Genomic DNA, 72089 nt, shown 5'->3' on the forward strand with positions numbered 1-72089 from the left:
AATCTTAATTACCAATTTTGAAATAGGTAAACTGTTGGTTAAGAAAATTGGCCAACAAAACATCCCAACTAGTAGCTTCCAACAGTTATGACATCTAAATTAATTTTATATGCAATAGAAGGTAAACTCCTCCCATTTACCATTTCTTTCTCTTTTTTTTTGATAGATTTTTACCATTTATTGATTTTTACCATTTATAGATTTTTGCCATTATATTAATCCTAATTAAACATGAATAATATTATATTAATTATTGAATGCCTACCATTTAAAACCACTAGATGAGCCTAAGAATGAAAAAATTAAATCCAATTTCTAGTTTTTTAAGCCTAAATAGACAAAATTCATTTATAAATTAATTCTCAAATTACAAAGCAAGATATAACAAATCGACACAAGTAAGGGTGGATTTGAGCTGAGCTGAGCTGAATAGTACCAGGCTCGAGCTCGGTTCGAGCCAAAACCTTGAGCTCGAGCTCAGCTTAAGTAAAAAATTCATAAGCTCAAGCTCGGCTCGAGCTTGATTTTGAGAAAAAATATTTTATAAAAATAAAAAATATATATATAAAATTTTTTATTTTATATTTAAAAAATTAATAATTATAATATTTTTATTATATATAATTTTCTATAATTTTATTATATATATATTCAAGCCAGCTTGTGAGCCTCACGAGCCAAGCTCTAGTAGGCTTGAGCTCGGTTCGTTTAATAATCGAGCCACTAAATTGGGTTCGAGCTCGAGCTCGAACTCGGTTGAAACCGAGCCGAGCTCGAACAGCTCATGAAATGCTCGACACAAGGGACAATTATATATATATATATGTATCAGGCCTGACTAGACTTGCACATATTTATATTTAAATTATTTATACATATGTACATATATATATATATGTATAATGTATAAAACAATTTCTATACATATATTATATGAAATATAGTAAAGTATTTAATATTTTATAAAAAAGTCAAAGGCCCAGAACCCGGGTGCTTGTAGGTTTGGGCAATGTTTAAAGTATCGAAAACGTAAGGTGTATTGGAAAGATAATTTTAAGAGACGTATTGGGATACTCTTTGGATACGTGTAGATACGAATGAAAAATCAAGATGTGCATACATATGCTAAAAAACTCAAATATATTAATAACGACAGTTACAAGTTTTATATGATTGTAAATAAGTTATTTAAAAGTAAAAAAGTGTAATTTAATGGTCTATATAAAATTCAAGATATCGGGACACACTTAGTAACTATTCACAAATGATGGAATAACTAAAACGTGAAAAAACAAAAAAAAACTAAAATGTATATTAATATATATTAGTATTAAAACAATCAATATAATTTATCTTTTAATTTATTAATACATAAATTTTAATAATTAATTCTAACATTGATGGAGGCCCATCCCAAGGCCCATCTCATCAGTAGGGGCGGCAGCTCATAGGATAAGGATAAGAGTCCAAGATAAGTCAAGAAAGGATAATTCAAGATCCATCAAGACTTAATCTAAGACTCCAAGACTTATCAAGAATTCCAGAAATCAAGATCCATCAAGACTTCAAGAATCATCAAGAATTCTAGAGTCAAGATAACCACAAGATTTCCAAGACTTCCAAGATTCATGCATAGAGGAGTTCCATGGAGATCGGACGATGGAAGATCAAACCCAAGAATGTTCGATCCTATCAAGACCAAGATCAAGATCAAGAAGAGTTCAAGATTCATGCAGATTAGGATCTATCTTCTCTTTCCTAATTACTTTACAATTTCCAGATGTATTATAAATACTACTATTATTTTCCAGTTAATACACACTTCAAAATTTCTTCAGATTTCCTCTTCATTTTTCGCCACCTTTTCTCTCTCCTAGAGAAATCGTGTAGTTTCGCTAGCAACTAGTGTTCACCCGGTGCTTGCATAGCCAGCTCCGGTTTTCCATTGCTTCCACGCTGCGTCAGGTGGTATCAGAGCAGGGAGTTCACCCAGTCAAATGGCCAACCAAAACGGTAGCAGTCGCATCCCACCCCGTGACGGTGATCAGGGGTTACAAGCTGTTTGGAGAGCAATCAAAGAGCAGCGCACGGTCACGCGTAACATCGAACAGCAGTTGGCAGAGGAGACTGAACAACTGCGAACCTTGTTACGGGAGGTTGTTCCACGGAACCGGGAACATCCACATCAGATCTAAAGAGACGACCATGACAGACCACCCGTCAATACTGCGTTCCGACGTCTAGTTCTTGACGACGATAGTGATGATGATTTAGAATTTGGTGGTGCTCTAGTTCTTCCCGGCAACGACAGAAATTGGCACAATCAAGGTAATTTCAATCCCCGTAGGAATAATGATGAATTTAAACTCAAGGTAAATATTCCCACTTTTAGTGGAGATCTTGGCATAGAGGGACTTCTAGATTGGATCACAAAAGTCGATCGATTCTTTGGGTACATGGAGATACCAGAGGAACGAAGGGTAAAACTGGTAGCTTTCCGGTTAAAGGGAGGCGCATCTATTTGGTGGGAACGCCTAAGAGAGACCCGGATCAAAGAAGGAAGGGGTCATGTTCGAACCTGGAGGCGCATGAAACAGCTTATAAGAGGTAGATTTTTACCCCTAGATTATGAACAGTACATGTTTGAATCTTACCAACAGTGTGCGTAGGGTTCCCGTAGTGTTAATGAATATACATCTGAATTTTTGAGATTAGCTGAAAGAAATCAATTATCTGAAAGTGATAACTAGCAGGCAGCCCGTTATCTGAGCGGTTTGAGACCATCCATCAAAGATAAAATTGGTGTACAGATAGTTCTTAGTGTGTAGGAAGCAAGGAACCTAGCCTTGAAAGCAAAATTGATGTTCCAAGACAAGGCACGTAGTTATAATTATCGCCGGTACAGCGGAAGCGACAACAGACCGGCAACTGTCGACAGGAACAAATCAGTCCCGGCAGTTCAGCTTTCCCACCCGGCAAGTACAGCTAACGCTGGTAAGGTTACTACAAGAGGACATACTCGAGGTAACTCTTCCAACCCTCCTAAACCCAGTAATCCCTATGCAAAGCCTGGTCCTATTAAATGCTTTAAATGTAATGAGATGGGACATAGGTCCAGTGACTGTCCCAAGAGGAAGGTAGTTAATATGGTGGAAAGGGAGGAGGAAGAAGATGTGGAGGAGGAAGTATACTGTGGACCTGATGGGGAAGATGAAGAGGGTCCATGTGAACATGAAGAGTATACTTGTGTGGTAAGAAAATTAATGTTGTCCTAGAAAAATAAAGATACTTCTCAAAGGCACAGATTATTCCGTACCAGATGTACTATCAAGGGTAAATTATTTGATTTAATTATTGATAGTGGCAGTCAAGAAAATATTATTTGCATGGATGTAATACAAAAATTACAACTACTTCTTGAGAAATATCCCAACCCATACACAATTGGGTGGATCAAGGAAGGAGGCGGCGTACGGGTGGAGGAACGCTACAAGGTACCTTTTTCTATTGGTAAGTACCATGATGAAGTATATTGTGATATTGTAGATATGGATGCTTGCCATATTTTGTTAGGGAGGCCTTGGCAGTTTGATGCAGATGCAAGGCACATGGGTAGGAAGAATACCTACCAACTTGAAAAGGAAGGTATACGCTACACCTTGTTAACCATGGCTGAAAGGAATATTCCTAAGGCCCCAAAAGCAAATGAGAAAAATTTTCTTACTATTACCCATCATCATGCTGAATTTATGAAAGAATGTAAGGATACCCATGAGGTACATTTGTTAGTAGTAAAAGGAGAAAATATGAATGAAACCCTGGAGGAAAACAAAATTCCAGTGGAAGTGCATGGACTACTGGATGAATTTCATGATGTAGTTCCAAATGAATTACCAAATGAACTCCCTCCCATGAGAGATGTACAACATCATATTGACTTTGTTCCAGGTGCTAGTCTACCTAACCTCCCACATTACAGGATGAGTCCTAAGGAGAATGAAATTTTACGGGAGAAGGTAGAAGAATTGTTGAAAAATGGACACATTCAAGTCAGTATGAGTCATTGTGAAGTACCAGCTTTGCTAACACCCAAAAAGAATGGCAGTTGGAGAATGTGTGTCGACAACAGGGCTATCAACAAGATTACTATTGGATACAAATTCCCCATTCCTAGGCTAGACGACATGCTAGATCAGCTTAATGGGGCTGTGGTTTTCACAAAAATCGATCTCAGGAGTGGATACCATCAGATCAGGATCTGCACTGGAGATGAGTGGAAGACACAGCCTTCAAGACTAGAGATGGCCTGTTCAAATGGTTAGTCATGCCCTTTGGACTAACCAAAGCACCCAGCACATTCATGAGGCTGATGAACCAAGTACTACGTCCCTTTACTAGTAAATTTGTTGTGGTATATTTTGATGACATTTTAATTTACAACAAATCTATCACTGAGCATATGGGACATATTAGGGAGGTCCTAAAAGTATTGAGGAAAAATAAATTATATGCTAATTTGAAGAAATGCACTTTTATGAGTGATAATTTATTATTCCTAGGATTCATTGTGAGCAAGGAAGGAATTAAGTAGATGAAGAAAAAGTGAAAGCCATTAGGGAGTGGCCGACCCCATCAAATGTCACAGATGTGAGACGCGTCCATGGGTTAGCAACTTTCTACAGGCGATTTATTAAACATTTTAGCAGTATTGTAGCTCCCATCACTGAATGTTTGAAAAAGGGAAATTTTCAATGGGGGGAAGAACAAGAGCAAATTTTTGTTCTCATAAAAGAGAAGTTATGTACTGCTCCTGTCCTTGCCTTGCCAAATTTTGATAAATTATTTGAAGTTGAATGTGATGCCAATGAAGTTGGCACAGGGGTTGTATTGTCTCAAGAAAAAAGACTCATTGCTTTCTTCAGTGAAATATTATGTGAAGCCAGGAGAAAGTGGTTTACTTATGACAAAGAGTTCTATGTTGTGGTAAGAGCCTTGAAAACATAGTAACACTATTTAATTGCAAAGGAATTTGTTCTTTACACTGACCATCAGGCCCTAAAATATCTCAGTGGGCAAAAACAATTAAGGAGTGATTTGCATGCTAGATGGTCTGCTTTCCTTAACAAATTCCCATACAAAATTGTGTACAAGGCTAGACAACAGAACAAAGTGGCAGATGCCCTTAGCAGAAGAGTAGCCCTCATCAAGACCCTCAGTATTGAGATTGTGGGTTTTGAGTGCCTAAAGGACCTATACGCCCAGGATGAGGACTTCCAACAGGTGTGGGAGAAATGTATGAATCGACAGTCAGCATATGATTTCTACATTCATGATGGGTTCCTTATGAAAGGGGAACAGTTGTGCATCCCTTGCACTTCCCTCCGTGAGAAGATCATCAGGGATTTGCATGGGGGCGGATTAGCAGGGCACCTAGGAAGGGAAAAGACAATTGAAGCAGTTAAAGGGGGTTATTACTGGCCGAAATTAAGAAGGGATGTGTCCACTATTGTAAGCAGATGTTATATTTGTCCGACAACTAAGGGACAAACCCAAAATACTGGTCTCTACATGCCCCTACCCGTTCCTACTGCTATTTGGGAAGACCTGTCCATGGATTTTGTGATAGGCTTTTCAAAAACCCAAAGGAACATGGACTCCATCTTCGTGGTGGTTGACAGGTTCTCTAAGATGGCTCATTTCCTCCCATGCAAGAAAATAGCAGATGCGTCAGCAACAACCAAATTATTTTTCAGGGAGATTATCCGTTTACATGGGGTACCCAAGACCATCACATCAGATCGTGACACAAGGTTCCTAAGCCACTTTTGGATGACCCTGTGGAGGTTATTTGACTCATCACTAAATTTCAGCAGCACAGCCCATCCGCAAACAAACGGACAGACAGAAGTGGTAAACCGGACCCTTGGTAGTTTAATTCGCAGTGTCTGTCGGGAGAGGCCAAAATAGTGGGATTTCGCCATAGCCCAGGCTGAGTTCGCCTATAATAATGCAGTGCACAGTTCTACAGGTAGATCTTCCTTCTCCATCGTGTACATGAAGGTTCCTAATCATGCATTGGATTTAGTGAAGCTACCCAGAATACCCGGTGCCAGTACCTCCGCAAAACAGATGGCCGACCAAATCCAGTCCGTCCAAGAAGCTGTGAAGCAGAAGGTAGAGCAAAGCAATGCCAAGTACAAGTTGGCAGCAGACAAGCACCGCCAGCCCCAAAAATTTTATGTCGGTGACGAAGTTATGGTTTTCTTAAGGAAGGAAAGGGTTCCCGTGGAAAATACAACAAGTTACAGCCTCGGAAGTACGGTTCATACAAGATCGTGAAGAAAATCAATGACAATGCATATGTCGTGGACCTACTAGATCATATGGGTATCTCCAACACCTTCAATGTTGCTAACCTTCACCGCTACCTGCCAAAGATGACACTTGCCTATCCTAGTCACGACTCGGGGTCGAGTTCTTCCCAAGTGGGGGAGAATGATGGAGGCCCATCCCAAGGCCCATCTCATCAGTAGGGGCGGCAGCTCATAGGATAAGGATAAGAGTCCAAGATAAGTCAAGAAAGGATAATTCAAGATCCATCAAGACTTAATCCAAGATTCCAAGACTTATCAAGAATTCTAAAAATCAAGATCCATCAAGACTTCAAGAATCATCAAGAATTCTAGAGTCAAGATAACCACAAGATTTCCAAGACTTCCAAGATTCATGCATAGAGGAGTTCCAGGGAGATCGGGCGACGGAAGATCAAACCCAAGAATGTTCAATCCTATCAAGACCAAGATCAAGATCAAGAAGAGTTCAAGATTCATGCAGATTAGGATCTATCTTCTCTTTCCAAATTACTTTACAATTTCCAAATGTATAATAAATACTGCTATTATTTTCCAGTTAATACACACTTTAGGATTTCTTCAGATTTCCTCTTCATTTTTCGCCACCTTTTCTCTCTCCTAGAGAAATTGTGTAGTTTCGCTAGCAACTGGTGTTTGCCTGGTGCTTGCATAATCAGCTCCGGTTTTCCATTGCTTCCACGCTGTGTCAAACATTTATTGATAAGCATACACTAAGAAAAAGATAAAATTTATTTAAAAATAAAAATGCATAAACCTATAATAAATAAATGGGCGTGACTTAGTGGTGAACCTCTAGTTGTTAAAGCTTAATGTCCAAGATTCGAATCTTTCTATTGCTAAATTTGTAGTTTTATACTAACAAAATGAATTTAATGAGAAAGAATGTTACTAGTTAACGAAATTAATGGGGAAAAAATTCCAATTAAGTGCTAAAATTAAAATTCAAAAAATACATTGCGAAATTTTAAACCTTGGATTTGGGCTTCAACTTATATTTTAAACTCAAAAACTCAGCTAAGTTGGGATAATAATTGTATTGGGACCAATTCTTTTCTTTTCTTTTCTAAACTGAACGAATTGTATCAGAAGCAGACAAGAAGCACAATCACCTGGCGTTCCTCATATACCAACCGTTGGTTGTGAATAAGATAGAAACCATGCACACCTGGTTCATGATCATCATCGTCCATGCCTTGTCCCAACTGTATGGTAGCAGTAGTTGACTTAGATGAGGAGGATGTCCAATAATTGCATAATTATGTATCACGTTTGTAGCAATCGGCCCTATAACGCGAGAAGTCAATGAATTCAGATGATGTGAAAAGAAAGAGATAAAGAGGCGATTCTCAGTTTCTCTCAGCGATTGTAGATCTGTTACAAGTTACAACAGAGAACAATGGCTGAGAGCGTTTTCAGATTTCTGTTGGAGAAATTGAGCTCGCTGTTGTCTGATGAAGCTAATCTCCTCCTCGGAGTGAAACAGCAGAGCGGATCACTCCAGAATCAATTCCGATTGATTACAGCCTTTCTCAAGGATGCTGATAAGAAACAGCAGAGTAGCACACTGATGGAAGAATGGGTGAGCCAGATGAGAGACTTGGTCTACGAGGCCGAGGATGTTATAGATTTGCTCCTTCTAAAAGCAGAGCAACGACGTCAGCAAAACATCTGTCTCAGGTATGTCACCTATCCCTTCCACTTTGTCACTCTCCACAAGACGGGAAAAAGGATACAAGAGATCAACAGAAAGTTGGGCATATTATTATATGCCAATAAACCACTTCTTGAGATACAAACTATTGAGGATGCAGGAGAAAGTTCAGGTCATTCCAACGAACCCCTGCAGCGGAAACGAAGAAGAGATCTCAATGTTGAAGAAGGTGACGTAGTAGGCTTTCACAAGGAAGAAGAGGAGGTAACTCGATTGCTAACACGAGATGATGGCCGGCAACTCATTACTGTTTCCATCGTGGGTATGGGCGGTTTGGGCAAGACCACCCTTGCTCGAAAAATTTACAATAGCTTTCATGTTAAACAACACTTTGATGTTAGTACATGGGTTTATGTCTCTCAACAATTTAAGATAACAGAACTACTGCAGGCTGCCATTAAAGGAATTAAAGTGAACCTCACGGACGAAGAGAGAAGGGAGTTATGGATGAAGGACGAGGAAGATTTGAAGGCCATGTTGTCTAATCTTTTGAATCAAAAGAAATGCCTCATAGTTTTTGATGATCTATGGAAGATAGAGGATTGGGAGAGTTTAAAAGTTGCACTTGTTGATCCTGATGAAGGTAAGCATTGTAGAGTGCTAATTACTACTCGCAATGAAGATGTAGCCAGGCATGCTGACCCATCCATTGAACCCTGTAGATTGCTTCATTTGAACAAGGAAGAGAGTTTGGAGCTCTTCTGGAAGAAGGTATTCCCTTCTGAAGCACAAATTAATGTTGTGGAGACCAAAAAAATATTGCAATTCTTGGCAGAGAAGATTGTTGATAAGTGCGGTGGATTGCCGCTTGCTATTGTACTACTGGGAGGCCTTTTGTGCCGGAAAAGGAAGACAGCTGATGAATGGTCCAGAATTCAAGTTGGTCTCGATAGGCATCTAAACAATTGTGAAGAAATCTTGGCTTTCAGTTACAGAGATTTGCCGTATCAGTTAAAACCTTGTTTTCTCTATTTTGGTCTTTTACCAGAAGACCATGCCATCAGAAGTTGTATAATGATTGATATTTGGAAGTCAGACGGCTTAATACGAGGAAGACCAGGTAAAAGAATGGAAGATGTAGCAGAGGAATACCTAGAAGAGCTGATTCAAAGAAGTATGGTCCAGGTAACAGAATGGCGCTCCAATGACGAAATTTATATGTGTCGTATCCATGATCTTTTACGGGATTTGGCGATTAAGGAAGCTGAGAAAGAAAATTTCTTTCAAATCAATGGGAAGAATAGATTGTCCCCGAATAGATCACGCAGACTCGCCATCCATCCTCATGATGATACGCATGACAACACTACAACTACTGGTATGTCTCAATCCACAGCTCTAAGCAATCTTCGTTCATTTTTGTGCTTCACCGATAGCCTCCCAAAGGACACATGGAAGTCCCTTTTTAGAGGCTTCAAACTGCTAAGGGTATTGGACCTAAGTGATGTAAAGGACATAGAGAGCTTACCCAAGGAAATCGGACAACTTGTCCATCTCGAACACTTGAACCTGTCCAGAACTCTAATTCGGGCACTCCCATCTTGTATAGGCAATCTCCGAAATTTAAAAACCCTTATTTTAGAGGAAACTTGCATCAAAAGCCTACCCATTACAATAATATTAAAACTGAAGCAATTAAGAAATTTGGTGCATTGTCTTTATTTCTATACTGCTGATGACAAAGCTGCCGTCTTTGATGAGTTTGAAAGGAGTACTTGTAACTGTTATGGTGTTGCTTCTCTTCCTCCTCCAAGAATCGACTCTCTACCAAACCTCGAGATCCTACTGATGCATGCAGGCAGTTGGATAAATGGTGGGCTCGATAAATTAACAAAGCTTAGACAACTAATGATATTCGGTGAAGAAGATTTGGGAGGATTTTGTGGGGAGGCATTACTGAATGCCATTTGTAAATTGAACCAACTTAGAAATTTAGCGCTGGAAGCATCAAAATGTTCATTCTTGCCTCTTGCCGATGTTTCATTTGCACAACACTCTTACCTCTACGATTTGAGATTAGTTGGAAAAATTGGGCCAACTGGAAGACTACCTCCATCCTGTGATTTCCCACCTAGTCTCACTGGATTGTTATTGAAGAATACACATCTAAGGCAGGAAGACAACCCAATGGCGACGTTAGGAGAGCTAATAAATCTAAGGGAGCTCCTCTTGAGATCCAATGCGTTTGACGGAATGACAATGGCTTTCTCTGCAGGGGGGTTTCCCAACCTCCGACAATTATGCCTTCTTGAATTGGATAAATTAGAGTATATGGAATTGGATCAAGGAACACTGCCAAATCTCAAGGAATTATATATAGCGGGATGCTTTGAATTGAAGATGCTTCCCGATGGGTTGAGACACATCAGCACCATGCCGAAACTTGTTCTAAGAAGGATGCCCAAGCAATTCATTGATAGGGTCCGAGAAGATGGAGAAGATTGGGAGAAGATCAAGCACGTGCCCTATATATCCTTCTAAAGCAGGAGTAGAAGAGAGTGACACGACACAGCATCAACTTACTCTTCTTCACAGGTATGAAAATAAGCCTTGCTGAGAATACATGGAAAGCCACGTACTCTAACAGTGAAAATGATAGAGATGGAAAATGTATATATGATCACCATGAGAACCACTTGATTGGAATGTTGCTTTTAGGGTATTGACAAAACGAGCTAGGCTCTGCAGCCTGCATCGTAAGGACTAAGGAACGTGCCTTGACAAAAAGACCACTACTGGATTGAACTGAATCTTTATTCTGTAGCAGCTACAAGAAAATAAGATTCTAAACTAGCTAGTGTCGCTTTACAGGACAGGATCTATCTTATCAATTTTCCTTTCCACAGAATGTATTCCACTCAAGTGATTCTTATGGACTGCAATTTTTGTTGCTGAGCTCCAACTGATCCTATCTGTTTGTTTCTGATCTAAAAAGGCTCAGATGATAGACACTATGGTAACCCATTGTCATCATCGTGATTCCAACAACAAAACAATAGTGTATATTTCATTTATAATATGTTTGATGAAATTCTTACAATCCAATGCCAAGCTGCTAGGAAATGTCTTTGTGTAAAACTTTCGAACACCTTATACTCACAGAATATGAAATTTAATTTTTACCAGCTGGGAGATGACATTGCCGTGCCAGTGATTTAATTGCTTATGCCTTCTTCACATGTGACAGATGGTTCCGGCGGATCAACGGTATGAGTGCAAAAGAGGCAATCAGTGGGTTCTCTGTTCAAGGATTTAGAGATGCTTTCTAATAAATTTCAGAGATTATGCCATATTATGATTGATGGTGATGCTTTAAATGCATAACCAGGAGTCAGTGTGCAATTCTTAATTTCTAAGTAAGACATATGTTTTATTGATTAGTGTTTTTTTTTTCTTTTTTCTTTCGTGTGTATAGTTATGTTTGTTTGCAGATACATGTTATCTCAGTTGTATTAATATTGCAGTTTCTGGAGCTCCCTGGAAAAGTAAAATAGAGAAATTAGAAAATCATTTCAGAAAGCCTTAAAGCATAGAAGTGTGGTGAGAATAGTATTAAGTGAAAAGCAACTTCAATTTTTAGGGAGGCTTAAGCTATGTTTGGAAAATTGTGTGGCTTTTCAAGACGAAAAGAGAAAAAGGAGGGATCAATTGGGAAAATAGGACTAGCGGGAAAGAAACGATAACGTTTTGGAGGGAGTGAAGGTGAACCCATTGGAGAATTTGCAGCACAGTAGGTATAAACTGGAAACTTGTGATTGTGATGAGAGGAGCTGCTCTTTTTATGATTAAAGACAAAGGAGCACTCATACAGTCATACTAATGATATGTATATAAAATTTTGACGGGATGAGGCGCTTAAGCAACAGAGAGCAGCTGCATTTTTTATGTGGTTTCTCTTGTCAAGGGGTATTGCGGAAGGAGTTCACATGCTCTGTACCAAGGTTACAGATATTTTTCTGTACTAGCAATCTGTCACTTCAAAACACAGGAAGTGTGCGTTTACTATTCAGGCGTTTGCTCTGTTTAATGTCTGATAATACTTTTATTTATTTCAGTTTTGTAGCTTTGTAGTTATTTATAGTTAGTTTCTTCCTTTTAGCATCATGTTAGGTTTCCTCTTTCAGATAACTATGAGGATTACAAATACAAGAATTCAGAAAAGCAGTTAAAAAAAAATCGAACAGAAAACAAAACAAGCGACAGAAAAATTTTCAGTTGTATTTATATTAGTTTTCTTTCATTGTTTAGTTTTTCATTTAACTCATCTCTCCTTATTTTATATTTTTTTATTATATTGTGTTGAAATGGTTGGTGATGAATCGCTTTTTGGTGATGTATCAATTTTTTAGCTAAGTATTTCGTCATTTGGTCTGCTTTCAAGTGGATGATTCAGGCCGGAGTAGAGCTGCCTGGTGGCGAGCTGCCTAGTGCCGAGCTAGGCAGATGAGGTGTCGAGCTTACCAGGTGGCGAGCTACCTGTGACGTACCGGGCTGACCAGGTGCCGAGCTGCTTGGGAGGTGCCAAGTTGGCCAGGTGTCGAGTTGACCAGGTGCCGAACTGACCAGGTGCCAAACTGCCTGGTGACGAGCTGGATTGATGAACTTTGTTACTTTTTAGAGACTTGCAAGGAACCAAATGTCAGAAGACCCGGGGTGGCTAACCCGACGAGGTCGCTCCGATGCTTAAGTCAGTACTCTCATAGTAGACTGCGAGCTAAAAATCACAAAGTGTGAGGTAGAATTTGCTTACTTGCCTGTCTGCCTGCCCCCCCCCCCCCCCCCCCTTGAGTCATTGGGGTTGGTGCCTTTATATAGGCCTTGCTCATGTAACGCCTCCGAGATCTCCGGGAGGTCGTGTCTAACTGATGCGAGATCCTTGGAGGTAACCGCCATGCACATTGACCATCTTCAGGAATGTGGGCCAACCTCCAAGGATCGTGGGGTATGCATGTTGAGTTTGTCAGAGAGCATGTCTCATAGGTTGCCAGGTTGGTGCATGTCAAGCCGCCAGGCCACGCTAGGTCGGTGCAAGCCGCATCAGGCCGCCAGGCCGCGCCAAGCCGCACGTAGGTCGCCAGGTGGGACACTATCAACTTGGCAAGTTGTTGCCTGGGTGTCACCTAGTTGTCACAAGGTGCCATGTTTCATAATGTCATTGGAGGGCCAAATCTTTCCTCATCATTTGCCCCCCACTCCCGAGCTGAAGGTAACTTGGCGAAGGGAGTAGATTTCTCCTTTTGGCCCGGAATTCGGTGAGCTCATAAGCGTTGATTCAATTCCTTAGGCTCGGGGAGTGACTCGCAGTCCACTCATGGATTTTGTCCATGCCGAAGAGGCGATTGTGTCTTAGGTTCTGGGAGCGACTCGTAGTCCACTCTCGTTGACTTTGCCCATGCTGAAGAGGCGACTGAGTCTTATGTGGTATTTTAGCCTATAGGCTCTGGGAGCGACTCATAGTCCACTCTCCTTGACTTTGATTTTGCTCATGCCGAAGAGGCGATTGGGTCTTATGCAGTATTGTAGCCCTTAGGCTTTGAGAGCGACTTGTAGTCTACTCCTGGATTTTTCCCATGCCGAAGAGGCGATTGTGTCTTAGGTTCTGGGAGTGACTCGTAGTCCACTCTTGTTGTCTTTGCCCATGCCGAAGAGGCGATTGGGTCTTAGGTTCTGGGAGTGACTCGTAGTCCACTCTTGTTGTCTTTGCCCATGCCGAAGAGGCGATTGGGTCTTATGTTCTGGGAGTGACTCGTAGTCTACTCTAGTTGATTTTGCCCATGCTGAAGAGGTGACTGGATCTTATGTAGTATTGTAGCCCTTAGGCTTTGGGAGTGACTCGTAGTCCACTCTCCTTGATTTTGCCCATGTCGAAGAGGCAACTGGGTCTTATGTGATGAGGAATTATTTTATCAATTCGTCAGTTCACGCCTGGGCCAGGCCGCCAGGTTGGCACTCGTGCTAGGTCGCGCTAGGCTGCCAAGCCACTACGCCGCGCGTAGGCCACGCCAAGCCCCGCCAGGCCGCCTACACGAAGCTACTAGGAGCTCGACCTTCGGGGGCAACACTACTAACTTTAGGTCGCCAGCTCACACAGGAGCCTTGGAAGGCTCGACCAGCAAGGGCATGTAGTCTGTTGGCCGCCAACTCCCATGGAAGCCACGAAGAGCTCATCTTTATAGAGGAGACCTCACGAAGAGGACTGATGAGGTTTTATCTGGATTGAAAGTAAAATTGGTATAGCTGCTTAGTCTGTTAGCTCCCTGAATAGTCTTTGAGTTCATAAAAAATGGAAAGTATAAAGCGAGAGCTTTAATTTCTAAAAAATGAGGACTTAGCTTTTTAGAGGAGGAGAACTTAGCTTTTTGTAGCGTTTCTCACAGACGCCACCAATTGATGAATCACTTTTTGGTGATGTATCAATTTTTTGGCTAAGTACCTCATCATTTGGTCTGCTTCCAAGTGGTCGATGACTCAGGCCGGAGTGGAGCTGCCTGGTGGCGAGCTGCTTAGGGGCGAGCTGCTTAGTGGGAAGTGCCAAGCTGGCCAGGTGCCGAGCTACCTGGGAAGTGCCAAACTGGCCAGGTGCCGAGCTGCCTGTGAGGTTCCGGACAGGTGTCGAACTGACTAGGTGTCGAACTGCCTGTAAACACCCATCTTTGAAATGGCGAAGTTTAAAGTTTTCGTCGCTCATGCTCTAACGAGCGAACGTAATGAGACGCGGGTAAAGAAGATGGTGTTATGGGTTATCCGGGTCGGATGTCTTACCCATTTGGACAGATACCATTTAGCCCGGTTTATTAATTGCATATTAATATGGGGTAACGAGCCGAATTAATAATTAACAGTACTGTCAAAAATTACTGTTAATAATTGACACGTGGTTACTTATTTAACTAATAGTAATAATTGACGTAAAACCGATTAATAATAATAATATTCTTATTAATACAACAAATTAATGTGTTTATTATAACATTAATTAATTATTATAATAATTAACAAATTAACAAAAACTAACAGTAATTAACAGTAAATTATATTTCAGGAATTAATAATTATATAAACACATGTTATTATAATTACTATTAACTAATATTATAATAATTATTAACACATGTTAATAATTAACATTACGGTAATAATATATATATGAAATCATTTAATCATCCAAACAGTAATAATTAATGTTATTATAATCAATTAACAGTAATTAATTATTAATTTTAATGAAATCATTTAATTTCAAACTGGTTTCTTTTAATTAGGGTGGTTATTAATTCGAAAAAATTAATTACTGTTAAATATTAAAATAATACTAATTAAGTTTCTAATTAATAAATTTCGTCTATTAATTACTAATTATAATTACTCACTGAATTAATTACTAATAATAATTTCTTATAATAAATATAGCTAATACATAATTACTGCCACTTAATTAATTAATGCTAATTACTAACTTTTAATTAACAGCGGTAATTAATTATTAAAAATATTTACTTACTGATAATAATTACTTATAATTAATTATTGATACTAATTACTTACTGTTAATAATTAATTACTGATAATATTGGTACTTATTAATTCCGACCGGTAATTAATAATGATAATTACTATTTCGAATTTATTCATTTAATATTTGTATTAATTCATAATATTTAAAACCGATCTACACCGGTTTTAATAATTGTTAATTAATTATTTAATTACGTTAATTATCATTTATTATTTCCATTAACAATTAATTAGCGTATTTAACTAAGTTAATTAACAATTAATTATTACTTAATAACTAAATAACTATTAATTACATTACTTAATAAATAATTATCACTCATTAACAATAATAACCAAAATCTCGATATTTATAAACATTTAAAATAAGTAATGATTATTGAATATTTACTTTTTATACTTATTTTCAGTAACAATAATATTAATTATTATACTGAATAATTAAATATTATTATATTAAAATACTGCATATTTGTTACAATAAGTCTGAATTTATAATATTACTGAAAATAATAATAATTATTGTTTTCAGTAATAAAATATTATTACTTAATTTAAAACATTATGTTAGTAATTATTTTCAGTATTTAGTAAAAATAAATACCTACAATAAGTCTGACTTTTCAAAATTTCACATTTTTTATAAATTAATGTAATTACTGTAAAAGTTAATTATTATGTTAGTAATTATTGTATATATTTCAGGGAAAAAGTTAAAAACTGAAAAATGATAACTAATTATTTTGAAACCTGATATTTCAAAATAATTATTGAAAATTATTGAATTTGTTAATGGTTATTGAAATTACTTATTTTAATTATTGTCATGAGTAATTATTATTATTTTCAGATTTTCAAATTTTAACATTTTCAGAAATTAATGTAATTAATTAATTACCAATAAAACCAGAATCGATTGATTTTAAATATTGTTTTGAAATATGAAATTATTGAAAATAAAAAATATTAATATCAAAATACAAAAAAAAGAAAATAATTATTATGAGAATTAGTTAGAGTAGTTCTGCTAATTGGTTAAAATAGTAGTTTTAAGTTCTGAAAATTCTGATGATAATTGGTTTTGAATATTTTTTTGAAATCTGAAATTATTGAAAATAAAAATAATAATATCAAAATATAAAAATCAAAATAATTACTGAATATTTATTACAATTTCAAGTTTATTTTGGAATATTTATTATATTTTAGAATAACTAATAATTACTGAAAATATTATTACTTTTCAATAATAGTTCTGAAAATATGTCTAAACTTTAAGTAATAAGTCTTACAAGTCTGTAATATTATAAATATTGTTGAAATTTTACCATTCAACAAATGATATAAGGGTTTACTTTTCCATTAAATCCCTTTGTCATCATATTCGATATTGGGATTTCCCCCACTAAAAATGTAAAAAACAAAAATATATTTGAAAAATGAAAAATACCATTTTTCTCTAACTCGCCATTCATGAGCGATTTGGTCATAAAAATTGTTATTCATGCTGAAATAAAATAATTGTTGCATGATGCATTGTTAATTATTTTTAATTAAATGAAATTTTCTACTAATTAAAAATAATTATTGTTATTTGTTGTATGATGCACTATTACATAATATTGTTTTTTAATCACTATTGTTACTTATTTAATAATATTGTAATTATTTATAATAATGTTAATTAATAATATATTACTGTTAATTAAATATTACTATTAATACTGCTAATTAATAACTACATTATTTTTCATAATTAATAGTAATGTATTAAAATATTATAATTATAAAATAAATTACTGTACTTATCAAAATACTGTTAATTACAATTTAAAGTACTATAATTATAATTACTGCTACTTACCATTTAAAAAATATTTACTTACAATTAAACAAATAAAATTGAAATTTCACACAAAATAAAAAATTATTTTCAAATCATAGAAACTACATAATATGAAAAACAAAATCAGGAAACAAAAATTGTAGAATAAACACCAAAATTGTAGAAAAATACAGAAAATAAAAAAATACAAGAAATTTTATAGATGGTAGAAAATAGAAAAATGTAATAATAATATAAATATATAAGAAAAACAAAATTATAAAAACATCTAATATATATTAAAGGAATGATTTCAAGCCAAAACTTCCCATAGTCAAACATGTGGTTCTCCTGTATTCAGACACCTGTCATTCTAAAGATTTAAACAAAATGGACACGTGTCAAAATTTGATTAGTGATAGTTCAAGAACAGAACCCACTAGATATGTGTCAAATTCTGATTAGTGGTAATTCAAGAAAAGAGTCCACTAACATGTAGAGTTGTGAGAAGTGGGAAGCTCCCACTTTCAATCCTTTCCTTTAAAAAATGAAATTGTGCTATTATATATTGTTAACGACTAAACTAATTAATTAATTCCAGCTACTGATTATTTATAATAATCTACTTCTAATTAATTAAGTACATCTATTAATTACTAATAATAACTATTGCTAATTACTAATTAACAATAATTGTTTTTTATGCGTGCATTTTTTGAATTCATACTACAAATTAGGAGTAGAGTCTCATTGGATACTTCGCATCAGATAAAGTATTTTAAAATCATTAGTTAAATACTTAATAATAATAATAATAATAATAATAATAATAATAATAATAATCATTAAATATTACAATACAAATAATCTTTCAAAAAATAAAGAAATAATAATAAAAAGTTAGACATTTTTTAGCTTAAACAAATGTCATTCTTGAACTTCTTTGAGTGAAGGTTAACTGAACTTCTCTAAACTTCTCTATGTTTGCAAGTCATACAAACTTGCAATCTCAGAGAAACCGATTGTATCAAGTTAGTTAACTCACATCAATATAAATATAATTATATATTTTTAGTGTTAATTATTTACATTGTTATTATAAGTAATTATAATTAATACTATTATTATTCTCCAATCAATATTTCATTTAGTGAAAGTTAAATTATAAAACTTTGAATTCTTCAATATTGTTAAACTAAAAGAACTATTACAGCAATTATTTTTTCATGAATTAATTAAACATCTTAATTATAACAAATTATTTACTTAATAATAACAATAATAATAATAATAATAATAATTTAATAGAAAATTTTAATTACTTAAAAGTCTTTGTTGAAACTACCCATTTTAATTCAAACATATTATTAATTAATAAATTTAATTTCTTAAAATTATTAAAATTATTATTTACTCAATATTTTTAATTACTCTTTGGTTAACAATCTTATCTTTGAATAATTGGTTTTTTATGTTCAATAAATATTTCTTTTTGCAAAAATCCAAATAATTTTTCATTTTCAATACTAACAATTTTATTTTTCTCTTATTCAGTTTTCTAAAAGATAAAAACAAATTAATGATATTTACCTATTATTATCAAACCCGATTAAAATAAATACTGATAATTAATAACGAAAATAATAATAAATCTTTTATATTCATAATAATTAATTTATAATTATACATGTAATGTTAATCATAATTAACATTACTTAGTACAGGGAAATTAATAATTATTATTTCTGTTGGCAGCAAATAATGTTAAATTTATTTATTGAAATTATCTGTTTTAAATCAGAATTTTGCATCGGGTTGTAGTGTATATATATAATTAACTTCCCCCGTTCCCCATACTTAGTACGGGGTCATTCACTAGTTTCAAAATTAAAGTGATTTCTTTTTAATAGGTGTAGAAGATTGCTATTGATCTGGTATAGAAAATTTTCTACACCAACTCCGAAGATGTGAGCATCTGCGTGGAGAATAGGTGTCATTTTCTTATTGGTACTACAACATTGGCTAGAGTAGACCTGGACTGAAATTTTTATAAGAAATGTTAGAGTTGTAAATTGGGTCATACCGTTGGTAGCCTGACATATATTATGCCGGCCATGTTGGGCACAACACAATGGTATGGGCCATGCTGGGTTTGAGTTTCTAAGCCTATAGGTCGAAACAATATGACACTATAGTGTAGGCTATGTTGGCATAGGCCCATTGTAGAGCCAAAAATTTTAGATCCAAAAATACAAAAATCACCCAAATCCAACACCGTTTACGCCCTCATCTTAACACCTAAAGCTAGAACCTATTATGATCATTTAATCAGGGTTATTTTGATTTCGAACATCATCTCATGTCAAATTAGAAATCTAATGTCATAGGTACATAGAGCCTAAAAATCTAAATCCAACGACACCCTAATCATTGAAAGTTGATACCAATTACCCCTTCATCTTAAGACCCAAAGCGAGAATTGATTTTGATCTTCCAATTGGGATCATTTTGATCTTGAACCTCATTTCATATAAAATCAAAAATCTGAGACCGTAGATAAGTAGAGAACAAAAGTCCAAATCCAACAACACCAAGGTCACCTGAATCCGACATTGTTTACCCCTTCATATTAAGACATGAAGCTAGAATCGATTCAAATTGTTTGATCGGAGTCATTTTGATCTTGAACCTCATCTCACATCAAATCAGAAATCTGAGACTATAGTTATGTAGAGCCCGAAAGCCTAAATCCGTTATCGTTTACCCTTTCATCTTAAGACCCAAAAGGCAAAATCGATTATGATCGTCCAATCAAGATCATTTTTATCTTGAACCTCATTTCACATAAAATTAGAAGTCTAAAACCATAAGTATGTAGACTCTAAAAACCCAAATTCGACAACACCAAGATCACCCAAATCCAACACCATTTATCTCTTCATCAGGCCTAAAGATAGAAACGATTTTGATCGTCCGGTCAGAGTCATTTTGATCTTGAACCTCATTTCATGTCAAATTAGAAATCCAAAACCATATGTACATAGACTCCAAAAGTCCAAATCCAACGACACTAATATCATCCAGATCCAACACCGTTTACCCCTTCATCTTAAGACTCGAATCCATAACCAATTTTAGTCGTTCGATCGGTATCATTTTTTATCCTGAATCATCTATCACATGAAATAAAAAATCCAACCTTGTACATGAATAGGGCTCAAAATTCTATGTCCAACGATACCAAGATCGCCTAATTCCAACACCGTTAATCTCTCCATCTTGAGACCCGAAGCTAGGCTCAAGCCAGACCTCCATTTAGAATCCTCTTCACTATAACTTCGAACCTTGGGACCCACACGACCAGATCTTTCTCCTAGCCTCTAAAGTCATCTTAAAATTTAAAATTTAACTAGTTAAGGAGCTCCAATCAATCAAGCCAATCACCTAAACTTATAATGTTCAATTTAGGTAAATTGGTGAAATTTTCCACTTATTGTCTTGATTGATTGAGATGATCTCTCCCAAAGCTGTTTTGATAGTCCCTTCCCTCAATCAATCTCCCTCCAAAAAACCTTTAAACCACAGCTATTGATCTCTTATCCTCCCAATCTCAGCCCTCCATTTTGTTCTAGAATCCTCTCCAAAAATCTGTTAATACTTGCCCTTTCTCACACACAAAGACACATTCTAACCTAGAGAGATTTTATCCTAGACATTCTAACCTAGGGAAAACCGATAAAAAGACCTTCACATATCCATTAGTCACGTCCCAAATCCTCCCCACTTACAACTCCAATATCTCTAGAGTCTCGCATACATGTTCGAAGCCATGAAATCCCATTGAAGATACATTCAAGAACAGTCCGAAGTATAGTTGAAGCCAACAACAATGCAACTAAAATCATGTCATCATATATAGCAAGGTTTTTTGCATGGCCCTGGCCTGTCATATCACATTAAGATTTTATTTTGAATTCTCATTTAATTTATTTGCGTTAGAATTAGAATTAGGTCAAGTTAACTTTAATTCATTGCATGTTATTTGGAAACTTTTGAGTTTGTTCCTTTCTCTTCTTTTAAGCTATTATCATAGTATGGTTAATTTTCTTCTTCCATTTAGCTAGTCCTTTTTAGCGTTAACTTACAATTGTCAATTAAGTTTTTTCTTTGAATTATATTAGTTGTTCATAGTGAGTCTGAATCTCCTTCCCACACAAACTCCGCCCACGTTTATCACAGCCACACATGAAGAACTACATAGTATTATGCAGGGGGAGATGTTCCCAATTCACGGGGGTAGTGTGTTGAGGGTAGAGGTGGACAAAGTTCTCGTGGGCAGAAGATCTAGAATTGTTCATAGTTTCCTTGGTTCCTAGCACTCTTAGTCATATGTAGTTTTTTGCTAGCTTATCGTTTTTTTTTCATTTAACTTCACTCATTTTCATTCATCACTCACCCCATTAGTCATAATTTTCATTGATATTACAAATAATTAGGTCATTAATTTTATAACTCACTCCATCTTTCCTTTTACCATTAAATTCCTTAGTCATTGCATTCTAATTGTGATTATGAATTCATCATTTACATGATGTAGTAAATTTCATCATCATCATTTATCACTCCATTTGTTTAAATGCATTTTTTTAGTTAATTGATCAAATGCTAACAACTTCCTCTTTGTTTTCTAGATTTTAATTCCTTAGTCTAGTGTGTGTCTTTCTTAAGCCCAAAATTGTTAAAATCATCCTTGGGACATTGGTGTTGTAGAGGTCGATTTAACTGGGCACGTCTAGGGTGTCTAATACATTCCTACACCGTACCTTGTTCCTTGAACCCTAAGAATCTCTAATTCCAATGAGCAATGAGTCACCAAGAAAACAAATTACTTTTCTTGAAAATCTTGGGTTTTCCTAAATTACCATTTTCTAAAACTTTAGGTGGTGACTTTATATTCCACCCATGACCCAGCATGGCCTAACATACGTCACAACATGATAGTACAAGTTGTATTGGCATAGGCCCATGACCAAGCATGTTGCACGGCCTATCATGGCCTGCTCTATGACTTGCCCTATGGGCCCATAGTAGGCTAAGCGCAACCCGCCCATAGAAATATAGCCATTGGGGAGGGGGGGGGGTTACATAAACAACTAGTTAGGAAGTACTTATGTATTTTGGTTTTGGGGGGAGACAAAATGACAATAAGCTCCCTAACAACTATATAACAACTAGTCTGGGGGTATTTGAGTAAAGTGATAATTGGCTTTATAATGACCAAAACAACCCTCCCAACAACTAAAAAATAACTACTTTTTCAAGGTATTTTGGGCAATTGAATTATTTCCAATTCCTAAATTCCCCCATCTTGCACCATTATCATCACACCAATTTTTATACTCTCATATATTCTCTTATACACACTCTCATATTCTTTCTACTCTCAAATTTGAACTTTATTCAAGTTTCAACAAGAAAAATGCTTGCTTAAATATCTTAAGTTAGCAATTTGGGAGGTGTGGAAGCTTTAACCATTAAAATCAAGATTACAAACCAGAAGTCCAAGTAAGTTAAGATGAAATTATTTTTATAGAATTAAAAAAAAATGCTCAGCTCCTCTCAGAAGCCACTTCCCAACATGTTCAATGTCGACAATATTCAATTATAGTATAATAATGTCGGTAACGATATGGATGTCACCACTAGTACTACTACTAAGAGAAAAAAAAAGAAAGACACTAAGTTGACTAGCCTAGTTTGAGAAGTATTTAGCACAAAAGAGGTTGAGGGGAAAGAAAAAAGAAACAAATGAGAAAGGGTGGTACTAGCCACTTGAGCAGACATATTCTCAGTCATTAGAAAAATAAAGAAACAAATGAGAAACATTTATCACAAATACAAATTGTGCATAGGTTTTTTGGTAATGAGACAAGAATTAACAAAATATATTATACATGTTGAACGACCATTTTTATTAGCTAAAGACACTAAGCTTAAAGATTTTTACAACATTCTATAAATCCTCAATTTAAAAAGTTTCTAGAAATATTATTAAATCAAATGTTTTAAACTTTTTTTGTTCAAATGAATAAATTTAATTTCTATTTTATCAACACTTACTTCTAAATTTGCAATTACTTCTGATATTTGAATTCTGAATATAATATAAGTTATATTTGTGTTATTGGACATTTTATTGATAAAAATTAGCTTTTACAAAAAAAGAAATTTAAATTTTTCTAGGCTTGAATGGCTACATAGTAGTCTGGCAATTGCTGCAAGTATTTTAAATACCTTACATAATTATGAAATTGAAAATAACATTTTTTCAATTAGTTTTTATAATGATAATGATAATAATGATTCAACAATAAATATTTTAAAATGTCAATTAAAAGTATGTTTAAATGATAAATTATTTCATATTATATGTGTGTGTCACATCTTAAATTTGTGTTCAAGATGTTTTAAATATCATTTATCATCATATATATATATATATAGAGATAGATAGATAGATGGATAGATAGCGAGAGAGAGAGAGAGAGAAGTTCTGGAACAAGGAAACAATAATTTAAATATTTATGTCAAAATATTGTTTAAAATATACAAATTTCATATTAGATATTCCACCTATGTTATGTTAGAAATTTGTATTCCATACATAGATATTCATCTAACTTTTATAATGAAAAAACGAGACATGATTTTATAACTGAAAATGACTAGGTAGTTTGTATAAAAGATTTTTTTATGAACTTTTTATGATACAACTAATGAATTTTAGAGTGTTTATTACCTATTTAGTTGTATTTTAGTTAACCATTTATTTATGATAGCGAATATTTTGCAAAATATAGAAATAATTCACATTTTAAAAGTATTATTGAAATAATGGAATTTAAATTTAAAAATACTAGGAAAATATTTTTCCTCTATATTGTTTTTCTACAATATTAGATCCTAGGATTAAAAAATATGGTTTAGATGTTTTACTTGAATCATATTGTGAAAATATGAATATTGAAATTGGAAATAAAAAAGAACAAATTAATAACTTATTATTTGAAATGTACAATTTATATGAATATCAATTATTAGGGCATAGGAAAAATTCAACTTGTACAAGTGCAACTTTCACTTCTGAAACACCTAGTTCCAATAGTGGAAAAGAAAAATTTTGGTCTCTAATAAGTAAAAGGAAAACATCTACTGTCACATCATCAATAAGTTCATTTACTAAACTTAATTTTTATTTACAAGCAAAAATTTCTAATTTAAATGATTCACTTGACTCAGAGGAAATAAATAGTTTTGATATTACAAAGAAAAAAATTATCCAACTCTTGTCACCATGACACATGATTTACTAACGCCTCCGGTGTCTACAGTTCCATCGGAGTCTTGTTTTAGTAAAGTACTAAGGCATTATGACAAGAGAACCTACATGAACGATAAAAGTTTAGAGATGTGCATATGATTGAAAGATTTGTTAGATGCTAAGGATAGACTGCAAGATAAAGGATGGCATGACACTCCACCTGATGTTTCACCAAATGAAACATCATGATCAAGGATATGGATATGGAAGTGGAACTTGAAGAAAATGATGTCAATATTCTTTTGTATTAAATAATTGTATATAATTTTTATTTTTAAAACTATTGTAACTTGTTTTTTTCTAATTTTATTTAAATTAATTGTTATTTTTTCAACAATACCATTGTAATGTTTTACTTTCAATTTATAATTTTTCCAATTTGTTGTCTAATTTGTATTTTGTTAAGTATTTTTTGTCCAATTTTTATTTTTCCCAAAGTTTTTATCGCTTTACTTAGCAAAAAATAATCGAAATGGCAAAAAAAAAAGAAAAAAAAAGATTGGCCTAGTTTGGCTCAGGCCCAAGGCCTGACCCATAACTCAACTTGGCATGGCCCAAGCCCACAACAAAGCCTATAGCCCGCTTGGCCTAGGCCCGCGACACAGCACGGGTTCATTTGGGCTCGTACCATGGGTTGTGCCTGACCAGACCTCTGAAGTGAATCCATATCTGCTGATTATAACACATTACTAGCCACATACATCCAACTATACATTGGGAATATCGGTGTTTTAAAGTACAATCAATGTTCCAGATGTGCGGCAGGATGTGCATGGCTAACAAAGCGTCGTGATCAGTCAGATCTGAACTCCTCTGAAGTATATTAGAAGAGGGAAGCACACAGCCAGTGAACCGGAACGGCACAGCCCAGTACATCTCTATGAAAAATCTATGATGCAAGAACAATATGATAGCAGAATAAAATCTTATTTAAAAACCTCACTGAACAGCTTAAGCTATTACGTTTTTTCTTTGGAAGAATTAAGCTGTTAGTTGAATGATTTCTTTATAGTATCATGTATTTCCAGCATAGTCAAACCCTTAAAATTATAATTATGTAAAAACCTCACTGAACAGCTTAGGCCTATCTATGGGCTTCTTTAGAATAGGGCAAGCCCATGCATAGTCCATGAATTATATCCCAAGAAGGACGGGCGTTGGTTTGAAAAATAATTGTTTCTCAAGATAAAAAAAAAAAAAATACAAAAACACATATTATTGAATTTCTGGGTACAAACTAAAAAAAATGTTGCCATCTGTTTATTTAATATCAAGTTCCATAAGTCATATAATATCTACACTATAGAATTTATTTTATTTTAAAAATCATTATTTTGATGATTTTAAAAACATGTATTGTTTTTCAACAACTTATTTTAATATCCTGTTTCATGGATCATATAATTTTTATACTTTAAATTTATTTCTATCTTAGAAACAATTGTTTTCATGAATCCAAAAATATATGTTGCGCTTTTGAAAAAAAGAACTTGTTTTTGCCTTTTAAAAAAACACAGAGTTCAAGATCATGTTTTTGTTGTTTTACTGATGTGGTGATTTCCAATATAAAAGAAAACAAAAGCATTTTCATAGCGAAAAAAATAGGCAAAAAAAAAAGAAAAGAAAAGAAGAAGAAAACTCTATTGCGTTTAATAACATGGTATGAATTTTGTTCTTAAAATTTCCATGTAGGCAAAAAAAAATTGAAACACGTTATTTAACCGTGTTTTTATTTCCAGAAGCAAAAATAAGTCAGTTTTATTTTAAAAAATATTTGTGTTTTCACGATGGTTCTGAAAATAATAACATATTTTGAAATGCACAGAAACCACATATACAACCAAGAACTTTTTTTCCCTTTTTTTTTTCCAAACCAATTTAATTTGTTATAGAATCAGAGTCTTGATTTATTTTCAGGGCTTGTAAAATAATTTCATGAGAATGATTCCAAGCTATAATCTATCAGTACCACTCAGACTGTTTAGGAAGAGAAAGGCACTCCAGATTCCACATGTAAAAGACAGAGGAGATGTTCCTAGTACACGGTAGGAATGTACTGTAGGATGTTGTCGAAAACTATCTTGTGGGGGGGGGGGGAGGGGAGCTGATTTCAACTCCATGAAAACAGACCAAACAATGAATGTTACTATATATCTAAAGCCAATCACCCATGCATCAACAAGAAAGAGGAATCACAGCCTAATTTGCTCATGTTTCTACCTTTTATCTTGGGGCCTGGTCACGTAAGCTAGCTGTTGATATTTCTATGGGTTCGACTGTGATATAGAAAATATATAATATCTGAAAAACTTTCGACCAGTCAACTGGAATCCTAAATGTGATAGTCAATTAGGTGTTATTTATCAAAATTCATGGATGAATTTTAATTGGTCAAAACTCTTTCCATACCATATCATATGTTTTTCCTATTTCTATTTAATTTCTAAGACAGTTTTGATTGGTGTTTTTTTCTATTTTTCTTTTGTATATATGTTTATGTTTCTTTTACAAATACATGTTATCTCAAATTATATTGTATTATGTTATGTTGCACTTTCTTGTGTTCCCTAGAAAATTAAATATAGAAATTAGAAATTCATTTCAATATGCCTTAAAGTAGAGAAGTGGTGAGAATAGCATTAGAAAAATGTTCTTTTTTTTTTTTATTTATGACATGATAATTTACCATTGGCAGGCACAGTATGTATGAACTGGCAAGTTGTGATGAGAGGAGCTGCTCTGTTTATGATTCAAGGCGAGGGAGAATTGATACTAATGATATGTATATAAAATTTTGATGGGATGGGGTGTTTAAGCAAGAAAGAGCAGCTGCATTTTTCTGTGGCAATTCTCGACAGCACCTTTGTGGAGAAGATATGCTGCTTTTTTATTGGTGCCACAGATTCAAAATTTTATAGGAAAAATTTATGATATTGGAAAGATATGATACTAGAAAACTTTGACCAATGTTTTCGAATTGTCATTGTATTGGATTATCGGTCTGAAAACCGTTTAGGCAATCGGTTTTGTTTTACCCCAATCCTTGTTTCAGTCAAATATTGTTGAATTGGTCAATGACCCATTGACTTGAGCGGTTGAACTATCGACCCATGCAATAATTTTTGGCCATTTTTTTTATTTTAATTATATTTTTAAATTTTTAAATTTTTTGTCAAAACGAATTATCTGTTTGAACTGGGTAGTTGAACCATCAACCGATAAATCGGTGGCCAGAACGGTTCCGATTCCAAATTGATTTTTAAAATATTAACTTTGACTAATCAAAATCCTGAAAACCTACTTGCTTATTTACCACTTTTATGATGCCGGTTGCTGGGTTATAAGTTTTTATGTCTGGCATCGTGATGAAACCTAAGGGGGTATTTTCTAAAACTTACCATGAGTTTTCAAAATATCTAAAAAGCCCCCGTTAAGTGATCTACAATAAAAAATAAACAGTTTTATCAAGTTTTCCATACTACCCTTCCAAATATTTCTCGGTTAGAGATGATTCCATCACGAGAAGCATTGTTCATCGGCTTCTTTCTTCCTACAACCCAACCAGAGATACCACCTCTCTTCTTCTTCTTCTTCTCTATCATTGCAAGACTCAATGATAGCTGAGCATCTTCTTTTTGATTCCCCCTCCCTTTTCAGTAAAAAAGACTTATACACACAAATAGGTTATATTGAAGATATGACATCTGCTTTATATTATATTACCTAAGAAATCTCCTTTGATTTGAACATCTGGGGAAACTAGTGGCTCAAAGTAGATTACCCAAGCCAGAAGCTGAGGGATCGGAGAAAAACAGGGGAAGGCTTTCCATGAAAAAGGGGGTTTATTTCATCTCCTACAACTGGAAAATCATATCATATGATTTAAGGTACAAAGAGATAATAAATAACTTCCTGCAATTCAATAGGAAATGAAGACAGATTTAAGAGAATTAAATCAGATAATCCCAAGCCAAGAATGTCCACGGCACAAGTTTCCAACCCGGCCTCTTCAGCAATGGATATTTGTATCTGCATTTCAGACAATAATCCCCTCTTTAATCGCGAAAAGTAATTAAAACAAGAAACCCATAAATCTTCAATATTTATCGAATAGAATAAAAAGAATTTATTCCCAGGAAATGAAAACATGACTGGAGCTTTTTCAATTACTTATCATTATCAATTCTAATCAAACAATTTGGCCTCAATACTAAGTTCAGCTTGGCTGTACGTCAAGGAGCAGCGAGAAACAAAGCAAATTGATTCTTATTTCTGTGATTGGCTATATAACGTGAATTTAAAATTTGCAGCCTCTTGGCCAGTATATCTCAACCTTGCCCTATTTTCTTGAAAATTTGCAGCAAAGCACCCCCTGCTATATTGGAGTGCAGAAATTATAGAGGCAGGACGATACACGTTGACTCAGGCAATTATAATGTTGGAGAAGAGGGCCTCCCACATCAGATATGGACTAGCAATCAGGCTCGTTGAGTTGAGCTGCTATCAATCAATAAGCTAAGCTCGAAGCCAATCCATAGTAGAGGATATTATCACTGCCGGTGAAGCCCACTGGGCATCAAAGCAGGTTGATATACCCAAGGTCGATCCTGAATTAGAGTCCACATCTTGTGCTTTCATAGGTATAGAACAGTAGTAGTTTGGTCATGTAAATTACTTAATGCTTATGTGTAGGGGTGTCAATGGACCAGTTTTGGGTTGGATCCTGTCCAATTTAAAATCAATTTGGAGAGACTGGATGGACCAATAAGACATACTGAATTCGAGCAATCCAGACTTAATGGTCTAAAGCATTTGGTGGATTGAATTGGACCTGGTCCATCCATAATGAATTTTTGTTGGATTGTGTTGGATTGAACCAATATCTGGTCTATAGAAATATTGATAGGAGATAAGAATACAGGTGTCAATGGACCAGGTTTAGGTTGCAACCAATCTGAACAGATTGGACGATCCCAACATTAAATTGGACTGACCCAAAATAGTCCAGAATAGAAGTTGTACCTGGTTCATCTGTAATGGACTCATATTGGACTGGATTCAGTTGGAAGAAATCCGGTCCAATTAATACCGTGGATAATTTCAATTAAGGAAAGGTGGGTTTTGGAAAATAAAAACTAAGGGTTATTTGGAGGTTTCGAAAAGTCATTATAAATTTAAGAAAAATGTGAAGAAGTCATTGTGAGTAACAAGACTTAAGTAATCCTCCCTGCCTAAATATTTAATGGCATGTTCAGAAAATGGCTTGTGAGCCTTCCAATTTTTTTTATTGGACTAACCAAGAACCAGTCGCTACAAAATGGATTAGCAACAAACAATCAATTCCATCTGGTCCAGTCAAAATTGAAAAGCAAGCTAGAGTGATATTTTACTGTCTTTTTGTTTTTCCCCATTAGTTTTTGTTTGGCTTTAACATATATATATATATATATATATATATATATATATATATATATATATATATATATATATATATAAAGCCAATCACCGATGCATCAACAACGAAGCACAATCACTCGGTGTTCCTCATATGTTAACCGTCAGTTGTGACTCCAAGAGAAACTATGCACACCCGGATAGAAGTTTGACTTAGAATGTATCTATGAGTCGGCTCCATTTATAAAAGGTAGATGTTCAATAATTTCATATATTTTATTAATTTTGTGTGGTTTTACCTTACCTCGGAAGATGGCACAAGTTTGGTAAGGGTAGGTAGCTTAGATGAGCGGGATGTTCAATAATTACACAGTCTATTAATTTTGTCTCGTTTTAGATCGGAAGACTGAATGTGAAAAGAAAGAGATAAAGAGGCGATTATCAGTTTCCCTCTCTCGTGTTAGGAGAAATTGAGCTCGCTGTTGTCTGATGAAGCTAATCTCCTGCTCGGAGTGAAGCAGCAGAGCGGATCACTCCAGAATCAATTCCGATTGATTACAGCCTTTCTCAAGGATGCTGATAAGAAACAGCAAAGTAGCACACCGATGGAAGAATGGGTGAACCAGATGAGAGACTTGGTCTACGAGGCCGAGGATGTTATAGATTTGCTCCTTCTAAAAGCAGAGCAACGACGTCAGAAGAACATCTGTCTCAGGTATGTCACCTATCCCTTCCACTTTGTCACTCTCCACAAGACGGGAAAAAGGATACAAGAGATCAACAGAAAGTTGGGCATATTATTATATGCCAATAAACCACTTTTAGATATACAAACTATTGAGGATGCAGGAGAAAGTAGTTCAGGTCATTCCAACGAACCCCTGCAGTGGAAACGAAGAAGAGATCTCAATGTTGAAGAAGTTGATGTGGTAGGGTTTCACAAGGATGAAGAGGAGGTAACTCGACTGCTAACACGAGATGATGCCCGGCAACTCATTACTGTTTGCATCGTGGGTATGGGCGGTTTGCGTAAGACCACCCTTGCTCGAAAAATTTACAATAGCCATCATGTTAAACAACACTTGGATGTTCGTACATGGGTTTATGTCTCCCAACAATACAAGATATCAGAACTACTACGGGCTGCCATTAAAGGAATTAAAGCGAACCTCACGGATGAAGAGAAAAAGGGTGTTAAGGATGAAGGACGAGGAAGATTTGAAGATGATGTTGTCTAATCTTCTGAATCAAAAGAAATGCCTGATAGTTTTTGATGATCTATGGAAGAAGATACAAGATTGGGAGATTTTAAAAGCAGCTCTTCTAGTTCCTGGTGAAGGTAATAAGCATTGCAGTGTATGAAGAAATAGCCAGGTATGCTGATCCATCAATTGAGCCTTATAAATTACGTCATTTAAATAAGGAGGAAGGTTTGAACCTCTTCTGGAGAAGGTATTCCCGTTTGAAGTAGTGCAAAATAATGATGCAAAAATAAAAGAGCCACTACAAGACCTAGCAGAGAAGATTGTTGGGAAGTGTAGTGGATTGCCGCTGGCTATTGTTCTAATGGGCGGTCTTTTGTCCACGAAGAGGAAGACAGTTGGTGAATGGTCCAAAACTCATTAGAGCAATATCGAAACTGAAAAAATTAAGAAACTTGACGCACACATTTAATAATTATTATGAAGCCATGGACTCTAATGAGTTAGAGTAGAGTAGTAAGTGTTTGGATGCTGCTTCTCCACCTCCAACAACAGACTCTCTACAAGACCTCCAGGTCCTATTTCTACACTCAGGCAACTGGATAAATGGTGGACAGATCTTAGAGATTTATGGATATGGGATTATGAGGAAGATTTAGGAGGGGTGTATAGAGAAGTATTATCCAATGCCATCGTCAAACTGCACCAACTGCGATTATTAGGTTTGAAAGCACCGAATTCTTCATTGTTTCCTATTTTTCCAGTAGTGCATCATCATGTACACATCTTCGAATTAGTATCGGATGGAAACTTTGGACCATTGAGATTGAGGCACGCGCATCTAAGGCAAGGCAGGCAGGAAGACGAGCCGATGGTAACGATAGGGGACCTTCCAAATCTAAGGGAGCTCTTTTTGGGAGTGAATTCATTCGATGGAACGAAAATGACCTTCTCTCCAAGGGGATTCTCCAAGCTTCAGGATTTAAGCCTTTTTGATTTGGATAAATTAAAAAACTTGCACGTGGAAGAAGGAACATTGCCAAATCTTAAGGAATTAAGCATCGTAGAATGCATAGAATTGGAGATGCTTCCGGATGGGTTGAAACACGTCACCACTCTGCAAGAGCTTACACTCGAAATGCCAAAGCAATTCAACGATAGGGTCCAAGTAGATGGCGGAGAAGATTGGTACAAAATCAAACACGTGCCTTACATCACCACTTTGAATTCAGAAATCAGAATAGAAGGAAGGGCACGTACGTGAGAGAACAACATCAACATAGAGAGAGAGAGTAAATACCCTAACATTAACATATTAAATTAATGGTGAATGTAAATTTAACATTTAGGAATGCCAAATTACAGATCAATCATTATTAATTTCTGGGAACTATAGGTGTGCTATCTCTACAAATCTACAGTACCCTAGTCGAGTTGAGAATAGCATAACGTATAACCTATAGATGAGAAGAATACAGTTTCCATTAGGAATGTCAATTGGATTAGATTTGATCCAACTAATATGAATCCATTATAGATCGATCAGCTCCAAACCAATTCAATAAATACATTGGATTGACCATTTTGGACCACTCCAATTCAATGTCTCTGGTGCATTGATACCTCTACTGTTATTAAGTCTAGATTGAAATAATTCATCATTTTTATTGATCCGTCCAATCTTTTCAAATTAATTTTGATTTGGATGGAATTCAACCCAAAACTGGTCCATTGACATCTCTAATTTCTATTATTGAAAAAATATACTAATTATCTCCGTTGATGATGATGATATGCAGGATCAGGTGTGCGTGGTTATGATTGTCGGAATAAGATGCCAACTTGGTAAGTGAATATATATATATATATATATATATATATATATATATATATATATATATACTGTCGAGTGTCGAATGTGCGGTTTATTATAGGTATCGGTTTACTATTTGCATATGCAAAACCTTGGTATTATATATGTTCTTGGATGTGTGTTATATGAATTACAAAGGAAAAAAGCATTTGTTGGATTCAGAAAAATATATTCTTCGATTTAAATGGAATTGATGATGCCGTGGCTACTAGGTAAACAGACTATATAAAGATTTCACAAAATTTAAAGTAGAGGATGGTAGCTTATGTATGAGAAAAGTTGTAGTGCGCTTGACCGGTATTTTGCTTTGAAACATCATCATCATGCAGAGAGGTTGAGCTCAATTATATTTCTATGCTTCCATTCAATAAACCCATTCTCCACGGTAAAATATTTCCTTCAATATGCCATGTTCATTCAACATATGTTACAAATTTATGAAAAAAGTCTTTACCGCCATCGCATTGAAATATTTTTAATATGCCCATCATATTGTGTTCAAATCATATGATCAAAATGATTAAATTTCTCAAAAAAAAAAAAAAAAAACTAGCACACACGGGATATATTCAAATAAAAAAAAAACTAAAAAGTAAAATAAAATGGGGAGGTTGTTTTCCATGCTCTTTTATGTGCTCTTTTATTATTATGCTTGGTTAATCGCATATTTTGTGTTTTTGGTTATGCTTGACTTCCCATGTGGGTCCCACTTATTAGACCCAAGAGGGGTGCCTAACCCCTCCCTCTCCCATCTGAATCTTACCCGAACTGGATAGTTGGGTAAACATGCTTTTGAAAATCATTCTCGGAGGACCCATCACCTCCAATTCCTTAACTAATGGGTGGCGACTCCATTTCAACTCAAGTGAGCCGTTTTTCCGACACTCACAAGTTTATAACTTTAGAAGGAAACCAATACTTCCCTCGGAAATAGTAAAACAATTGTGGATCAATTTCCTATGAGTTCTTGTAACAAATTGGTTTTATTTATACTACTTTAAAAACTACCAATACGCAATAGCCTCAAGAATATTTATGGAACTTTTTTAGGACAAAATTTACCCTTTATATTTAAATTTATTGATAAAAACGTGGGAAAATAGGGTAATCTAATATTGCTATTAGATGTGTTGAAAAGAGTTAATTTTAAGATATTTAATGCATTCAATTCTCTCTCATTAAACTCAACATTTAAGGTATTAATTTGTATTCACCTTCATTAAATCATATATTTAATGCATTTTGTTTCTTCTCGTCATTAAATACTATAATTAAATTCATACATAATAAATTAATAATTCCAATAACATAAAACTTAAACTTATAAAATCTACTCGGAAAAAATATTGTTTTCATCTAGGTGGTGGTAAGAAATAAAACCATTTGGGTCAAATGGGCCAATCCATGCTGCCACAATTAAATAGTAAATTTTAAAAATATATAAAATGCAAAAAAATATAGAAATTAAAAAAATGGAACATTTTTAACATCATATATTTGACATATTAAAAATAATAAGTCTTATACATTTATAATTATGTTTACCTTCGGGTCACAAGTCACCAGTTCAATCGTCAAGGTCGAACATGTCAAACTGCTCCATATGCATTATGTTACATTTATAATTATGTTTTACATATAATATAGTGTACAATTATCAATAAATAGTGTATAGTTATGTTTTACATATAATATATGTATTGTGTTACATTCAATTTTAAATTTTTTATTTATTAAAATATTAAAAATTGCAATTTGGAGCCAAAAAAGGGATTTTCTTGTGAAAATAGCAATTTAAGACACCTAATCCCCTTGAGTGAATAGATCTTGAAAAGTTACATAAAATAAGAAAAAAATATCACCCCAAACGGACATCGGAGTGCAAAGTTATGGCCTCCAAAAGTTTGCACATAATTAAGTGGTTAACCTGCAACCCGGTAACTAGGTCGAAGGAGCCAATGGTTGAACTGCCCGGGTTAGACAATTTTTTACGAAAAGGGAGAACCTCAACAAAACTAGATTCAAAATCAAGACCGAGTGATGGTTCAAACAGTTCAATCAGCCAGGTCAACAACGGGTTGAAAACACTAATGATAAGTAAGAAATATTTTTAGTAATGATGGAATGGAATATAAAATTTCAAACCAATTGAAAATAAAACTATTTTCCTATTCTATCTTATTAAATTCCATATCTAAGTTATATCCTCTTATTAAATCTTATATTTAAGATCTATTTTTTTACTAATCAACTGATATAAAAAACGTGGTAGCCAATCAGATGTTATTTATCAAAATTCATGGGTGGGTTTTGATTGGTCAAAACTCTTTCTAATACCATGTCTTTCCAAGATCATAGATTTTTATATATTAATTATGTCAAAGAAAATTTAAGTGTGATAAGTAAAAATTATTTATACAATGTATATGGAGTATATAATTTAAAATTGATCCAAATGAAATGCTTTTTTCGTATTTAAATGGTGGGTCAATGATCCAACTTTTCAAAGAAACTCATGATGTCATAATTAAAAAATAAATATTTATAAAAGATATAACACAAAAAATGAAAATTATAGAATTTTGTCAAAAAACATTTAGGAACATTTCTAATGTTTTATATTCATCACATTAAATAAAAATAATTGTTAAAATAAAAAGTGTTTTTATTTATGATAGAAATGGAATACAAAATTTAATAATAATAATAATAATAATTGTTATTGTAATTTAAAATTTCCACTGTAATGCATGTACACATTTACTACAAGTATTTAAATTTATTTCTAGTCATATTGTTACTTTTGTTAATTTTCAATTACTATCTTAACTATGATATATCTAAAATTCAAGTAACTAATATAAAAAAAACTTAACTACTAATAATCTGAAATGTAACGGGAATCACTTAACATATTATATGAGTCGAAAGAAAACATAATTCTCAAACAATAAAATTGTGGACAACATTTACTAATGCGGTTATAATAAGAGTAGCAAATCTTACCTAATGTCTCCAAACATGGTGGAAAACTTTTAACACCCATTTCTACTCTAAACAGCAATGGATCAAGTCCCACTGCCATCAAAATTGCCATTTTGAACACAAAAACCGAAAGGATATTTTTAATTAATGCTCCAAATTCCGTAAACACACACACAAACTTAAATAGACATTCCTGTGTTATGTACATTATGGCAATGCACTATCACATATTCACATGTATATTGAATTTAGCTAAAGGTATGGGTCTTATGGCCATTTACATAAATCAGCATGTGGAATTAATAAATTCTAAGTTGGGCCTTCATAAATATAGATGGGCCGGCCCAGATTTGTCACCCGAGCTTCATTTGAAAAGATTACTTTTACTTTACTATTACTATTATTTAGAAAATGGTAAAAAACTAAAAAATGAAAAAAAAAAAAAGACTGATGAAGACAAAGTATCAAATCAAGTGCCTAGAGAACCGGATTAAATGACTTTATATGGGGATTAAATTTACTAAAGTCGGGACTGATAATTAACAATAACCTGAAAAAGACAAACTCTTAACTAAAGAGATTACTTGGAGAAAATCAAAACAAAAATATATAGCCTTCGTGTCAAGTGTTGAGAGGAGAATGGAGCGGATATGATTGAGCAAGTGTCTAATGGTCTATGACTTGGATGAACTCTTATTTGAAAGAATATGGGTTTACTATATTTATATATTGAAAGAATGTCAATTAAAAAGGGAGTGAACAAATAGAAAGAAATATGTACAACTAGTAAAAACAAATCTTGATGAAACCAACTTGTGTAGGGGGATTCCTCAAACTGAAGCAATTAAGGGTAAGGGATGCCAAATTACGGATCAATCATTGTTTCTTGGAACTATAGAGGAGAAGAATAATTTCAATTAGGAGTGTTAATTGGATTGGATTTGGTCCAACCGATGTGGTCTAATATGAGTCTATTATAGATCGATCAGCTCCAAACCAATCTAATAAATGCATTGGATCATCCATTGTGGACCAGTCCAATTGAATGTCTCTCTGGACCGTCCAAACTGTTGGAACTTATTTTAAGTTAAATTTGTTCCAATCCAAACCTGGCCCACTAATATAATACCTGTATTTTTATCATTGGACCAGATATTGGATTAATCTGACTTCATCGAAGATAAATTAATTATGGATGGACCAGGTCAAACCCAATTCAATAAATACTTCGATTCATTATAATTCATTATTTTTATTGGTCCATCATATTGTATGCCATGGGTTGGAAAAAATAAAGAAAGAAAATCCTTGGATAGCAAGTGATTTGCACTGGGCTGACCATGAATATAACTCAAAAAACATTTTTCATGTTCAAAATTGTCATCTTGAACACAAAACCGAAGGGATATTGTTGGTTAAAACATTTTCCTTTGTTATGGATATTATAGAAATGCAATATCACATGTATACTGAATTTAACTAAAGTTAATGGCCATTTACATGAAATTAATAAATTCTAAGTTGGGCCTTCATAAAGACAGATGGGCCGGCCCGGACTTGTCATCCTAGCTTCATTTGAAAAGATTATTTTTACTATTACTATTATTTAGAAAATGGTATAAAAATAGAAAAAAAAAGCAAGGACCGATGAATACAAAGTATTAAATCAAGTACCTAGAGAACGGAATTAAATGAGTTTATGTGGGATTAAATTAAAGTCGGGACTGATAACTAACAATAACCTGTAATAGACAACCTCTTAACTAAAGCATTCGGGATTTTCTACTTACTTTTTCTATACATTCTATACCCGCTATGAATTGGATCCACACATCTCTATTGTGAATTGAAAGATGTCTGACTTCAGTAAGAAATCTGGGCTCTAACTAAAGAGATTATTTGGAAAAAAAAAAACAGAAGAAAAACATATAGCCTTCGTTAAGTGTAGAAAGGAGAAAGAAGCAGATCTGGTTGAACAAGTGTCTAATTAATGGTCTATGACTCGGATGAACTAATTCGAAAGAACATGCCACGCATGATGGTGCTAAGAATTAGAGTATGGACAGTGAAACATATACTGCAGATCTCCTCTGTGAAGGAAAAAGCTGAAAGATTTAGATTCCATTTGGTTTGAGAGAAAGGGATTGGAAAAAGAGAAATATTACTAAATGAAACTTTTTTCTCATGTTTGATTGTTGGGATACAATGGTATGGGATGAGAAAGGAAACCCCAGTGAGAAAGGAAAAACGTGAGACACAACTGAGAAAAATTATCGGGCTTTGTTAGGCCTGAACTCGAGAGACTCTTCTTCCTTCAGCCAAGCATCCCAACGGTCGTATCTCTGACGACTTCTTTGGTGATATCGAGCAAAGATAAGACCAGATTTACAATCCTCTTGCATTGGCGAGCCATTTCCTCTATTTTCTTGTATATTTTGATGTATAAAAATGTATTTACCATTGTTATGCAAATCTCTTCAATGACTTACCCCCATTTTATCTTCTTTACTACTTTCGGCAAGGAGAAGTTCCATTCTCCTTGTGTAGGCGAGAATTGCTTTTTTTTTTTTTTCTTGTGTTCTTGGACTGAATAAATCTCCATTCTCCTTTTTCTGAATAAACCCCATTTGCCACACTAGTGCCGGTAACCATCCAAGAAGGTTTCTACTTCTTACTCACACTCTTTGACATTCAAGCATTCGTTGTCACTCTCCCAAGGTTCATTCGCTGCATTATCGCCAGCGACCAGCTTCAACGTCGCCAAAACAAGCTTGTCACCGGCACCAGTGTGAAGGTCACCGGTGTCTGTTCAAATATCTCTTCTTCTCCTCTCTGTTTAGGGTTTATTCAAATCACCAAAACATGCTTCAACGTTTGTGATTTCTCCAACGTCAGCGGTGTTTCTTCCACTTGTCAAGGCTGAATATTATTTCTTGTCCATCTGCATCCATTCTGCAACGTCACAGGAATAAATTTTCTTTCTTCCTCTTCCCGTGTTTCTTCGATGTATGCTTGTTGATACCATTGTATGGATTGCTGGTTCTTTCTTAGTTAAACTTATTTTGAAATTTGCAGATTCTAAATCACTCCTCTATGAACTCTGTCTTTGCTTTTTAAACGTCAGTAGTTTGTTAAAACAGAGTTTGCATTCATATGCCTACTCGTCAAGGAAGCAAGAGGACAATGTTTAAAACATTGCCATGACCCATACAATTAAGTTGGGCCAGCCTTGAATAGATGTTGGGCATGCAGTTTTGTCCACTTAAAGACAAAATAATATTTCTTTCAGTTCAGCCGCCTTAGGTGTAATCAAATGGCCCCTAAAACATGAAGTTCTGGATTTGCTTGGGTTAACTCTTCTGTTCAGAATCTTCCCCTTAGTTTTATGCATTTTCCCTTTGTTATAGTGGGTTGTATGACAAGTCCACAGCAATGATTAAAGGTTGATTCATAATAAGTGTGATGGGTGTTCTTCGTTTTTTAACTTATTTATGGATTCTATTCTACTTATGGTAGGAGAAGAAGAACCAGAGAACCACCTCTTGATAATTATATGGTTTATTTTATTAGTACTTGACTTTCAAAGGAACTTTAATAATTGAATTCAAGCATAACCACCTCTTGATATTTTGAGAGTTAATGACAATATAATCACTTTTTCATATGTTTGCTATGTTTCTTGTATTACAGGAACACTTGGCATTATAATAAAGCAATGGAGGCTGCAAACTTGTAGAAATTTATGAGAAACCTATGACAAACTCATGGACTATGCAATGATTTCTTGAAATCAAATTTTCTCATTTTGGGATGTAATTTTCAAGATGTTAAGCCTCAAACTTATAGGTTGATAGTAACAATAGCCAATCATGTTCTCTGTTTTGCGTGATTAATGCATATAAAAATTATATTTATTGTCCATCAAATTCTTCTTACTTGGAGATCTTTGAATTTGGATGGGTGCATATAACACCTTTCTCGAGCTTAACTCCCACGTTAAGAGGCTTTCCATCTTTGGTATTTCCAATTCCATCTTTGTTGTTTGGGTTTATGTCTCCCAATAATTTATGAATTACAGATCTATTGCACGCTGCCATTAGAGAAATTAAAGTGAACCTCACCGATAGCGAGACAAGGGAGTTAAGGATGAAAGAAGAAGAAGATGATGATGTAGTCTAATCCTTTGAATTAAGAGTACCCTGATAGTTTTCGATGATCTATGAAAGATAAAAGATTGAGAGAATTTGAAGTTGCACTTCTTGCTCCTCATGAAGGTAATTAAGCATTGCAGAGTGCTACTTACTACTCGCAATGAAGACATAGCTAGGTATGCTGATCAGTCCATTGAACCCTATATATTACCTCATTTAAGTGAGGAGAGTTTGGAGCTCTTCTACAAGAAGGAATTCCCTTTTGAAGCACAAATTAATGTTGTGGATACTAAAAGATTATTGCAAGACTTGGAAGAGAAGATTGCTGATAACTACAATGGGTAGTTGCTTGCTATAGTGCCTTTATATTGGGAGGCCTTTTGTTCAGGAAAAGGAAGACAGTTGATGAATGGTCCATAATTCATGATGCATGGTGTCTATAGTTATCTAAGTAATTGCAAAGAAATATTAGCATTGAGTTATATAAAAATATTTGACTTGAAAGGTTGAACTAATGGGAATTGGTGTACCAACAAACAAGAAAATAATTTGGCTTTTGTATTAGTTTTAAATGTTGTGCCTGTATTTCATCCCCATCATTAATAAATTTTTACATTTTCATTTTTTATAATTTTATTATTTAATTATGAAATCAAGAGTTGGAACATTTGACCCAAAAGGTTCAACTGTTGACCCACCACCAAATAGGAAAGCAAATTAGTTTCATTTATAGGCTGGTTTTAAATTTTGAATTTCCTTCCCATCATCAATGAAACAATTATTGTTAACTTACACTTATTTTTCCTTAATATCATTAAAATAAAATATTACTGAGTTTTTGTACGTTGTTATTTTATGTTTTTATCTTTTTTTTTATTTTTATTATTTAATTCTAACATCAAGTATTGACAAATTTTACCCAAAAGGATAACCTATTGACCTATTAAACACTAATAGAAAAAAGCAGAATATCGAAATTTCCCTTCACTATTCCTCGAATTTTCAAAATAAAACCCTACTGATGAAAATCTTCAAGAACTAAAAGGATAAAAAGGAACTACTTTCCTCATTCAATCTTGGTCTGAAGGGAAAAGACTAGTGCAGAAATAACAGGAGTACCCCTTCTTAAAGACTCGTGTGAGCCTATAAAAGAAGAATTGATAAGTCAAATGACAATTATCATGTACAGAGATACTTCCCTAAGAATACACATGCTCGCTTGTGAAACGGGGTCTAGGTAATTATAACCTTATCATAATTAAAATAAAATCTCGTTTTAAAGTACCCCTAAGGCAAGGGTAGAGCAAGTCAATTATCAGGAAACTTAAAGGTACCTTAAGACAATATGTAAATAGTAAGGATAGAGCAAGTCAATTTCTTAAACCATAGAGGTACTTTAAGAAATTTGCCCATTAAAAAATATGAATATTTTAGTCAAACACCAGGACCAAATTATAAAGGACCAATTAACACCTGTATCACTACTATATTCTCCTCAATGAATTTGTTATCATCAAAACAAATAGGCCCAACAAGGGGTAAGGAGAGACAGAGACATTAATGGTAGAGAAAGAAGACATGATCACTGTTGAGGTAAGAAGATAAGGTTTTATCATGTGTGTGTGTGTGTGTGAGAGAGAGAGAGAGAGAGATGGAAAAATAGAGGGAGACATCAAGTCAAAGGAAGAAAAAAGGATGGGTAGATATAGAAACATTAATGGTAGAGAAGGCTAGGAATATAGAGTTGTTGGTGAGTTAGGAAGATATATTGGGTTTCAACTAAGGGGGAGAGAGAGAGATGAGGAGAGATAGACATTAGTAGTAGAGAACTAAGATAGAATACTAGTGAGGTAGGAATATAGGGTTTATGCATGGGGAGGTAGAGAGACAAAGAGTGATTCAAGATGGGAATCAGAGAGGGAAACAACAAAACAAAGTGAGAAAAAAAGGATAGAGGAAGATAGAGACACTAGTTGTAAAGAAGGAAGATATTACTCAGATAGGAAACTAGGGTTAGCATGGGGAGAGAGAGAGAGGGACACATCAAGTTGAAGGAAGAAAAAGGGTGGGGAGATATAAAAACACTAAGTCTATGTTTGGCTTGAAGGAAAATGTAGGGAAAGGAAGGGAAAGACAAACCTTGTCTTTCCCTTCCTTTCCCTACCATTTCCTTCAAACCAAACATAGCCTAATGGTAGAGAGGGAAGATAGAGTTGCTGGTGAGGTTGCTAGGAAGATATATTGGGTTTCAACTAAAGATGGGAGAATGAGAGTTCTTTAAGATGGGAAAAGAGTGGGAGACAAAAACAAAGAAGGAGAAAAGGGATTGAGAGAGATGCGAACGGAAATGGAGACATCGAGTCCAAAGAAGAAAAAAAGGATGAGGAGATATAGAAACACTAATGGCAGAGAAGGAACATAGAGTCATTAGTGAGGTAGGAAGATATATTAGGATTGCAAATTTCCAAGCCAAATCAGGCCTGACTAGACTTGCACATATTTATATTTAAATTATTTATACATATGTACATATCTATATATAATGTATAAAACAATTTTTATGCATATATTATATGAAATATAGTAAAGTATTTAGGGGGCGCTCTTTTTTTGGATTCTGAGGGGGGGAAGTTGGTAAATAGGATTTTGGTTACCATTGACCAAGAATCCTATGTTCTTTTTTCAGATTTATGTGGGGACTAGGGAAAGTTTATTTTCTTGGGTATTACTTAAGTGGTACCCTCTCCTAAGTGGATAAATAACTTTCCCACCTAGGGGGAATGTTGTTAACATTGGAACGAGACAAAAATACCCTTTTCAATAATGGATTTTATGGTTAAAATGATCATTGCCTTATTTACATGAGATTTAAAAGAGCATGGGTCAATGCACTTACCCGGGTAAGTATTTCCCAGGAAAAGTGTACCCAGATAATTGCATTTACCCAAAAAATAACTTACTGAAAAACGAACGAGGCCTTAGTATTTTATAAAAAAGTCATAGGTCCAGAACCTGGGTCCTTATAGGCTTGGTCTTGAGCTTATGTTTTAGGCTCAAAAACTCTGCTAAGTTGGGCTTGAGCCTGAGCTATTGTCCTTTATCACATGTGCTAAGTTTGGGCCCAAAATGCCCGGGCTGGCCATGATCACCTTTGAGAATAGAATGAGTGTAGAGTTGTCAATGGGCAAATCTACCCAATAGGACAATTATGTCAGCTCTGATGTTGTGGTTTTGTTACAATTAATAATTGTATTGGGACCAGTTTTTTTCTTTTCTAAACTGAACGAATTGTATCGTTTCTTTTATAAAGATCTACAGGTATTCTTGTAATTTTGTTATATTTTGTGTTAAAAAGGATAAAGTTTGTAAAAAGCATAATAGAGAATTTTAGTTAAAAAAAAGTTATTATCTTCCTGTCATTTTTATTGAGATTATTTTATCAAAAATAAAATTTTAAAGTTCATATATATCATAGGTAACAATGTCCCCCTCTTGAACACTAGGTTCCACTCACTACTAGTTTATCATCCATTATGGCTACGTTATTTTAGGCTCAGTTTGGAAATAGTACAAATGCAAATATGTACGGTGCAAATACATAAAAAATAATACAAAATATAAGGTTTTGTAGTTTACATATTTGTATTTGTACATCTTTCTAATTGAGTAAGGCTCAGTTTGGAAAGAGTACAAATACAAATATGTACAGTATAAATACATACAAAATGCAAGGTTCTGCACTTGTACTCCTTTCAAACTGAGCCTTAAGCTGTGTTTGTTTGCAGCGCAATTTTATTTGCACTAGATTAAATGCATGAGAGTGCAAATTAAATTAATGCAAATACTGGTTTAATTTTGTTTTGGATTTTACTTTGTTTTGTTTTAGGTCTTATTTTACTTGATTTGTACTGCAATCAAACAAAACGTGATAAATTTTGAAACAAAAATAAATCATACTTTGCGCTGAAACCATTTCTACTACCATGATTTTGCAGTAGTGCAAATAAATTTGCATTGCTACCAAACACAGCCTTGGGCTCAGTTTGGAAGGAGTACAAATGCAAATATGCAGGAGTAGAAGAGAGCGACACGATACAGGCCAGCATCAACTTACCCTTCTTCACTGGTATGAAAATAAGCCTTGCTGAGAATGCATGGAAAGCCACGTACTCTAACAGTGAAAATGATAGAGATGGAAAATGTATATAAGATCACCATGAGAACCACTTGAACTGAATCTTTATTCTGTAGCAGCTACAAGAAAATAAGATTCTAAACTAGCTAGTGTCGCTTTACAGGACAGGATCTATCTTATCAAATTTCCTTTCCACTCAAGTGATTCTTATGGACTGCAATTTTTGTCGCTGAGCTCTAACTGATCCTATCTGTTTGTTTCTGATCTAAAAAAAGGCTCAGATGATAGACACTATGGTAACCCATTGTCATCACCGTGATTCCAACAACAAAACAGTAGTGTATATTTCATTTATCATATGTTTGATGAAAATCTTACAATCCAATGCCAAGCGTCTAGGAAATGTCTTTGTGTAAAACTTTCGAACACCTTATACTCACAGAATATGAAATTTAATTTTTCCCAGCTGGGAGATGACATTGCCGTGCCAGTGATTTAATTGCTTATGCCTTCTTCACATGTGACAGATGGTTCCGGCGGATCAACGGTATGAGTGCAAAAGAGGCAACCGCTGGCTATTGTGCTAATGGGCGGTCTTTTGTCCAAAATTCATAATAGTGTGTGTATTGGCATCTCCTCATCAGTACTACTGGTGGCCTCCAAAAGGACCTATTGGGCTTTGTTTTCTCTGGAGGCTTCAAACTACTCAGGGTGTTGGATCTAACTATCTAAGAGGTGTGAAAGAGATGGAGAAGGTGGCAAAGGAAATGGGACAACTTGTCCGTCCAGTATAGCCGTATAGGCAATCTCCGTTGTTTACAAACACTAATTTTATTGGAAACTTGCATCAAAAGCCTGCCCATTAGAGCAATATCGAAACTTGAAGCACACATTTAATAATTATTATGAAGCCATGGACTCTAATGAGTTTGAAAAGAGTAGTACGTGAGAGAACAACATCAACATACATAAATCAGAAAACAGAACGGTATAAAAGCATAAAAGCCTTGTATTTAAATTATTGATTAATTACTTGTTTACCAAAATAATATGCCTGATGATGCCTGCTACATCTACATCTAGCTGTGGGATTCAAGTTGAGAACAGTATAACCTATAGATCTACAAATATGTGGGATTCAACCTGCTAGATCTACAAATCTACAGTACCCTAGTCGAATTGAGAACAACATAACCTATAGATGAGAAGAATACAGTTTCCATTGGATTGGATCCAACTAATATGAGTCCATTATAGATTGATTGATCAGCTCCAAACCAATTCAATAAATACATTGGATTGACCATTTTGGACCACTCCAATTCAATGTCTCTGGTGCATTGATACCTGTATTGTTATTAAGTCTAAACTGATATAGTTCATCATTTTATTGGTCCGTCCAATATGTCTAAATTAATTTTGATTTGGATGGAATTCAAACCAAAACTGGTCCATTGACACCTCTAATTTCTATTATTAAAAAAATATATTAATTATCTCTGTTGTTGTTAATGATGATGCAGGATCGGGCGTGTGTGGTTATAATTGTTGGAATAAGATGGCAACTTGGTGAATGAATCTCATGTATATACTATCGAGTGTCAAATGTGTGGATTGTTATAGGTATTGGTTTACTATTTGTATAACTAAAACCTTGGTATAATATATGTTATATGAATTACAACGTAAAAGCATTTGTTGGATTCAGAAAAATATACTCTTCGATTTAAATGGAATTAATGATGCTATGGCTACTAGATAAACAGACTATATAGAGATTTCACAATATTTAAAGTAGATGATGCATGGTAGCTTATGTATGAGAAAAATTGTAGTGCGCTTGACCGGTATTTTGCTTTGAAACATCATCATCATGGAGAGTGGTTGTGCTCAATTATATTTCTATGCTTCCATTCAACAAACCCATTCTCCACCGTAAATTTACGAATTTACGAATCAAATCTTTACTGCCACCACATTGTGTTCAAATCATATGATCAAAATGATTAAAATTCTCAAAAAAGAAAAAAAAAAAAACCTAGCACAAATGGGATATATTGTAATAAAATAAAATGGGGAGGTTTTCTTTCATGCTCTTTGATCATGTGCTTTAGTCGCATATCTTTATGTTTTTGATTATGCTTGAGTTTCCATGTGGACCCCACTTATTGGACTCATGAGGGGTGCTTAACCCCTTTCCTCTCCCATCTGAGTCTTACCCGAACTGAATAATTGGGTAAACATTCTTTTGAAAATCATTCTCGGATGGCCCATCACCTCCAATTACTTAACTAATGGGTGGCAACTCCATTTCAACCCAAGTGAGCCATTTTTCTTATGCTCACAAGTGTATAACGTCAGAAGGCAACCAATACTTCCCTCGAAAATAGTAAAACCAATTTTGGATCAATTTCTTACGAGTTCTTTTGACAAATTGGATTTATCTATACTACTTTAAAAAGTATCAATAAGCAATAGCCTCAAGAATATTTCTGGAATTTTTTTAGGACAAAATTTACCCTTTTTGTATTTAAATTTATTGATAAAAATGTGGGCAAATAGGGTAATCTAATATTGCTATTAAATGTGTTGAAAAGATGTAATTTTAACTTTTTTAATGCATTCAATCCTCTCTCATTAAACCCAACATTTAAGGTATTAATTTGCATACACCTTCATTAAACCATATATTTAAGGCATTTTGTTTCTTCTCGTCATTAAATACTATAATTAAATCCATACATAATAAATTAATAATTCCAATAACATAAGACTTAAACTTCTAAAATCTACCTGAAAAAAAAATATTGTTTTCATCTAAGTGGTGGTAAGAAATTAAACCATTTTTGGTCAAATGGGCCAATCCATGCAGCCAAAGTTAAATAGTATATAGTTATGTTTTACATATAATATATGTATTATGTTAATTCATTTATGTTTTTTAATTCAGTTTTAAATTTTTTATTTATAAAAATATTAAAAATTGCAATTTGGGGCCAAAAAAGGGATTTTCTTGTGAAAATAGCAAGGCAAGACACCTAATCCCCTTAAGCGTATAGATCTTGAAAAGTTACATAAAATAAGAAAAGAAGATCACCCAAAACGGATATCAGAGTGCAAAGTTATGGCCTCCAAAAGTTTGCACATAATTAAGTGGGAAACCTGCAACCCAGAGACTAGGTTGAATGGGCCAATGGTTGAATTGTTTGGTTTAGACAATTTTTGACGAAAAGGGAGAACCTCAACAAAACTAGATTCAAAATCAAGGCCGAGTGATGGTTCAAACAGTTCAATCAGCCAGGTCAACAATGGGTTGAAAACACTGATGATAAGTAAGAAATATTTTTAGTAATGATGGAATGGAATATAAAATTTCAAGCCAATTGAAAATAAAACTATTTTCCTATTCTATCTTATTAAATCTCATATCTAAGTTATATCCTCTTATTAAATCTTATATTTAAGATCTATTTTTTTACTAATCAGCTGGTATAAAAAATGTGGTAGCCAATCAGATGTTATTTATCAAAATTCATGGGTGGGTTTTGATTGGTCAAAACTCTTTCTGATACCATGTCTTTCCAAGATCATAGATTTTTATATATTAATTATGTCAAAGAAAATTTAAGTGTGATAAGTACAAATTATTTATATAATGTATATGGAGTATATAATTTAAAATTGATCCAAAAGAAATGCTATTTTCTTATTTAAATGGTGGGTCAATGATCCAACTTTTCAAAGAAACTCGTGATGTCATAATTAAAAAACAGATATTTAAAAATGATGTAACACAAAAAATGAAAATTATATAATTTTGTCAAAAAACATTTAAGAACATTTCTAATGTTTTATATTCATCACATTAAATTAAAATAATTGTTAAAATAAAAATTGTTTTTATTTATGATAGAAATGGAATACAAAGTTTAACAATAATAATAATAATAATAATAATTGTTATAGTAATTTAAAATTTCCATTGTAATGCATGTACACATTTACTACAAGTATTAAAGTTATTTTTAGTCATTATTATTACTTTTGTTAATTTTCAATTACTATCTTAACTATGATATATCTAAAATTCAAGTAATTAATATGAAAAAAAATATCTTTTAAGTGCAATACACATGCTTAACTGCTAATAATCTGAAATTAAGGGTACTCACTTAACATATTATATGAGTCGAAGGAAAACATAATTCTCAGACAATAAAATTGTGGATGACACTAGTGTAACCTCGTAAGGGTAATATACGAATTTGGCCAAACTCAAACACAAGCTTTTTCTTATTCCTCTTCTTATAGAGAAGGTTTTGAATGCGGTTATAATAAGAGTAGCGAATCTTACCTAATGCCTCCAAGCATGGTTGGAAAACTTTTAACACCTATTTCTACTCTAAACAACAATGGATCAAGTCCCACTGCCATCAGGATTGGAAAAAAGAAAGAAAATTCTTGGGTAGCAGAAGTGATTTGCACTAATATAACTCAAAAAAAAAAAAAACATTTTCCATGTTTAAAATTCTTGGGTAGCAGGGTTGGTTTTACGTTTTTGGAATTGGAACCTATTCTGTAAAGGTCGGTTCCAAGGCCAGTTCTGGTCTTGGTGATTTTGGGGTGAGTTTTAGGGTCTACCCCTAGAACTTGTTATTTGTTTACTCTCCCATCAAAAAAGCATATTTTTTAAAAACTTGATTTTTAATATATATATATATATATATTATTTTTATTGATTAAATTGAGTAAGTTAATATGCAGATTATCATTATATGGCTCAAAACTTATAATTTAAATTTTGTAAATATTACTTTTTACATTAACTATTATACACACTCAAAAATTAGCATAAAAACAAATGATCAAATCATTTAAGTAACTCAATGGTCAAATGAGACAATGGCCTTTGTAACCATGACTTGTTGGATTCAAATTTTCACATCCCCAAAAGTATTTTGGAATTTATTTCAAGGCAAATTCGATTCTAAGGCAGATTCCACCAAGACCAACCAAAGCCAGCTCATCAAATCGATTCGGGCAGAGTAAATGACTGGCCTGGGTGGGGTCAGTTCATCAAATTGATTAGATTCTAAGAATTTGGAACAAGACCTTTCCCTATCACAAGTTGTGTAGGGTCGATTCAAGGCCGATTTAAAGTTGGTTGCATTCAGATTTGAGTAGAACCTACCCATTTTCTCACCCCTCACCCCTAGAAATTATATGTCTAACTGGATGCAGGTGTTATAAATGAGCTTAAGTCATCAAGCTCTAATAGTTCGGAACTTAAAATTGAAAACTTATGCAGCAATTGTATGTCTAAATGGATGCAGGTGTTAGAAATGAGCTTACAGTCATCAAGCTATAACAGTACGGAACTTAAATTTGAAAACTTATTCAGCCGGTTTTAAGGAAATAATTGATGATTCTAAGGAAAGGGCCTACCTTGTGATAATGCAAATAAATGAGTAAATTTGACTAACACTAAAAAAAATTAATGACTTGGGTTTTGTAAAAAAAAAAAAAAAAGATAAGTGATTATACAATTACTATGGCCAATCCTACTAGATTACTTAAAAAAAGAAAATTAAAAGAAAAAAGTGAACAAGGAAATATAAGAAAGAAAAAGGATAATTTAAATAACCAACATACGATTAAATAAGAAATTAGAAAACATAAGAAGGAGAGAATTGTGTTGGAATTTAATCCGAATTCATAGATCAAGCTCAGTACCATTCCCCCCAAACTGAATTAAATCCTTTTGACAATTTCTTGTAGTGGAAGTTAAAGGCTTTGTCAATTAGATTCAGTAATTAATCAAGATAATGCACTTAAATCAACCAAACTGCTAAACAAATAAAAAAATTAAATATAATAGCAAGAGTCGTAAGGATTAGTAGTCATAAATGAAGCAGAATAATAAATAACAAACAGTACTGCTAACAAGATGACAGCAGTTGATAAATGAATAGTTGGACAGCTTCTGGTACATATGAATATAATCCACAAATGTGAGTAGTCTCCATTCATTTATATTTGACGGATGGCCTCCAAAAGACATATGCAATACTCATTTTGGAGTCTTCAAACACTTTAATTCCACATGATTGTATTTTTGAGAACATGCGTGCGCCCCATAAGGGTGCACCCCACAATGTTTCACAGCACATCTCTGCAGTGTATTGGAAATATCTTCCAATATTATATTGGAAATGATCATCTCATCTCATCATTTGGAGATGTTCTCAATACACGAAGCACAATGAGAATGTGCTGTGAAATATTATGGGGCACGGGCGCCCTCTTGTGGGGCGCAGATCTGAACTCAAGACAAATAAAGGCATTGTTGGAATAGAAAATGAGTGGATTTATCTTATATGCAACTGATGTTTGATGACACGAGAGATTGATCTCATCAAGCTCTTCAATACCAATTGTTTCATTTTCCCCTCGTGGAAAGCACAAATCAAACACCATTGATGTTGTTACCACAGTTAATGTTGAGATTTACATAAGAGCCATTAAAATAATAAATAATGTATCATATTCCCCAATGCAAGGCTGTGAAAGCTGTTGGAATGGGTCTTGCATTGCACTGATTGAAGCTGATTTCATTCCACACAATCTGGACAGACTAGATTCAACACAAAGGGAGGGTATTAGGTAATTCGTGTTCTTGTGTTGTGTTTCTATTATATAAAGGAGGGGTATTATAATATATATAGGTCAATACAAATACAACGTATGTGTTTGGTTCAGTTTATATTTATTGAATAAATGTTTGTATTTTATTTGTTGATAAAACCGAGAAATGCAATAATTACAACCATTTATAGCAATTATGCGCAACCAGACTCCATATCACAAATGGCTGGCATGCACAATAATTAAAGTTAACTTTTTTTCATTTTCAATGCATACACAAGAGCAAGAGAGAGAAAATGCTAAAGTGGTGCCTATGTGGCACCGTCAATAAACTTAAATGGAATCAAACACCCTCAACATGATTAATTAATCATGTCAAGTTTTTAAATACAAACATGACATGTTTATTATACGTATAATACGACACAGCCCATGTAATCCAGAATAACATATTTAACATGTTTAGTTCTATATATATTAAACGATACATATAACCCGAATTAATATGAAATAACATGATAAATCTATTTAAGTTAAACAATAAATAGATTTAAATAGTAAAATAAACATTGAATAATCTATTATCTAAACAAATTTATAAAGGCCATTCAATTACATTCTTACCTATCACAATAGTATTTCGTCCACATATATATATATATTAATAGTATTAAATGGATGGTTTGGGAAGGTAGGATTGTTAGTATGGTGTTCACATGTCTTATAAAATATTGCTTATCTAAAGGGGTCACTTCAATAAATCATGGACCAACACGAATTAATGGTATTAATAGTATGGACCACTTCACTAACTTTAACTCAGAATATTATCTAAAACCCACCTACTTTTTTTTGCATTTTCCTTAAACTCCTCATAACTTTTCAAAACCTCTAGAGAGCCCCCTGTCAATGAGTTTTTAGTATCCAAATTCACCCCTTCCCTTAATTCACCATCAGTAGAAGTTGTCCACTTAAGCATTTAAGTAATTTGCATGACAAAAATACCCCTTTCTGAGGTTATATTGATAGCAAGAACTTCATCTGAAATAGAGTTTCTAATATTTCATGGATTCATACATGTCCACTCATCCAAATCAAAGCCTAATCCTCAAAATCTCACTATAGATTGTTGCAAATCCAAAGTTCATAAACCAAAAGCAAATAAACTTTTTCTATTCCCCACATAAAGATGTAAAAAGAACATAGGATTCTTGATCAATGGGAACCAAAATCCCATTCAAATCCAAAAAAAGAACACCTCCAAAGAGAATACACTACACAACGGATATTATCATAGTGTGAAACTATAATCTTCACCGCATTTGATGAATCCTTATATTGCAAGGGCCTCATTTCCTCATCTTTTCTAGGCAAGAAATATTGCCACTATATAGCAAGAACATGACCAGGAAATTAACGAGTCCTTTGTGTCTTGCTAGGTAGTGGAGAGGAAAGGGGAGAAAGAGGGAAAAGAGGGAGGGGAAAAGAAGAAGGGGAAGGGAGAGAGAGCTAGGGTATATCTGATTCTGGTTCAGTTGTTGAGGGGGAGAGGGGAAGAAGATGATGAACAGTACTTCTAATTGTATACTGGAAATTTATTAAAACCTTTTATTTTCTGACAATGGGATTCTCTAGAGATTTTAAAAAGTTATGGTAGATTTAAGACAAATGCAAAAAAGTCATGGTAACTTATAGATCATAACCCTTTTATCCGTAGTTAAATTTTCAATCGATTATATTATTAATTAATTTTTTTCATAAAAGGACCCAATGCTTTCTTCCAATTGTGTACACAACGAAGGAAAGCCACTGCAGTTTCTTTGAGTTTAATTAATCCAGCTCTTAGAGTCACTCACCATTCTCATATGGAGGTCTGGTTCATCTTGTTCACCTCTCTCTGTATCTGTGCAACCCTGAAATTTCTCCTGGATCACTGCTCACTCAGCTCAGATAAGCATAAAAAACTCCCACCAGGCCCCTTTGCGTTGCCTATCATATGCAACATCTTATGGAATCGGAAATCTCTTTCAGAAATCGAATGCATTCTTCGCGACATGCACACCAAGTACGGCTCCATCATCAGGTTCAACTTCGGTTTTCACCAAGCCATCTCCATCACCACCCATGAACTTGCCCATAAAGCCCTCATCCAGCATGGCGCCATCTTTGCTGATCGTCCTTCAGCTCTAGACCCCAACAGTTTCATCACCACCAACCGATACAGCATTAGCTCCGCCTCATGCGGCCTACTCTGGCGCCTCTTCCGTCGGAATCTCACCTCTGGGATTCTTCATGCTTCACGAGTTAAGTCATACGGACACACCCGTAAACGGGTCTTGCAGATACTGATCAACAGGCTCAAGGAGCAAGACAAATCCAATGAAAGCATTTGTGTAGTAGATTACTTCCAGTACGCAATGTTTTGCTTTTTGGTACATATGTGTTTTGGAGAGAAACTCAATGAGGAGATTATCAGAGACATCGAAACCATTCAGAGGAAGCTTTTGACCAGTTTTGGCCAATTCAACATGCTTGCTTTGGTGCCCATATTAGGAAAGATCATATTTCGAAAGAAAAGGAACAAGCTCTATGAGCTACGACGTAATCAGTTAAGTGTTCTCATTCCTCTAATTCGAGCACGAAAAGAACACGAGAAGAAGACGCAATGCCAGGTAGGAGAGGGTGACATGGTCGTCTGCTACGTCGATACGTTGCTCAATCTTCGACTCCCCAATGGAGGAAGGAAGCTCACCGAGGAGGAGATAGTGCCTCTGTGCTCAGAGTTTCTCAACGCAGGCACCGACACAACGTCCACCGCAATGCAGTGGATCATGGCAAACCTGGTGAAGTATCCATGCATCCAAGCAAAGCTGCTCTCAGAGATCGAAGGGGTGGTAGGGCCCGGAGAAGAAATCAAAGAGGACGATCTGAAGAACATGCCATATCTCAGGGCAGTGGTGTTGGAGGGTCTGAGAAGACACCCACCGTCGCACTTCTTGATCCCACACACAGTCACAGAGGATATCACCATAGATGGGCGTCTTGTACCAAAGAATGCGATAGTGAGTTTCACGATAACAGATATGGGGTGGGACCCAAAAGTTTGGGAGGACCCCATGGAGTTCAAGCCGGAGAGGTTCTTGACAGGTGATGATGGATTAGAACAGAAAGTGTTTGATATAACCGGAAGTAGAGAGATTAAGATGATGCCATTTGGGGCAGGGAGGAGGATCTGCCCTGGTCTTTCTGTGGCTTTGCTTCATCTGGAGTACTTTGTGGCCAATTTGGTTAAAGAGTTTGAGTGGACAACCAAGGACGGAGATGAGGTAGACTTGACAGAGAAACAGGTGTTCACTGTCGTGATGAAGAATCCTCTGAGGGTTCACTTATCGCCTAGGAATATAGGTTAAACATGTTATGGTATGCTGGGTTTCTTTTTATGAAATAATATATACAAGTCTCTCAGAAGCCAAGTTTGTTCCTAGATCTTAGGTAAGTTGTCTCTAGGAGTAGAAGTTGGGTTGAGGCTTGTTTGTGGGTTGCTTGAGATTTTTTTGGGAGGTTTGTCTTCTTTTGGGCCAGGGCAGTTGTTGTTTTACTTGGAGAGTTTTAATTGTTGTTTAGATTATGTTCAGTTGCAGTGCAATTTTATTTGCATTAATACAAATGCATGGGAGTATAAATGAAAATAATGCAAATTTTGGTTTAATTTTGTTTTGGATTTTACTTTATTATACTTCAGGTCTTATTTTACTTCATTTGTACTGCAATCATTTGCTTTATTATAGTTTTGCATCAGTGCAAATAAATTCGCATTGCAACCAAACACAGCCCTAGGTTTCAGTTGAGTTTTCTTTAGTTTTTGGTATCGGGTCCTGAGCTCTGGGGTAACCCCATCCCCAAACTCATAAACCCCCAACCCAGGTGCAGCCGGGATTCAACCCAAAGCTTTTATCTATTACAATCAGTCGATTAGCACCTTGCAAAATAAATAGACTTTTAATATTCTCTTCACTTGCTTTTTAATTAATAAGGGAAAATCTATGATGTGGGAAAGATATGATAGCTAAAGAGTTTTGACCAATCAAAACCTACCCATGAATTTTGATAAATAACACCTGATTGGCTACCACATTTATGATACCAATTGATTGGTCAAAAAATTTTCAGATATCATATCTTTCTCATATCATGGTTGAATTCTTGGAGAAGGGAAAATTAGGGTGAACATATTTTCCTAACTAAACCAAAATTTTCAGTTAGCTGTATTTGGAAATGATGCAAATAAGTGTAAATGCAAATATGTAGAGTATAAAACAGTTCATATATATAAATTGCAAAGTTGGATTAGTTTTGCACCGACAAATCTAACTTCTTACCAAACAGACATTAGTTGTAATGGATGCAAAAATGAATTTCAATAAAACATATGCTTTTTTTTTTATCAAAAGCCCACTTGAATGCAAATTTACTTCTTTTTTATTTATGTACTTTTACATCTTATTATGAATGTATATATGCATTGGTCTGTTATTTGTCAATGCATAAATGTAATGTTGCCAAATATAGGCAAAAGTGAACCAAATTTACCTTGAACCGGGATTTACACTCTATTTGCATCGTTTCCCAACACAGCCTTAAAAAAAATATCTAAACCGGGAATCAAATCCCGCTACCACCAGGCTTGGATGGAGATCATTTACCCCCATTGTGGGTAGCATAAGTGTGTGGATCAGTCCAAGGTCTGTGTTTTCATCAACCCACTTTATAGAGGTTCGGGTCAGGTCTATTTGGGAGAGTCTTAAAAAGGATTTAAGCCCAAAAGGTAGTAGAGCTAGGGCCCAATAAACAGTATCCATAACCTTAAAATTTTAGGAGGCTCAAAAGATTTTTTCAAGCAACCAAGGTTAAGGTTCACCTGTAGAAAGTCTTCATTAAAGATTTATGGTTGAGAAGGTAAACTTTGATGAGGGCACTGGTGATCTCAAGGTGATAGAGCAAAGAGTGTATTCTAGGGGTGTCCATAAACAACAGAAAAATCGAATCGAACCGAAAAAACTGAATCGTAAATTGCAGTTAATCGAACCAATCGGTTTGGTTTCAGTTCAGGATTTTTGAAAAACTAAAGGATCGGTTCAGTTTTCGGTTAACCTACAAAAAAACCGACAGTTAATCGAACCGACCGATATATATATTTTTAATATGTCACAAATGTTCTATGTATTATATATAAATATATATTCATTATATATATAAATATATACTTATATTATATTTATAATGATCTATTTATAAATATCATATATATATATTATATTTTTCAAATATTTATAATATATTATATATCATTTATTATTTATTATATAATATTATACATATATTTGTATAATATATATTGTAAATATAAAAAATCGATAAACTAAAGAACCGAACCGGTCAAAAACCGAAACCGACGAACTGATTAACTGGTGGTACCAGTTTGATTTCAGTTTGGAGAATTGGAAAAACTGGTACCACCGGTTCGATTTACAAAAAAGAGCCATAGTTCGATTAACCGAACCGTGGACACCCCTAGTGTATTCCCTTATCAGTTTCGGAAAGCATCTAGGAGTTTCTTTTGAAGATGGTGAGGACAACGTCAGGGAGTTTCTTAGATCTAAAGAGTTTTTTGCCCATGAGGCCCATTCTACTCAGCAATTGGAGCGTGTTAGCTCGGAGGAAAATCACTTCTCTATTTGGAGCAATGAGTTCTCTAGTTGCTCTTTCAATAGCCTCGACTCTCTCCGCCTAGGTACAAGAAAACAAAGAAGTTGGGAGATTTCTATGCAGATGTAATAGTAGTAAAAGGTAGCAAAAGAGGAAGTCATTGCACTCGTGGTAGGGGGCTAAGGTGTAGGGTCTTGCACCGGGTTTGTGGTTTTGGTTCTGTTTTTGGGTTTGTTTTGTAGTCGTGAGCCCGTAGGGATCTCTTAGGCTTTCTTTGGGCTCTTGTTGCTTGTGGGTCAAAGCCTCTTTGGTGCTTTGTTGGTTGGCGTTCATGTTATTTTTAGGGATGGCAATTTTCTCCATTTCCCTGATTCTCGTGGGGATCCGCCCCGAATGGGGCAAAGATGAGGATGATTTCCCCCCGCAGGGACGGGGATGGGGAAATTTTCATCCCCGTTAGCAGGGATAGGCCGGGGACGGGGACGGGGAGAGCACTCCCCGCCCCATGGGGACCCCAATCCCCACCTATGGGATCCCCACTAATATATATGTATATATGTATATATACGTTATATATACACATACGTCTATATATTAATATTTTAAAAATATGGTTGAATATGCTTGAATCTTTTTTAATAGATTGTAAATTTTAATTATTTTATTTTTATTTTTTAAATAAAATAAAAAACAAAAACAAAATTATTAACATCATTAAATATTACAGGGAATGGGGATCCCCACGGGGATGGGGATGGGGATAACCTTGTCCCCGTTAGCAGGGATGGGGATGAGGACGGGGATGGGGATTTTCGCGGGGACGGGGTTGGGGAGAGGCTCCCCGCCCCAGCCCCACCCCGTTGTCGTTCCTAGTTGTGTTAGGCTTTGTACACTACATTTCTTCTTTTCTTTAATTCAACCTTATGTTACCTTTTTTTAAAAAAAAAAATCTACCCCCGGCTGTGTAGCCTAGATGAAGCATTAAAAAAAATTGGTTAACTAGTAAGTGGGCAAGTGGTAATTTTTTATGATAATGATGATAATAAATAATATGTTTTTAAAATTTTCTACATTTTTTGTATTCATTATACTTTTTTGTGTTTTTATTTTTTAAATTATTATTTAACTATTACATCAAGCGTTTACACAATTGACCCAGAAAAGGTTGAATTATTGACTTCCACCAAATGGAAAAAAAAAATCTATTTATGTGTTGGTTTTAAATTTATATTTTATTTCTATCATCAAAGTAAAACAGAACCAGTCTCGAACTCTCAAATCTTCAAAGAGAAACAAAAAAAATATGTCAAACTCTCAAAGAGAAACAAAGCCAGTCTCTTCTCTCTGGAAATCTCAAATCTTCAAAGAGAAACAAAAAATCTATAGAATTCTCGAACTCTCAAAGAGGTCTCAGAACCAATCTCTTCTCTCTCTCTCTCTCTCTCACACACACACAAGCTTAGAGAAAATAGTCGATATCAATGCACTGTTTACTTCAACCGACAAAGAATGCAAATTTCACTTTGATTTTTGAAAAACAAATTCCCTCTTATTTTCGATGCAAACCTTGGTTTGTAGCATCGAAAACCAGTTGATTTTTGAACCCTAACCAAATAAAAGCAAATGTGAACCAGAGTATAAATTTTCAACGATTCAGATTTACACTCCAACCAAATACACCCTAATAATGGTTCAAAATTTTGATACAATATCCTCTATATCAAACTATCATATCATATCAACAGTCCGCGACACACAAAATCAACTTCACTTCAATGTCAGGCAGAAGTGATTTGCACTGGGCTGACCAGTGACCATGAATATTACTCAAAAAACACTTCTCAATGTTCAAAATTGCCATCTTGAACATAAAATCCAAAGCGATGGGCCTTCATAAATAGGCATTTCTGTGTTATGGATATTAAAGCAAATCCAAGCACTATCACATGTATATTGAATTTATCATTTACATAAATCAGTAAAGGGAATTAATAAATTCTAAGTTGGGCCTTCATAAAGCGATGGGCCGGGCCAGACTTGTCAGTTATCACCCTAGCTTCATTTGAAAAGATTATTTTCACTATTACTATTATTTAGAAAAAGGTAAAAATAAAAAATAAAAAAAAAAAATCTAGGATGTAAAGTTTAAAATTACTGAAATACCATCCATTACCCACATTTGTGCACCTTTGGACACCATCCAAATGAAGCCCAACACTGCCCATATCACCAGTCTCATGTGCCTATTGGACCCCTTTTGTTCCCTTTCTTTGCAGTAATTTCCTTTTCCTTCTTATTAATTTGAAATAACTGAGACCTTTAGCTGGTCTTCACTTGTTTCTGTTTGCAATGAAATTTCATTTATACTAATTGCTCAGTTTGGAAAGAGTGTAAATACAAATATATACAATATAAATACATACAAAATAATACAAAATATAAAGTTTTACATTCTACATATTTGCATTTATACTCCTTCTAAATTGAGCCTAAGGCCCCATTCATTTTTATTTTCATGGGTAAGTGAGTTTACTCGGACCAATCAAACGCCCATACCCATTCTGACCAGGGAAACGTCAGTAGAGACTCTAAATGAGATCATCCCTCACCTCAGTGGGATCATCCTGTCCCCTTTGGGAGTGATGCCGAGTTACCATCTCAACCATGGATGTATCATTCAATTCAACCAGTACAGCTCTGAGATCTCTGACAAGGTCAACACACACATGAAGTGTAAAACGGTACAGAACATCTAGAGATGCTAACCAAGGCTTTGAATTTCTCAAGTTTTGTCACTTTGGATCCTTATCCTTAGTCTATGATAAAACTCTTTTTTGGAAATTTGAGGTTTTTTAAGGATTTTTAGACTGCATTCCACCTCAGTCTACCCCTAGGGTGGATTGATGTCAAATTCACGGGCAGGATGCAACTTATAGAGGGGCTATTAATAGATTAAAAGGGGACTGCAATTCAGATTTCTGAGATGTTTTGCAGTCCATTTATCCCTTTTTTTTATATTTTTATAACTTTTGATTGTTTTATTAGTATTTTATACTTATATAATTAATTCTTTGTTATTTTTGGAGAAAAAGTAAGTTGCTGGGATCTCAAATTTTGACTAAAATTTTGAAATTTCATCTGAAATAAATCTACCCAATTTGAATGTCACAAAAAAAATTCCTGAAATTTCACCGACATTTAATATCATGAGGCCATAAATCATAGAGGGACAAGAAACAACATAACCTCGTGCACTGAACTAAAAACCCTGCTATATGTCTCGTCCTCTTGTAATTCCAGAGTTGGACAAAGGCTCCCCGATGATACAATTGCATTGCTCTACCTAGAGCATTCTGATGTCCTGTTACTGGAGGCAAATGATTTGGTCTCGTACCAATTTCAATAAACCTCCCGACCCATAGACAAAAAGACAAAAGATGCCGCAGAGTTTTCAAGAACACCATCTATCCGAACAAAATGAAGTTCTCATATCTCAATCTTGAGATCAATAAACGGGTCGGATCTGTACATGGGTTCTGATTCTGGATGTGTTCATACCCGGCCCATATTTCGGTTTCGGATATTCTAATTGTGTGTCATTTGATGAGACCCAACGCACTAGATGCAGATAGAGGACAGTCAGACAGTGTCGGGTCTCGGGTCAACCTGTTTTGTTTATTGCCTATTATGAACCATGGATATTGAAGCCCCTTTCCACTCAAGAGTCAAGCAGCCCTAAGCATTAGCTTTCTCTCCTGCTTCCAATTTTATCCTCCAAGGTAGACAAATACAACCTTCCATTATCTACTACCATTGAAAACTTAACTCTAAATCTAGACCTTCTCCAACCTCCAATCACTGCTTCTAAGTTCTAACCTTTAATTACCTTCTCTCAAGTCTCAACAGTGTCCCATTACACCAAGTGAGAGGAGCAGAGCAGCAGCAGCAGAAGAAGAAGAAGAAAATGAATGAATTTTCTAAGATCAGAAGTGATGGCGCCACCAGATCAAGATCTGTAGACTTCTCAGATCTCTACTATCCACCTCAGAGCCCCAAACCAATAATCACAACCCGTGAGACCACTCTCAATTCCCAGTCTCAGAACACCATACAGACCAACAACACCAACAGCCTTGGTTGGTGTTCAGAGCAGGAACATGAGGATGATGTTGGAGAGATATTTGGCGTAATTCTGAGTAAGAGTTGTTCTGGGACTTCAGCAGCTTCCCAAAGGTTCTGGACACAGACACAAAAGACCACCCAGACCCAGCTTCAATCTACAGTCAAAAGGGTGTTCTCTATGAGGAGGTCCACCTCAGTTTCAGAAGGGTATTGCAGGATTCATGACCAATTCAACCCAATTTCATCATCCATTGATGAGATCAATCAGACCATGATCCAGACAAGATCCAAGAACAAGAGAAGCAAGATCCTAAAAGCATGTAAGCGCCTTTTTGGGCTTCACTAATTCAATTGTCAATTGTTTTCCACTTTTCCTCCTCTTTTTGTTGCAGAAGTCAGCTTGCTCTCTCTTCTTAAAAAAGTTAATACTTGGGGAGAAGTGGGTGCAGGTCAGTTATGCAAGTTTCTGAAGTTTGAAAGACCAAATTCATGTATGGTCTATGTTCTATGATTATTTATTGAAATAATCATCATGAAATAAGAGACTCCCATTAATATCCTTCCATAGTTGTTCAGTTGTCCTTCCATTAATGTCCAGTGTTAATTGTTTAGAGTTTATACTTCAAACCATTTACTAATTAAAGTCCACCAGTATGAGAAAAAAAAAAAAGCAAGCATTGATATATCTCTGTTTGCTCGGCTCATTGGTTTATTCATTTGGGAGAACGAGGATCCTTAAGGCTGTGTTTGGTTTGATAGAAAATAAGAGAGAAAGAAAGTTGAGAGAAAGTTCTTAAAGAGATTTGCGAAATTTTCCTAAAAACTTTTCCTCCACATAGCCTAAAATCTGGTTTGGTTTCATGGTAAATATATAATAGAGAAAGAAAATGAATCTTTTTCAGAAAAACAATGGGAACCCAGCAATCCACAACTATTATTTCATAAAAAGTAAAGATGTTTGTGAAATTTTCTTGAGAACTTTCCCTCAACATAGCTTAAACTCTGGTTTTGCTTTCATGGTAAACAAGATAGAAAAAGTTGTCTACCAAACACAGCCTAAAAATCTTTTTCAGAAGAAAATAAAGAATCCAACTATGGAACCCACAACTTTATCTTTAAGCAATTAAGACCCATGTGTTAAAGTTTCATCATTGAGAAAGAGAAGCAAAAATAAGGGAAGCTTTGATCGTTGTCACATTTCATGTAGCCCTTTCTCCCCAAAGTACATCTCTTCAGCAAAGTTGATCACATGATATACAAAGGGAACTGATGTCGTTGATGTGAACTGAAATTAAATAGACATAGCCACATCCCACACCCTCCCCTTGAGTCAACCGATAATGAAGTTGAACAATGAAAGATAATAAAGTTTGCGCCCTTTCGACACTCTAAACGCTTTAGCTTCCGGTAGAGAAAAGTTTAGCTGAATGCTTTTGCTGTTCAGCCGGCTGTGGAATCAATCATAAGGCTTCACGTTAGTATTAAATACATGGGGTCCGTATCTTTTATAACTGAACAGCTAAAGCGTTCAGTTAATCCAAATTCACTTCCAACATGTCAGTCTTCTGGGTCCACTCAACGGGACAAAGTTTAGCTGAACGCTTTTGCTGTTCAGCCGGCTGTGGAATCAATGATAAAGTTTCACGTTAGTATTAAATACATGGGGTCCGTATCTTTTACTGTGATGCCCATGAATTTATTACCGGCACAGAACTTCATCATTGATTCTACATTTCTACGAGTTAAAGCGTTCAGTTAATCCAAATTTACTTCCAACATGTCAGTCTTCTGGGTCCACTCAATCTAGCCCAAGCCCACGATCTTGACGGGATAAAGTTTAGCTGAACGCTTTTTATGTTCAGCCGGCTGTGGAATCAACGATAAAGTTTCACCTTAGTATTAAATACATGGGGTCCGTATCTTTTACTGTGATGCCCATGAATTTATTATCAGTACAGAACCTCATCCCAAGCCCACGATCTTGACAGGATAATTGTTGTTTGAACTATGTAATGTTACCACTCATGGGGAGGCTGAGGGATGCAAACGGTATGTATTTGCTCAAATTTGAATTCAATTTGGTTAAGTTTATAATTGGATTGAATATGGATCCACCCCTTGATTTGATTCAATTATATAGGTTTATATATACTTAAAGTTGGTTTGAATACTGCATGTTTAACTAAAGATCGTATAGGCTCAGTTTGGATACAAATACAAATATGTACAATACAAAATATAAGGTTTTGCACTCTACAATCTACATATTTGTATTTATACTCTTTCCTAACTGACTAACTGAGCCTAGGCTCAGTTTGGAATAAGTTTTAAAGTATTGACATGTATCAGTCCATATTGGCCGATTCGTATCGTTTCGGGACCCTTTCGATACGCCCCTACAGTGGGTGTATCGGAGGTTTGACCTATTCAGGGGGTAGAGGAGACCTGAACCGGTCCCCCTGAACCGGTTGCGAAAAAAATATAAAAAAAAAAACGCAATGAAAATGTGTATTGATTCACCTGATACTCCCCTATCGGCATATCAAGCGTATTAGGGCTGTTCATAAGAAGGCCCAAACCGACCAACCTGGACCGACCCAACCCGAGTCAGCCGGGTTATCTTCAGCACTGGTCGGTTTCGGGTTGTAAAACATCATAAACCAATGGTTTGGGCCGGTTTCGGTTTTCTTGTGTGAAAACCGAAACCGACCCGACCCGAACCGACTAATTGTCTCTTTATGAAGTTTAAATTAATTAAGCCCCCATAACTAATTGTCCCTCTTCAAATCTTTTACATTGGCTAGATTAATGATTGTAATTAACTGTCCTGAAGTCTGCCTACAGAATTCACCCAAATCCTAATTAAGACAATCAAACTTCAAAATGAATATATAATCAAAGGGATAGGTTTGTGGTTTTGGAGATTAAACTTAATTACTGAAAAGATATATAACATATATACCTCTATAATAGGCATTATTATTATATATGGGTTTTGCTCTTCTTCTCCTCTCCAAAGTCCAAAGTGTGGAATAGAGGTATATCATGTTTATCAAAAACAAGGCTTTTCCCGTGTTAACTACCTCACATACTGTGGTGCCACAGTCCCCACATATATATTGCAGTTGAGTTTCTGTCAAGCATGGTTGAACTTAGAACCGAAACCGACCCAAACCGACCCAACCCGACTCAAACCGACTAGGTCGGTTTTGCTTAACACTGGGTCGGTTTGGGTTTCAAGTTCAGGTAACCCGACCAGGTCGGGTCGGTTGGAAAAACGTCAATAAACTGACCCAACCCGACCCGTGAACAGCCCTAGGGCGTATCAATATTTTGAACCTTGGTTTGGAAGGAATACAAATACAAATATATACAGTACAAATACATACAAAATAATACAAAATGTAAGGTTTTGCACTCTACATATTTATATTTGTACTCCTTCCAAACTGACCAATAGGTTCAAGTTTTGTAATTGTAATTTAATTGAGTCAAATTTGAATTAATACATATCCAATTCAATCTCATCCATGCAGAGGACTAGAGGAGGTAATTGATTTAAGGGAAATTGTCTAAAACTCATCATGAGTTTTCAGCATTTCTCTTGAACTCACCACAACTTTTCAAAATGTCTAAAACTCACCATGTCACTAACTTGACGATAAACAAACTAACGGGTATTAGTATATTAACCTTCGTAGAAAGATATAAAATATATACATATATATATATATATATATATATATATATATATATATATATGTGTGTGTGTGTGTGTGTGTGTGTGTGTGTGTTCAAAAAATATTTTCCAATATAAAATACATAAAAACACAGAAATTACAAAAATATAAAAACTATAGAAATTTCAAACAAAATAAAAAAATTATTTCCGAACTATAGAAACTATAGAAATTGAAAAACAAATTCAGAAAATAAAAATTGTAGAAAAAACACCAAATTTTATAGAAGAACACAGAAATTGAAAAAGAAAACAAAAAATGCAGGAAAATTTATAGATTATAGAAAATAGAAAAATGTAAAAAAAAAAACAGAAATTATAACAACACTAAAAATGCAAAAAAAAAAGAAAAACAAGAAAATTGAAAACTGAAAAAGACCATTTTCCTCTAGCTCACCATAAAAGGGTAATTCGATCATGAAAGTTGTTATTTATGCTGATGTGGACACCTCTATTAAGAAGCATTAACGGTGCACTAACAGAAAGTGAATTTTGGAAAATAAAAACTTACATGGTGAGTTTTAGATATTTTGAAAAGTTGTGATGAGTTTAAGAGAAATGCTAAAAACTCATGGTGAGTTTTAGACAATTTCCCTTGATTTAATAGACATATGTCCACCTGATCCAGCCCATGAATAACGTACTGCATCCTTCTCCATACCTCTCAATGGATTACAGGAAATGCATTCTCAAGGGCCTTCACCTTCTGTTTTTTTTTAAGAATGCAATATCTATGGTGCATGAACTGCACCTTTGAAGCAAAAAAAAAAAAAAGGACCAATGATAAAGCGACATATTTAACATTTTAAAACATCTAATAACAAGTGCACCTTGTGCACCTTGTGAAATGTGAGTGAATAAAAAGTAAATAAACCATGTGACACCTCTAATGTGATTAGTTGAAATTTTAATTTAACATGCACAAATATTCAAAATGCACTGTAGTTGGATTCCTTTAGGCTATGTTTGGTTTGAAGAAAAAGGTAAGGAAAAGAAGGGAAAGGTAGGGAAACCCATACAAGATTTGTAAGGCTATGTTTGGTTTGAATGAAAAGGTAGAGAAAGGAAGGGCAACATAGGGGAACCTATACAAAGTTTGTAAAGGTTTCCCTATATTTCCCTTCCTTTTCCTACTTTTTCTTTCAAACCAAACATAGCCTAAAGGTTTCCTTCTTTCCTTTCCTTTCCCTACTTTTTCTTTCAAACCAAATATAGCCTTAAGGAACCATAAAATTAGGGGTGTCCATAGGACTGGATTTGGTCCAATCCAAACCAGCCCAATGTGAATCTATTATAAATGGATCAGGTCCAATCCAATCCAATAAATATTTTGGACCATTTTGGATCTGTCTGATTCAATGTCTGGACCTTTCAATTTGTTTTAATTTAGATTGGTTCAACCCGAACCCCGTCCATTGACACATATATTCTTATCTTATATCAATGGACCAGATATTGACTCAATCCAGCCCAATTCATCATGAACGGTCCAGGTTGAATCCAATCCAATAAATACTTTGGACCATTAAGTCTGAATTGGTCTAATCCAATATGTCTTGTTGGTCCGTGCAAATTGATTTTGGTTTGGATGGGTCCAATCCAAAGCTAGTCCATTGACACCCTTAACCATAATGTTGCCCACTCTTGATTTTCCAATAAAAGATAAAACTTTTAACCATAAAATTTTTCATATAAAGCAGTTGTACCACTATCTACCAATGTGCGTGTGTGTGGGTTGAACCATAATGCTCCTTGTAAAGCTTGTAAAGAAGAGGGTTGAACCAGGTTAAATCGGGGTTGAAATCAACTCCGACCCAACCACTCAAACCTAACCCAACTTGAAGCTAAATTCGGTTCATATTTTTAAGCCCTAACCCAACCTTCAACCACTAACCAGGCCGAAGTTGCACCCCTATTGAATCTTGACGATTGAGCTATATTGACATCAGAAAAGATGTTACATATCCAGTTATTTTGTCATGAGGCCGGAGAGACTGCATCATTTATGTTTTGAACGTCCAGTTACTACGACCATTTGGTTCGGTTGCTCTTCTCACTTAGAGTGGAGGCAACAACAGTTCACAATTAAGGATTGATTTCTCTTCTAGTGAAAGGCGGATGTTGGAAATGGCGAAATGGCTCGCCCAATTAGGAAATTTTTAGCCACTAGCTATCAGGTCAGGTCAAATGGTCCAATCATTCTATCCAAATCTCGGTTAGACGGTTTTGGGGTTTAAAACCAGACTTAGAACCATGACTAGTTCTCGGTCAATCAGTCCAAACCATCTGGTGCGGTCCAATTTTCAAAACCATGATTGAAGTTGCTCATATAGACCATGGAGTGCAATGGATATCACATCACGTTACACTTCCTTAAGCACGACGGAAATCTTTAACTGGCTAAACTCCACCATGGAGTGCAATTTAATGTTTTTTTTGGCTGTTTTTAAATTTTAATTATTTTTTAAATTTTTTGTCAAAATAAACTGTCCGTATAAACTAAACAATTGAACCATCAACCCAAAAACCGTTGATTTTTTCGATTTCAGATCAGTTTTTAAAACATTGCACCAGAGTTCAGTTAAGAACTTAAGATCACTGTGGTGTAGTCGTTGCTCACGCAGTCACGCTCGATATGGAGTAGGGATTATCGTTAGAGATGAGTATGGTTGCTGTCTATTTTCGAGGGCAGCCCCATTGGGCCCTTGCCCAGCCCGGCCCTGTGGCTGAGGCTGAGGCCCAGGCGATGTTTGAGGGATTAAAAATCATGGTTTTCAAAACCGGACCGGACTGGATGGTCAGATCAGAAAAATCGGGAATCGGCCAGCAAACCGTTGAACCGTCCAGTTAATCGTTCGAACAATTTTGATAATTTTTCAATTTTTTTAATTTTTTTAATTTTTTTTTATTTTTTTGTTAGAACGGGCCAGCCATTCGGATCGAATGATCGGATCATTCGAACTGGTAACTAGACCCCTGACCGGTTCAGTTTTAAAAACCATGTTAAAAATGGCTTTGTCCCTCAATCTTTCATGCACAGTTATTGAGAGTGATGCTCAACCTCTTGTTTGGTGGAAAGCAGTGAAAGCACAGCTGGGTATCAGGTTCTTTCTCATAAAATTTGTCCTCACAACATTTGAAGTCATGCATTGGAAATATCTCCCATGAATGAAATACGGAGATGTTTGATATTGCATAGCTGAGATTGTTGTGAGAATAGTGAAAGCTCAGTTTGAAAAGAGTGTAAATGCAAATATGTATAGCATAAATACATATAAAATAGTATAAAATATAAGATTTTGCACTTTACATATTTACATTTATACTCCTTCCAAACTGAACCGAAGGGACAAATTTTGTGAGGACAAAATCTGATCACAGATTTATGACCTTGTTGGTGGTGGGAAGAAGTGAAACCACAGCGGCATATCAGCTTTTTGATTTCGGAGTGCAAGCGTTTCCTCCATCAGCTTCATCATGCAATGTGTCCCTACTTACAGCTCAAAAAAAATTTGTAATAAAGTTATTCATCATTTGGGGAAATTCGCTCTTTTTTGTACTCAAAAAATAAGCCCAAATAAATGGTGATTATTTCCTTTCTAACTTATCTTGACCCATTATATCATTTCAAAATACCTATATTATCCCTGTTTCAAATAAGTGCTTTTCACGATCACTTATTACAATCACACAACCTAAGCCATGCCACCCAAAATCCATGTCCATAAAAGGAAAAACAAATACACATCAGACTGTTAAACTTTAGATATATACGAGGGCCAAAATACTCATTAAGCAAGAAAACCTGCTTCAACACACCCTGTTCCCACCCAGGCAATACTTGACTCCTATCGTGGTCACACAAAAGTGTTCGACAACCTTTTGATTTTTATGTCTAAACCTTAAATTTTAAATTCTAAATTCTAAATCCTTAAATCTCTAAATCCCTAAACCCTAAAATAAACGTATAAAATGCCTTTGATTGGATCAATGCATGTCCTCCAACAGATTAGGACCGCAAATGTTTTTCTACCAATCCTTGAATCTAACTTGAACTATGTAATATCAATATCAAAAAGAAAATAAAAAGCAAGAAACCCTTAAATAAAAAATTAAAAACTTATACAATGGTCGATCAACGTGCTTGACATTAGATAAAAGTCATAAAACCAGTTTATGTATGTAGCCATGTAGGCAAATGACATAGGGCTGAAAACAGATAGGATCGAATCAGATAAGTGAATCTAGGGTAATGTTTGGCATTTGAGCGTTTCATAGGTGTTCCGTGTCACAAGCGGGCCTTAGTTTATAAGTGATTCATTTCACCCATTCTATTTTTTTCTTTTAGGGGGGGGTTCCACCGGGTGAGGTGTTTGAGACTCTAAACTAATGAAGTCATTGGCTTCTACCTTCAGATCTAAAACACATTCTTGTTTAGTTATTTTTTTGCTTTCAATTATTGTTTCTTTCTATCATATTTCATGTTTTTTCTCTCTTTTTCTTTGAAGATAACCTGTTCAATATCAAAGTAGAAGACAATGAACAATATATTTTTTGAAGGGTTGTTTTGACATTTTCAATAGATAACCAACTGTCAATTAACGGCAGGGACCAACTTGATACTTTTTGAAAGTTTAGGTAGTACAGTGACATGTTTGAAAGTTCGGGAATTAATATGACATTTCCCTCCAAAGTTCAAGGTACTAAAGTGGAAGTTTCCCTTTTTTTTTTTTTGAAAAACACAAAAAAAGGGATATAAGCTGAATCTCATATATTTTACAACTTATTTACTTAATCAACCTTTCATCAAGCAATGTTTGTTTTGCCATTAGGGCCATGATTTTTTATTCCAAAAATACCCTTATAACTTTTTTGTACAGAAAACAAAATTGACCAAATATAGCCAATAGAGTGATTGCCCATGTCTTATTAGGGGCAAAAATAGTATTTTTATTTTTATTTTCTTTTGATAAAATTTATTTAAATGAACATTAGGGTCGACACTATCATTTTCCACTGTCATATAATGGAAGATTGATTAAATCCATAGCAAATTACAAGTGGTGTTTTAGTAAAATACAAACTATAGGGTAAATTTTAGTAAATCCATGAAACTATAAGGGGTGTTTTAGTAAATGACCATTTCTATTATTTAGCTTTCGCTTAAGAAATCCCATGCATCACACAGGTCTCCGCTAGTAACATATTTATAATGACAACAATGTGACATCCCAAAAAGTAGTCAGCTTTTTCACATTTCAATGTGACATGTCACGAGGGTGATTCAAGACCACCAAGGCAATTCAAGAAACGAAATCTTGACATTTTAAGAAACCCCTCCTTCCTCGAATCCCAAAGCTAATCATTGCAAAAACATTTTTTTGAGAAATAGGACTACCAAATGCCTCTTTTACCAATTTTACTTAATTGTTGATGTGGCGTGCATAACACATCAACAGAAACGGAACGCTTGTGAAATGCTCCAGTGCCAAACGCTTACCAGATTTTTGTTTGAACTCAGATTTGAATCAAATGACCACTGGTCGCACCAGTTATGCAGGTTTGGTCCTACGCCTTCTAATTGGAAAGGGTGTCAATTGTCAAGCATCATCTTGACTTTCAAGTCATCTGCAATCATACCCTTTTTTCGGAAATAGGTTACATCACAAGGGTAGCCTCCCTGACTCCCCAAGCCCCTTAGACCATCCAACCCAGTTGAAGGTGGGACTCGATCCCAAGTCTCCACTACAACGAGCTAGAGGGAGTAGAGACTTTACTAGTAGGCTAGTTGGCACCATCAACATATCCTTGAAACTTAAAATACCCCAAATTTCCCCTTCAACGGTTGAACCAAAAACAATAATAGTCTGTTCAGTTCAATAGAAAATAAAATAGGAGAAAAAAATAAAGGGAAGAAAAAGACGAAATCGTTCATCTTTTATTTTTATCATTTCATTTAGATCAAGGAAAATTAAAAGAAAATATTTTCCACCATTTGGTTTAAAAAAACTAGTGGAGGGGGGTCGTGTTAAGCATGGGTGAGAAGACAATCAATTATTAAATTATCTAAGTTAAATTAATAAAATTTGTATTATTGTAAAAAATATAAGAAAATTGCAAAACTATAAATGTATAAATCATATATTTATCAAAAGCTATCAAGGATCATTTCACACTATAATCTTGTAAGTTGTGAAACTTTCAGACGAAGGAGACAGATAATGGAGAACCCTTCTCTACCTGTTATTTACCCAACGATTACAAGAAACATATATATGAAGTTCCCTTGCGAGGAAGTCGGCTAACCATTAGGAAGAATTACAATTACAATTAGGAACCTAATCACTGACTCCTAAAAGAATATGGAAAACCAAGATGATAACTAAAATGCATACAAGATACAACTCATATACGATAAGGCTCAATACCCCCCCTCAAGTTGGTGCATGTAAACGGGAAATGCCCAACTTGCAAAGAAGATGTTCGAATTGTTGCCTGCCCAGGGCCTTTGTAAATATATCATCAAGTTGCTCAGAAGTCCGAACATAGGAGGGCCGTATATTCCCATTCTGGATTTCACCGCGGACAAAGTGACAATCTATTTCAATGTGTTTAGTTCGCTCATGGAAGACCGGATTCACAGCAATATGCAAAGCTGCTTGACTGTCACAGTATAATCGCATAGGATCGGGATGACCAACTCCTAATGAATGCAACAGTCCTTTTAACCATTTCAATTCACATGCAGCTGTTGTCATAGACCTGTATTCAACCTCAGTCAATGATCTGGACACTGTATGCTGCTTTTTCATCTCCCACGAGATTGGTGCTTGTCCCAATAAAACAAAGTATCCGGTGAGAGAACATCGCGTCAATGGACAACCGGCCCAGTTAGAATCACAGTAAGCATACAGTCGAAGATCACTGTCAGCTGGAAGGAAAATCCCTTGTCCTGGGTTACCTTTCAAATTTCGCACTACACGTAAAGCTGCCTCCCAGTGTTCTTCACGGGGGGTCTGCATAAATTGAGAGAGCACATGCACACAATAGGACAACTCAAGACGGGTAATGGTCAAGTAAATCAAACGACCCACTAGCCTCCTGTAACTCTCCGGCTTTATCATCAAAGGACCATCTGCCAGAGCCAATTTATGATTTGTTCTAGGGAAAGACCAGCTGGCTTAGCTCCTAACAATCCAGTTTCTGATATGATATCCAAAGCATACTTCCGCTAACAAATAGAAATACCTTCCTGGTTTCTTGTGACCTCCACTCCTAAAAAATATTTTAAAACTCCCAAGTCCTTCATGTGGAAGCATTGACTCAAATAC

The 72089-nt window shown here is 34.9% G+C and overlaps 1 protein-coding gene and 2 pseudogenes across 4 annotated transcripts; all 3 read left to right on the top strand.

Annotated features, from left to right (window-relative positions):
• The first annotated feature begins 7590 nt into the window (after positions 1–7590).
• On the top strand, positions 7591–11576 carry LOC104611548 (putative disease resistance RPP8-like protein 2). 3 transcript variants are annotated; one of them, XM_088900702.1, is made up of 2 exons: positions 7591–10620; positions 10744–11204. In XM_088900702.1, exon 1 carries the CDS (start codon positions 7771–7773, stop codon positions 10564–10566), a length of 2796 nt encoding a protein of 931 aa, XP_088756828.1. In that variant the 5' UTR covers positions 7591–7770; the 3' UTR covers positions 10567–10620; positions 10744–11204. The 3 variants fall into 3 exon arrangements, with proteins under 3 accessions (XP_088756828.1, XP_010276944.1, XP_010276943.1); XM_010278642.3 differs by lacking the exon at positions 10744–11204 and adding an exon at positions 11212–11576 and having other exon boundaries at positions 7592–10620; XM_010278641.3 differs by lacking the exon at positions 10744–11204 and adding an exon at positions 11273–11576 and having other exon boundaries at positions 7593–10620.
• A 3167-nt stretch (positions 11577–14743) lies between these two features.
• LOC148802939 (putative disease resistance protein At1g50180) lies at positions 14744–32678 on the top strand (annotated as a pseudogene).
• Positions 32679–51698: 19020 nt separating this feature from the next.
• Positions 51699–54900, top strand: LOC104611549 (cytochrome P450 89A2 pseudogene; annotated as a pseudogene). Its single transcript, XR_016071363.1, has one exon. The product of XR_016071363.1 is annotated as a cytochrome P450 89A2 pseudogene (transcript).
• The last annotated feature ends 17189 nt before the right edge of the window (positions 54901–72089 follow it).

This window comes from Nelumbo nucifera, chromosome 1 (genome assembly GCF_055504915.1).
Source record: "Nelumbo nucifera cultivar China Antique chromosome 1, China Antique-T2T, whole genome shotgun sequence".
In the NCBI taxonomy this organism is placed as follows: domain Eukaryota; kingdom Viridiplantae; phylum Streptophyta; class Magnoliopsida; order Proteales; family Nelumbonaceae; genus Nelumbo; species Nelumbo nucifera.

Bases quoted from the DNA above. Each gene is read 5' to 3' on its own strand.
- LOC104611548 (XM_088900702.1), top strand. From the start codon at position 7,771: ATGGCTGAGAGCGTTTTCAGATTTCTGTTGGAGAAATTGAGCTCGCTG.